Source organism: Gopherus evgoodei, chromosome 3 (assembly GCF_007399415.2).
Source record: "Gopherus evgoodei ecotype Sinaloan lineage chromosome 3, rGopEvg1_v1.p, whole genome shotgun sequence".
Classification (NCBI taxonomy): Eukaryota; Metazoa; Chordata; order Testudines; family Testudinidae; genus Gopherus; species Gopherus evgoodei.
Window position 1 is genome coordinate 80,656,634 of NC_044324.1, and position 72,089 is coordinate 80,728,722.

A 72,089-nucleotide genomic window follows, 5' to 3' on the forward strand; every position below is an offset into this window, starting at 1 on the left:
ATGTCAGCTTGATCTCCATCTGTCCATTTGCTGGGCACCACTTCCTCTATCATTTTTGGTATCTCTTCCTCTGTTCAAATTCAGTGAAATAAGATGGTTGTATAGGGCAAAATATCTAGCCATATTCTGCCTCTCATTCACAGTGGTTTTGGTCAGTGAGGAGAAATACTGGATCTGGTATCCGCTTGTGCTGTAGACTAAACCCACTTGAGTGTTCCTGGAGAATGTTCTGGTGACAGGGAACAATTTAATTCTAAAATAAATAAGTCAGCACACATCATTTTAAATATACCCTGAACATCAACATTGTATGCCAATGTTGTTCAGTCAATTTAATATTTTGGTCTGGGGCAGCTGTCCAGCTAATCGGATTGGCAATAGGCTATGGAAGGTGAGATTCTGTTTTGAGCCTCTAAGAGGTACAACACAAAACTTGCAAATAGGGATTTCAGGGAGAGGTGGGGAGGCTAAGGTAGCTTTAAGACACCTTTGCTCTCTCCTGATTCTGAGATGCTTAGGCCCCAAGACAGTCTTGGGACTTGTTTTAAATTACACAGCTTCCCTGCGTTGTCCTGTGAGCCATGGTGTTGCCCAGAATCTCCTCAGTTGTGCTGTTAGCTCGCCCCTGATATGCCCCTTCTACCTCTGGTATGGCTTTCACCGAGGTTTGCAAGGGGATTCTGAAAGGAAAACCAAGGGATATAATTCTTCTGCTGGCCAGATCCAGGGCTTCTAGAGTCCCTTTACATTAGCCCTTTTACTCAGTGTAAAAGGGCTGGATGGGGATGGGAGAGGGCGAGATTCACCCAGTGAGTGAAAGTTGTTACCATCCAACAACCCAGTGGGCTGAGCCAAAAACCAATCAGATGAATGAAAAAACTATTGACTTGCAAGGGATTTGGATCAGGCCACACATAAATACCTACTAGCAACCTTGAAACCAACTTTTGAGAGTCTCATCTGAGAGGCCAAGGCTGAAGACCCTTCCAGTGACTTCATTATGCATGGCAAAGCATTTAAACATATAAGACCATGGAAAATATCCTCTCACTTCTACAGTTGCTTCTCTCAGGTCAGGGACAAGACAGGGTGGGTAAGCTATCTTGCTATGGTACATTCCCTATCTGTTCTGTGTCCAGAAGTAAAAGTATCTGGTTCATTTTATTAAGAAAGGAAGAAAGAATCTGTGACTGTCTAGGTCATGACACCTCCTAGCCTCTTGGAAAATACCTAATCTACCTGCAGATAGGATGACATACCTATTTGTAAAGGTATCTGAAATGTTGCAACGTTTCTGTAAGGCCAATTTTTATATGAGGACTGGCACAAATTTCAATTTCTGACTAGTTGTGTATCTAATGTTTTCCCTACCAAAATTGATTTCTATGTTTAATAGCACAGTAAAAAAAAATCCATATTTCTGCACCGTGCAATTTGATTTTAAGTTAACAGATACATGTAAAATATCTAGTTCATGAATCTTTTAATGAGTCTGTAACATCTGTGGTCAGAGGTGAGACATGTGGGGGGCAAACTGGGTCACAGGCTCCTCAGATTTCTTCCAGGTTTTATATGCCTTGCTCTGAACCCCGCTGCATATCACCAGAATCTTTATATCAGAAGTTTTTGAACTGTGGGGTGAACCCCACTATAGAGGTGCAGAGGAACGTTCGGGTTGGGGGGTGAACAGTGGCACCAAGTGGTTCGGGGTTCAGCGCAGTGGGTCTTGGGAAGGGAGTGCCACCTCCACCCTCAACTCACCTCTTTTTAATCTGGTAGGGGGAACAACCAAAAATTATAACTCAAAGGAGGTGCTCAAATCAAAAAGTTTGAAAAACCCACAGCTTTAAATGGTGCCCCCCCACACTATCAACCATTACACGTTGTCTCTGTTGTGATCCTAAAAAGATAAAGGTTTTAGAACATGAAGAAACTGCTAATTTTGAAGATAAAATCAAATTAATAGGTTTATTTAACTTTGTAAATTAATTGTTTTATTTTCTTAATTGACACTAATGGGGTGAAATGCCTGAATACAATGGGATTTTGGAGGAGTTCAAAGAATGCAGAATCAGGTCTGATGACGTTAGATAACATGCGTTCCACTAGAAGCCTGATCCAAAGCCCATTGTTGCAATGGGAGTCTTTCCATTGATTTCAGTGAACTTGGGATCAGATGCATCTCTGAACCCTGGGTCCTCACTGACCAAAGGCAACCACAGTGAATGAGGTATGGTGAGGGAGCAGAGAGGGGTCCAGAAAAGGAACATCTCCCACATGGGGAAGAAAGCACCTTGCTTGCGTGGGCTGGCCGCCCCGCCAGCCGCGGTTCCTCTCCACTGACTGCCTCACCAGCTGCTCATTCTGCTCCCTGCCTCACCAGCTGCTTATTCATCAGCCAACTGTCAGTCACCTTCTGCTGCCACCTGCTGTGACCTCTGCAGGTCGGTCTCTTAGTGATTTTCAGCTCTTTGCAGGCTGGGCAGAAATGTTGTCCTACCACAAATGATTTCAGCTCTCATTTGAGCACTTTAAAATAACGAAAGGCTTCTGATAAAGCTTATCTAGCTTTGTCTTTGAACTGTGGGGAGGAACAGGTTAAAACAGACTAGGGACAAACCACATTTCCTGGCTGGGACCCAGCCCCCACTAGCCCTCTCCCTACTTCCACAGAAGTTTGGCATTCAAGCCCCTGCCTTCGAGAGTTTCTTTCAACTGATGGTGACCCCTCAATCATAACAGGCTCAACAAAGTTTTATTTCCCTTTACTCATACAATAGAGATAACAACATAAATAACACCATTTCACTACCCGTGCCTTCAATACTACAGTGTTTTGTAACCCAACATCAGCCAAAGTTGATCACTTTTGAGCAACACAGCTCCTGTTTGCTGGATACCTATGCAGAGTAGGTGTGCTTCTGAAGTCTATTCCCCTCCCAGCTAGCTGTCAGGGGAGAACTCATTCAGACCCTGCTTACACAAGTGTTTAAGTGCTTTCCTGAACTGAGACCTCTGAACTGGGCCTACAGTGACTGTCAGCTAACTTGTGCTCGACCAGGTGTCATTGCTTTCTCAACCAAAAAGTCTTCTGGGCTGGTCAGCATCATGTTGCTAATGAAGGCACTCCCAATCCACAGACCGAAGCTATATTAGTCACCACAGAGGCTCAGTGAATGAGCATCCAATCTCCTTGTGTGGCCCTTTTCACCTAGGCCAAAGAGCAAGTGCAAGGCCCACATTTCTGGCTGCTCTGAGCCACATTATTATCTTTTCAAATACTCAGTGCATCAGGAAAGCTACAGGGATCTGATCATTTTCCCTGAGAATAATTAAGGGATTAGTGGAATTTAGACAGAGATTGAATCTGTGTGGAAAATTGTCCATGCTGAGTTCTATTAGAAGGTGCTGCTGTGCAAGATTTGTTGCTAATCATAAGGCAAAATTACAACAAGCTGCAGAAAGAAGAAACTAGTAAACAAAATAATAAAAGTCATTTTAATTATTAAACTACAGTATTATAAATTATATGCCATTCATCATTGCCATAATGAAGTATAAAAAATAGCAGAAAAATCTCTATGCTCTATGCACTCTAATTTAATTTTGCATAATAAATTACTATATTGCAGAATTTTAAGAAATATGAATAATCACCAAATTACTACCCATTTTCTCCAGCCAGTTTCTAAATTTTAATATAGACAGTTATTACAGATAACCATTGATTCCTATTGACTGAAATACAATAAAAACTCAAAAGGATCTCATAGACACAATCCCAGTTATCAGCCACTAATGATGCTAAATGATGAATTGCTACATTTTTAATAGAACAATCAGAATGTGGTATTTTCATTATCATTCTCAGAACACTTTGTATGCCTGCTATTGTTCTGCTGATTAGCCAATACTAGTGTGGTACTATTTGAAAAGACATAGGAAATGGTGAGCTAGATGTGACAGGTAATTATATCTGTGCTATTTGGGGGAGGGGGGAAGACTGTTTTTCCTGATACAAGCTATAGTTGTTATTCCATCTTTTTTCAAAGCCATTGAAGTAACAATGTACTTGTGGTACAATTGCACCAAAGAAATCTTTTTATTTAATCTCAATGCAATCTGTGTAAATAATATATATATAAATAAATGAATAAACGCAAAAGAGAAAAACTTCACTATTTGCTTCTAAAGCTTAATATATATCAATCACTATTAATAATCTATTTAGGTTAATAGTCATTGTGTTTGTTCTTCTAAAGTAAGAAAACTCATTTCATTAAACATTTTTGACAACTGTTGTCAAATGACTCACCCTTCATTAAAAAAAAAAATAGAAAATACTAATCCAGAAGAAAGTAGACTATTTTGTGATTAACTTTAATCTCCCCTCCCCTCAAATACAGAGTTGAGTCAGCAGAGAAAGACCATTCACAACTTTAAAACAGAAAACATAAACACTTAACATTATAAAAATGAGAGAGAATATTTAATAATTCAGAGACAGGTTGTGATACCCTTACTCATGTTGAATACTCCAAGAGCTTCTCCACTGAAACCAAACTATTTGAATAGTTTGATAGTACTCAGTGTAGCTGACAGAATCTAGTCCTCAGAGATGCTCACTGCAAGGGAGACTTGGTTCTCCTCCAAGTATTGCTCCCTAAGTATACCTAGATGTCACTTCTGATAGGTGACTAGTATCATTCTAAAAAAAGGATTGGGGTCCTCATATTTGAAGTTTAGGTCCCATCCTGGACAGTGAGTAGACAGATCATCATATATAACTTCAAAATCCCGTGGAAGTCTGTCATAAACAGATAGTTAAGGGTTAATGTCTCTTTTACCTGTAAAGGGTTAAGAAGCTCAGTAAACCTGGCTGACACCTGACCAGAGGACCAATAGGGGGACAAGATACCTTAGTGAGAGGATTCCTTCTTTATAAACTCCACCTAGCCCCAATTTATTCTTAGGTTCAATATCCAACTCAGATTCTTATTTTAACTGCTGCTAACTGACCAATCTCTACTTCAGAGAGACAAGGTGGGTGAGGGAATATCTTTTATTGGACAAACTTCTGTTGGTGAGAGAGGAAAGCTCTTGAGCCACACAGAGCTTTTCTTCAGGCATCAAGAGTGCTGTGTGGCTCAAAAGAGGATCTCTCTCACCAACAGAAGTTGGTACAATAAAAGTTATTACCTTGCCCAACTTGTCTCACTAATATACTGGGGCTGACATGGCTACAGCTATACTGCATACTAGCTGTAGCATTATCAAAAAACATTTTTTTTCATTTATTGAAATCCTCAGATTTTAGTAAACAAAAAGTGTCAATAACATCTAAATGAAATTATTGATTAAAATATTTCAGACAAACAATTAACTCTCCCTCTCCCCAAAAAACTGGTCCATTTCAAACTTCAGAATAGAAACAACCTGGAAATTTTGATTATGTTTGTGTGATTTGTTTTTTTTTTTTCAAGTAATGTTCTTAACAGCTCTAATTTTTACCATAGGTATAGGTTTCCATAAGTTTGTGTTTTCAAGGCTACCTTTGCAATGAAAAGGGCTAGAAACAGTTACGGGAAGGGGAAAAAAAAGAAAGGTGAGGCTCTTTTTTCAATTTGTATTTCTAAATCAGTGGAACATACAGATGTGGACTTTGAGATCCAAAATCCAGTTTTCTCTTAATTGAAGAAAAAGTCACTCCCAGTTTGGAGAAAACTAGGACTTTCAAACAATTAAAAAATTAATCACGATTAATCTCACTGTCAAACAATAATAGAATATCATTTATTGAAATATTTTTGGAAGTTTTCTACATTTTCAAATAAATTGATTCCAATTACAACACAGAACACAGTGTACAGTGCTCACTTTATTTTTATTACAAATATTTGTGCTATAAAAACAAAAGAAATAGTATTTTTCAATTCACCTCATACAAGCACTGTAATACAATCTCTTTATCATGAAAGTTGAACTTACAAACGCAGAATTATTTGCAAAAATAACTGTATTTAAAAATAAAATAATGTATAACTGTAGAGCCCACAAGTTCACTCAGTTTTATTTCTAATTAAGCCAATCACGCCTACAAACAAATTTGTTTTCATTTACAGGCAATAATGCTGCCTGCTTCTTGTTCACAATGTCACCTGAAAGTGAGAACAGGTGTTCACATGGCACTATTATACCTGGTGTCACAAGGTATTTATGTGCCAGAGGCACTAAACATTCATATGCCCCTTCATGCTTCAACCACCATTCCAAAGGACATGCATTCATACTAATGAGAGGTTCTGCTTGATAACAGATATCTAAAGCAGTGTGGACCAACCCATGTTCCCTGTCATCATCTCTGTCAGATGTCACCAGCAGAAGTTTGATTTTCTTTTTGGGTGGTTCGGGTTCTATAGTGTCCACATCAGAGTGTTGCTCTTTTAAGACTTCTGAAAGCATGCTCAACACCTTGTCCTTCTCAGATTTTTGATGACCTTCAGATTCTTAAACCTTGAGTCAAGTGCTGTCGCTATCTTTAGAAATCTCACATTGGTACCTTCTTTGCGTTTTGTCAAATCTGCAGTGAAAATTTGTCTGAGCAATTGGCTGAACAAGAAGTAGGACTGAGTGGACTTGTAGGCGCTAAAGTTATGCATTGTTTTCATTTTAAGTGCAGTTATGTAACAAAAAAATAGCTACATTTGCAAGTTGCATTTTCACAATAAAGAGATTGCATTACGGTACTTGTATGAAGTGAACTGAAAAATACTATTTCTTTTGTTTATCATTTTACAGTGCAAATATTTGTAATAAAAATAATATAAAGTGAGCATTGTCCACTTTGTATTCTGTGTTGTAATTGAAATAAATATTTCTGAAAATGTAGAAAAACATCCAAAATAGTTAATAAAATTCAGTTGGTCTTCTATTGTTTAACAGTGCAATTAAAACAGCAATTAATCGTGATTAATTTTTTTGAGTTAATCGTGTGGCTTAATTGCAATTAATCGATAGCTCTAGAGAAAACATTTGCAGGCTCAACAATATTCAGTAAAACTCTGCTGCTTTGAATATTATGTGTGAAAACAAAACTTACTTAATTGGCCTGTCAGAGTTGGTAAGACAACTCCTACCTTTTCATGCTCTCTGTATGTGTATATGTATCTCCTCAATATATGTTCCTTTCTATGCATCCGAAGAAGTGGGCTGTAGCCCACAAAAACTTATGCTCAAATAAATTTATTAGTCTCTAAGTTGCCACAAGTACTCCAGTTCTTAAAACTAGGTGAGTTTTGAATGGCTTTGAGTTTGATGCAAACATTTCCCACAGCTTTAGAGGAAATTTTAGAAAGCTGTCATACTTGGGAAAAAGTAGAACACTACATAATCTTCCCTTTACCTCAGTTAATGGCTCCAACTACCAAGCTCTACATCAGTGTGAAGAATATTTCTGAGGGGAGAATTAAAAAAAGAAAAAAGAAAAAGAAAAAGAAAAATTTGTCAGTACAATTGGCTATTTAAAGAGCAGGGAAAATAAAGTTTTTGGATTTCTTTTGGTTTTCAGTAGTGTCTTTGAAATCTTTGTTCTTTCAAACTTCAGCTAGCTGGTCTCTCTTTAGCACTTAAGTTTAGCAGCAGTCTGTGCTTTCCTCTTCTTTTCATTAGCCTCAATTTATGCAGTCAGCTTTTCTTCTACTATTTTGCTGAAATGGGTGTTTTCTTAAATTGATTTGTCAAGTACTCTGTATGTGCTCTTCTTTCTCAGCTGCTTGCTTTAAGATCTCAGCTTTGCAAGACAGTTGTGCTGCAGTTTCCAATTCTTTTAAAAAAAAAAATCAGAAAGTGAAAGATCCTTCTTCTGAAGAAGGTAGTGATGAAAGTCTGACATGCTTTCTTTCCAGTTAGGACCATCAATTCAAATACCTACCCAAAGACACTTTTTTTTTGTTGTATCAGGAGTCTGAAACGTACTTTAGGAAGTAAAATAGCTATAAAAACCCTGCCCAATTCAACATTTATAGGGCAAACTCTCTTTTGTAAACCCCCTAAAAATGAATATTGTTAGAAAAGATATGTTATCTTCATTCTGAAAAATGGAAAAGTGTGTTCTACTGAGACTTGTGGAGAAGAATCATGTCTCAAAAGGTCATCATGTTCACTTAACAACTGTCAGAGTATAGTGGCCAAAGGGGTTGATCATAAGAACAATTTTCCAATCTTCTGTCTGTGCTGATCATTCAATAACATAAAGCCAGAAAACGTACTTTTTTTTTGTACATTTTGCACATCAGAGTGGGTGTACTGTAGGATTAGCTACAAAATACGAACAGTTCCTAATTCTTAGTTCCCATTTAGTTACCAGTAGATAACTAATTACATTATTTGGTTATGGAAGCATAAATTCACCTTAGTAAAAATACTTCACTGTTTATTGGATTTAAACACATAGAGCTGAATGGGACATTTAATTAAACTCCAAACAATAAACAATACTGAGAAAGCTACTATAGAGAAATAGGTTGCCAAAATATTTCCAAGATTATGAAAGTAAATTTCATTGCAACTTTACATTATGATTTAATATTACAGGACTCCAAAGAGTATTTTATTCTTCTGAAGACCAGTACAAGTGGAGATTTCTTCTTTCCCATATGAGAAAATCTTCTGCAGCCGATTGATTTATATTCATTTTAGCTATTTTCCTCCTGAATAATTCAACTGGTAGTGCAGGAAGAATATACCTCTTTAAATCAAAGTGCTCCTGCCTTTAAGTGTTGATGTTGGTTTACAAGTGCAAACCTTTCAAAGACAAAGTTGTATATGTATTTAATTCTATTTAAACATGCTGAGCCAGATACTTAGTTGTGGTAAATCAGTGTAGCTCCACTAACTTCAATGGAACTACACGAGCTTATAGAAGCTAAGGATCTGGACCACTATTTGCCAATGATAAAAGAAAAAAAATTGTCCTAAACATTAAATTTTCACTTTTTCCAAGATGAATGATCTTAGATTTAAACTCAGTTGCTTTCCATCTTATGGCTATTTGATATTTGTTCTTTGTTTGTTTCTTTAATCTAAAATAAAAGCAATCTTGAATGAAAATACATTTGGCTCTTCATATATGGAAAACATAACACTAATTGCATTGTATTATCTCTTGATTAACAAACCATTCACAAATGCCACCACGATCTGAATCTGGAATGCATTTTATAAATACAACAAATACATGGGAAAATGTATTTCTCTGAGAGGTAATTGGGAACATCCATGACAAAACAAATTAGCAAACAAAAACAAATTGAAGTGTAAATGTTTCCAGATGTTATACTTCCTCTACGGTGGGAATCATCTCAGAGTTTGTGGGATGACACAGAATGCCCTCTGTGGCATGGCTACAGATCAAGGGCAATCATTTCTACTACTTCCTTGTATATAGATAGCATGGTTGGATAATTGCAGGATGTTTCACTGTTTTTGTGGGAAACTTCTTGAAATGATTCTGTCTTCCCATGCAGGATAGTGAATCACAAATCTGTAGTGATTGCACTGATGTTTACTATCAATGGCATGATAGACTAAAATGCTTTGCTATGCAGAGCAGAAATAATTTCTTCCTTTCCAGTCTCCTGCTCTTTTTCAGTATAAGTTCAGTTCTGTTATAATTTATTAGAAGTTATAGGAGAGATGTTCTATTACTATTTAATATAGTGTAATCTTGAGCTGTAAGCATCTTATTCAGTGATTTCAAGATGAAAAACAATTTTAAATTAAAAAAAAAAGGGAAAGTTCCTTTCTTTAGCCAGGTTGATGAACCTGTCACAACTGGCTACATTCCCAGGTATTTGGCAATCCACTTTATTATGGTTTCCATCTAGCCATTCCAATTGGCTTTCAAAAAGCTCCATCATGGCTTTGGTAGTGATGTAGTTACGAGGCTTGAGGACCGACATGTATGACAAGACAGTCATGGCTACACAGAAAATCATCAAGGCCAGTTTATTCTGCCAGTAGAGGCTATGCGTTCTGATCGCAAAACAGGATGCACAAGTCCAGAGAATAGCCTTTTCTCCATCTTATGGAATGGAAGTTTCCATGCTGTTTAGAATCAAACATTAGTTGCTTGTCTTGATTCGAAGCCCGTTCAAGAAATTGTTTGACCATAATATCATTATATGTATGGCCATTGAAGGCTATTTTTTGTTGAAAAAATGTTTAATTGAAAAATTCACAGCCAATTCTAGAATTAGGAAGATTAATTAATTATAATCAATATCTGTCCAGATTTGTTTACATTTTCTATCAACTAGCTTACCTAGGAACAGAGGTGGTGTTCAGACTCCTGGTAGATAAAATAGAAAAGAAGGAAGTCTGTCTGCCTGGCATACAGAATTTCAAAAGGCTTACTATTAGTCAGATAAAAAACAACACTGTCTACTATTCAGGCGGTTTTCCAGGGGAAGACAAAACAACTCACAATTCATTCAACCACACTAGCTATGCACCAGAATATAGGAAAAATAATTGCCCTGGATCTGGATCTGCAGCCACACCACATTGTAAAGAATATTGGCTTCCAAGGCTTTTAAGATGTATTGAGGCATATTATTCCTTCCCAAGCAAAACACTCTATCTGATTGTATGCTTTTTATTTATGATAACTTATTGAGCAAAGCAAGGAATGTCTTCAGATAACAGAGAAAGAGTCATACAAGGAGCCAAACAATTGCATATCTTTCATTCACAGTACATGGGCTTTGCTTTGATTCTATGATAACGAGATGCACTTATTTAAAGCATAACTGCTGGGCCCAGTATCATGGCTGCTGCCACCACCACCACTAATAAGCAGAGACTCTGGTAGGAAAAAATAATTAATTAAAATAAATAAATAAATAAATGGAGGGATCTGGTCTAAGGTGTATAATTCATGCAAACACACATATATGAGAACATTTCAAACACTAACTAAAGTACTTGGGGATATTGGGCTTATTGCCATCTGCTGTTTTGTCCATTTTTCTGACAGAGACTAGCAGGCATCACACACCTGTGCCAAGTTTATGTCCAATTTAACCACTCAACAAAAGTTTGTGAGACTCTTATCTGGTATCAACAAAGGAAAGAAAGCACTTCCATTGCAGCTGCTCTTTTTAGATCCCAGATGGAATTCTGCCTAGTTCATTACTGAGCAATTCATATATCAGACAGCATCAATCATTGCAGGAAACTTGTTTAATCCACCACCTGGTCGTCTGCCCTCATGGTGCTCACTGTGGATAAGTTTACTGAGCGAGGACGGGATGCATGGCAAGCTTCATGGTCCAGAGAGAAAGTGACAAATAATTATCTTGTCTCAGACCCCACTCAGCATTAACCTGGGTTTGATTTACCATGAAGGCAATGAAGCCTTCTCAACCAGTTTCGTAACAGACATGAAATTTGTGCTGCAACAGAATTTCAGTGACATTTTAGAGACAGTCCACTATGTCAGCGTGGACAGCCACTAACCATGACATAAAATTGTTGAGGATTGCAAAATGAGTTAACTTCCTGGAGGTCTTCGTGCCTTGAACATTGTTCATAAGAATGTTGTGGCTTGTCTTCAAGGGATTGCATACACCAAAATAAACAAACAAATAAATAAATAAATATATATCACCTGGGAAGGCATTTGCACTCTACAGAAGCCCCAATCTAAGGCCCAGGAAGTGTAGCTCTGGCATTATCTCACACCTGTTCCTTATATGTATTCACAGTTATAAATATCTGTTTATTTTAGACACAAATGTGCTTATATTTTTTAATCCTTGCTTGCACTCTAGATCCAACAATTTTCTGAGAGAATGAGCAGAATTCAGTTCTGCCTCACAGAGCAACTGAATGGTTATGTTCCAACTTCAGAGCTACATTCTGACACACTGCCTTCAAAATAGTTTCACGGGTGTCACTGAGGGTATGATTTGAAGGTTCTAGATGGCAGAAGGTGGCCTGCAGGATCTTTATTACTTATGACGATGTGCAAGAAGGAATGAATGCACCTTGCCTATCATCTCCCGGGATGAATTTGGAATAATGGCAGTTAGAAATAAGAACGTAAAAATCTTCTTACTTGTGAGCTCAGTAAATTTTATGCAGAGTCACAGGGAGAAAATAATAATGGAATCCCACAAAGCTATTTTTACAGTCACTTGTCACAACAAACTTGGAAGCCATCATTTGGGTAAATCCTTTAAAATCTGTCCAACTTTGTTTAGAAGACTAAGAACTTGGGTAAATCTGTGAGCAAGACTTTGTAAATATATACATATATATTTAAATCTCATCAAGTTTGCAAGTTCAGCAAGAGCTTAATTAAAGTCAACAAAGAAAGCTCAAGAAAATAATGAAGTACTTAAAACATACACTATTGATATTCTGGGCTCTCAGAGACTCTCTTTCTCTCATCTTGATTGGTCTCACTGAATTAGACAACTAAATAAAATATATGGTTTCTAGCAGTCTTCTAGATTACTTGGCACCACAAAACAAGTAGCCAAGTGATAGATGGTTTAGAAGCTCTTGTTCATTAGAGTTTGACTAAGGCTGTGATATTGATGCTCTCGTTGCATTTTTCATTTGTCCTGCAGTGCCTCCATATTGTTGGCAGTCTGTAATAAAATGCTGCCATTATTTAGTTACATGTATGTTGGTCCCAAACAAAAAGTGTGTAAAATATAATCGCCTTAACCCTCCCTAAACCTTGACTAACTTTGTTTCCAGCAAATGCATGATCATTAATCAATGCTATTCTCTGGACTAGAGTCAAGAACTCATTTGCATACCATTAAGCAAGGATGTGGTAATGCCAGAAAAAGGCCAAAAACTGACCTTTTATTGTAGGGTGGGTGGTAAATGATGTGCCATAAAGTGCAAACACAGCCCAAAATACATTGCAAGGAAGAGGATGCGTCCACGTAGCAAAGGGATGTACTGAATCAGTTCATCTCCTCAGCACCTGCTACCAGTAGGACTGCTATGGAGTTCTATCTGTGACATGAAGTCCATCCTACCCCAAATCCTATTTGCATAAACCAAAAGGAGGGTGGTAACAGTCACACTACTGCTTCTGTCTTGTGGGAGATTCCACTTAGAGCACAAAGAGCCTCCCCATACCAACACTTCAAAATTTTTTGACCTGCTCATTTAAATTAGTGTCAGCTCTCTGAGACAGAAACACTGGGCTTGATCTTATATGGAAAAAACTCTCATTTAATTGAAAGAGAGATTTTTCTGCACAAAGAATGTGTTTATTTTATGTACTGTTTTATTTAGAGTTATAAAATAACTAAAAAGATGCCTATCCAATCCCATAGGAGCCTAACACACATTAACAAGACGATTTAGATCTCAGCAGCATTGAAATGATCATTGTTGCAGGTGCTCAGCCAGTCACCTATGAAACTTCTTTCCACCATTAAGTATCTAAGAAGCATGCCCTCAGCTGACTTCCAAATCTCTCTCAAAGGGATGTCTATTAGGAGAAAGTGAAGTAAATAGGGTAAAGACTAAACAATAATAATATTGCTTTTGGCTTTGCTTTTAATTTAAACAGGCTGAATAAGCAAGCAAGAGAATATAAGGCTACGTCTACACTACAGCATAAAATCGAAATAACTAAAACCAGTTTTATAAAACCGATATTATAAAATCAATTTTATGCGTCCACACTAGGGCACATTAATTCGGTGGTGTGCGTCCATGGTCGGAGGCTAGCGTCGATTTCTGGAGCAGTGCACTGTGGGTAGCTACTGTAAAATGATGAGGCCAATAACTTCGATTTCCGTCCACACTAATCCTAAATCAATATAGTAATATCGATTTTAGCGTTACTCCTCTCATTGGAGAGGAGTACAGAAATTGATTTTAAGAGCCCTTAAAATCGATTTAAAATGCGTTGTAGTGTGGACGGGTACAGCGTTAAATTGATTTAAGGCTGTTTAAATCGATTTAACTACATAGTGTGGACCAGGCCTAAGTGAAAGCACAAGGCTTCACTCCTCTCTTCCCCCCCGCCCCAGCTTGTAGCCTTGCCTTTAAGTAACAAGAGAAGATAAGGGACTAATCGAGCAGTGGGAAGGGGTAAGGAGGAGACACAAAGTCTGCAAGAAAGTGACCATGGCCCCAAGTAACCTTGCTCCTTTCCTCTCCCATCAGGTACAAATGAAGTGGTCTTATTGAGCCCAGATCCAAGGCCTCTCAGAATGGAACATGACCATATATTGGAAGGGGTAGTACCAGGTGAGGGGCACTACAAATATAATTAAGTTTGCCAAGAAGAGGGAGGGGAAAGAGGGAACTCTGTCAGCGTGTAGAGCTAGGAGTTAGGAGAAGAAGGGGGTTCTATCGGCGTATAGAACAGTAGTTGTGGGAGGGGAAGAGGAAAACTCTTTTGGTGTATAGACATAAGCCCAACTGGTGTGGAGGGCTTTGAAACATGATTAAACTCTATAGGCATATAGAGATAAGCCCAACTGGTGTGAAGGACTTTGGAATATGCTTGCTTGTTTAGCCCCAATAAATTCATCAAATTGCCTGCAGACTGGACTCTGGACTGTTATTTTTCCAGTGAATTGTGTCTGGGAACTAAGAGGGAGGAGGGACCTGGACACTCACCAACAATGTCCTTTGCACTATGCCTGGAAAGTCACCATGTTCAGATTATTTTAGACTAAGAGGGCGCAAATTCTTATCTTCCTTATTTTTGTGAGGTGCTATGGACATTTATTGTGTGACACTACAAACAAAGTATTCTAAAAGCCCAGTATTTGATCTACTGTGTATTCACCAGCATTGTAATTACAGATAGATTTTTTGTAGACCAGTAGATATGCTGCAGTTCTCTGTTCATTGTCCCCAATGAGGTCCTGATGTGTATGTTTTTTTATAGAAAAGCTGCCTCTGTGTATATATATATATATATATATTTGTTAAACTCAAATGAGTTCTTTTCTGTCTTTCAATAACATTAGCATATAATCCATGAAAAGTTTTCAGTTGAAGGCCAAAACCTTTTATCATGGGCCTCAGATAGATGTAGACCCTGATTTCACAGGACATATGCAATAGAAAACTATTTCAGGCAAAAGGGAAAATAAATGAATACATAAATAAATAAATAGAAAAAAGTTACAGAGAAATATATTCCAAGGAAGTAATTTTTAAAAAAGTTGGTTTAATGTGATACTTGTCAGATCCTATACATTTATTTCTTCTAATGAAAGTTGCTTTATCATAGCCCTTGTGTAAAGGCATGTTTAAGCATGAATACATTAGTAAAAATAAGCAATAATGATCAGGGCACAAAGCATTTCCCCACTATTGATGACTGGTTGGAATGAGTTCATGGCCTGAGGTTTTAAACCTCAGGCTGTGAACTCTTTCTAGCAGGTCATTAATCGCTTGGAAAGATCTTGTCTTGAGGTACTTACTACCACTGTAAGATGAAAATGATTAAACAACACAGGTATATAAATTTTTCTTCATATGTGATGCAGTATAATTAGTATGTACAGGGAACTTCTTTAAAAAATTGTGCCCTATACATTAGCCAGTCAAATTGATAGAATTATCTCTCAATATTCCATTCAGCTTATAATAATTAATATACACTTGTGACTATGGCTTGAATAGTAATAAATATGTCAAAAATCTGTTTCAGTTATGAGCCACATACTGCAGTTAAATAGACATGGTAAGTTTACCATAAAAATTGAAAATACATCTTGTTAACATCTCTTTCAGCTCATGAAAAGTGAAACGTGCCACCCATATTAATCATGCAGAATGGCAGAATGCGAGAGAGGGAGAGGACATGTTACGAGAGACGATTTCTTACCTCGTTCACCAGCCTATATATCTTATCTTGCACTTGCTTTAAATACTTACTTTGTTAGAGCTGCAGTGCAAATGATTGGATTTGAAGCCAGTGCCTATCAGCCTTGACAGTAGCGCCAACAGTGATGAATAAGGCAGACGATTTCTTATTCATTTTTTTCTGATGGATCCTTTTTGAGCCAAAGCTGCATAACTGGCAAGCTAGTGTACATAACGTTTCTCTTCCCTCCCCCTCCCCACAAAAAAAACCAACCAAAAAAACACACACACACACAAATGGGGCCTGATTGTCCCATCATGTGCTTCTGTCACAATGGGTCAAAATTACACCAAAGACCCTTGAAGTAAATGTGTTACTTCAAAAAGCCATGTACAGTTCTCACTCTGTGTGCTCTGCAGAACTGCCATACGTTGAGGGTAAAATGCCTTACCCATTATGGTCCCCCTGAAAACAAAAACAGATAAAGTAAATTTGCCTTGAGTGAACACTAGAACTGGTCAGAGAAACTTCACTGTAACCATATTCCACTGGAATTCAGTTCCACTGAAATCTAAATGTTTTGTGAAATTACATTAATTTTCTTCAGAATTTCTTTTTGGAAGAAAATTAGAAAAAAGTCCCAAGTATGTCAAAATGTCCTATTTTGACATTGAAAAAAAAATTTCACTTTTTTGTTTTGAGATTACTTTTATTTAGAATTTTAATGTTGTGTAATATTATAATACTGTATTATTATAATTGTGTTTTGTATTATAATATTATAAAAAATTTAAAAGTCAGAATAGAAATTAAATGTTTTGTTTACCCAAAACTAGTTATTTATTGCATTTTCCTTTATGAAGAATTTAATTTTTTTCAGGTTTTGTTCCTGTCACAGTTCAGGGCAACTGCATCTATATTCTGTCTTTATGGTCCAGAAAGGGCACTCACTCTCAGGCTTCCAGCTCCCCAGCCTTTACGTCTCTTAGGCAGACACAGGTATCTCCTTTTCTCCTGATGCAGGTGGAAGTGTATTTCCAGGATTCAGAGTTCCCTGCCTATATGCGAGTTCCCCACCTATATGCAATTTCCCCAGCAAGCCACACTGCCTAATCAGGTCTGAGTCTGCACTTTACTTATTCTTCAGTGGCTATGAACAGTGTAGTTGCAAACAGATCATTTTAAGCAAACACATTTATTCTCAAGGTAAAATCATTACAGACAAAACATATTGAAACAATAAAAGAACCGACATGCATGCTAATAAGCTTACTTGAGATTACCACCTAACTCCAACAACGATCTCTGACAGGTGATCAGTCCTTCAAATACCAAGAGTTTTTCTTTAGTTACAAGTTCATAACAGCGGTTAGCTCACAACAGATACCCCAGGAATCTGAGAGCCACTTTTTTATCCAATATAGGCCTCTGATTTTGTCCTCATGAAACAGGTAATCAGCAGACAATGGATTTTTCTGCAGGGTGCATCTTTAAGAGGATGGATCAGGAAGTGGGCAATTTGCATTCCTCTCCTCCCAAGTATTTCCTAGGAAGCCCACTCAAGTAAACATTCAGTCTTGTCTGGATTATTGTTTTAAAAGAGTCTGAAATTCACAACACTTCCCAGGATTTACATTAGTTACAAACAATTCTACAAAAATACATAAATACATTTTTAATGCAATGAACTCCTACAATACTTAAACTTAATTCAATAAGGTTTAATTTTATTCAGTAAGATTTGTTGCCAGGATATGTCAGTCTCCCACAGTATCTGTCTCATTTACTATTTGAAAATAAGCCAAATTTTGAAGTCTTAAAATCCTTTGTGAAATGGAACTTCAAACTGCCACACAGCTGTAATGGACACCTTTTGCCACTGCCATTCCTGACGCTGGCATAAGTTTACTTTTCCTTTGGGTGTCTGAGTACATGCAAGTTGGGCTCATGAAAAAAATGTCATATTAGTATTTGTGATAGAGATGTCATATGGATGCCGGGTGAAAGTAACTTACAGGACTTACTGGTAAGGCCAGAGTCCTGAGGGGGTGTGTGGCCTCAACCAGAAGAGGTGGAGCCTCTCAAGATTTAAAGGCCCTGGGGCATGGGCAGTGGCTGGGAGTCCCAGGGCCATTAAATCATCCCAGAGCTCCCAGCTGCAGAAGTGGCTGGGAGCCCCCAGGGTTCCAGTGTGACTTAAAGGGTCCGGGGCTCCGGCCACTGCGGATCCTCGAGTCCTTTAAATACCCCCCGCAGCTCCAGCAGCCGAGCTGGGGTGGGGATTCAAAGGGCCCGGAGCTCCTGCAGCTGCATCGGGGATTTAAAGGGCTTGGGGCTCCCTGCAACCATGGGAGATCCGGGCCTTTTGAATCCCTGCCCGAGCCCAGCTGCCAGAGCTGTGGGGAGGAGGGGGAGGGGTGTGTGTGTGTGTGTGTTAAAGGGCCCGGGGCTGTCTGCAGCGGCTGGAGCACCAGGCCCTTTAAATCTCCACCGCAGAAGCCGGTGCAGTCTGGCACAGCGTACTGGCTCTTGCCGGTACGCTGGACGGGACAGGACTGGACCAGCTTACTTTCACCGCTGTATGGATGTCCCTGATAATAGGCCTGAAATTTTACTCTTTTCTCAGGCAAAACTCCTGCTGATTTCAATGGAAGTTTGGCCCAAGTAGTAGGAGCAGATGATTATAATGGACTAATATGCATTGAGATATGTGTTGCATATTGTTCAAGTGTATGCAAGTGTGGGGCATTGCATATGGCAGATTAGTCTTTGAATGGGTCATATTTCTTTCATGGATATGATCCCTGGTCATCTTGCTGATTTTTTGTCACTAGCTGTTACCATCTATCAATACAAATACTACTTCAGAGCTGATGGGCATGCAGGGATACAATATAATTCAATCTGTGTGCCTGATTTTCAGAAATAAGCATGCAAATTTGAGTGAAAACAAATTGTAGGAAATTGCACATCTAATTTAGATGTACAAAAACTGGTTAATGGCTAGGTTGACACCTAATTATCAATTTACATATACAAATACCAATTAATACATGCAATCATGGTAACTGCACACATAAACTACCTAGGCAATGACACACATATTTTGCATGTACAATGATGCCTACATGTTTTTGAAAATAAGGATGTGGACATGGCACATTGCAGCACTGTCTGTACTCATTTGCATCAGATTCAGGAAATCATTTCTTTTCCAGTATTTCTAACATACCTCTATTATTATGGACTATTTCATTTCTGGGATTATGGACTCCTTTCCTACTGTTTATTCATCTTCCATATTCCTGTTGATGTACGCAGCACCTTGGGTAACTAAAAAAATCACATCAGTATTTTCAGACTTTTAAGTATTCCCTATAATAAATATGCAAAACTGTGGGGAATACTGCAAAAACTGAGGTAATCTGATCCATTTATTTATGGCAAAGTTAACAAGTTTTGTGCATGGCCACTGTATATTTACATTATTTTCTTCTACTATCATCTAATGTTAGAGGTCTGATGTGCTACTCTGTCTTACATTAATAAATACCTTTATTCTGCAAGTAGTCTCACTGGACTCAATGACTATAGGCCAAAACCTGAAGTTCTTACTCAGTTTACTCTGTCCTTCTTCAAGCAAAGTTCTAGATGAAGTCAATGAGAGTTTAGAAGTTAAGTATTTTTCCCTAAACTACTTTAGAAGAGGACTATTTATAGAGTAATATATTATTCACTATAAGTAAGGGTGGTAGAATACAGCCTTAAATTAGCAAATAATCATATTAAAATTAACATTTTCACCTGCATCATCCATTTGTGGGCTAGATTCTCAGATAGTTCAGATCAACATAGTTCTACTGAAGTCAATGGATCTATGCCAATTTACACCATCTGAAAATCTGGCCCACAATCTTGTTATAATTAAAATGGCTTAGGGCCAAATCCTTAAGTCCCTAACTTGACTTAATTGAGAAGTTTGCCTACATTTTTAATTCTGTTACAGAGAAAATGTGGTGGGAAGCAGCGGTCAGCGCATCCCTCAGCCTGCGCTGCTTCCCACAGCTCCCATGTGCCTGGAGTGGCTAACTGCAGCCAGTGGGAGCCATGATTGGCCGAACCTGCCGACGCAGCAGGTAAACAAACCGGCCTGACCTGCCAGGATGCTTACCCTGGCGGGCCGTGTGACAAAGGTTGCCAATCCCTGGGCTATTTTAAAGATATTGTGGAGCCTTTATATGAACAAACAAACCTTATGCACAATAGTAGAGGGAGGATCTGAGTTCCACTCAACACTCCACATTGATTTAGTTCTCATTCCATATTTTCTGAGAGGACTAGACATAACAGCTTTGCTGTTGCTTCTGTTGTGTCACATCAGGGGTCCGGCGCCCATGGGGGCATCTTAATGCGCCAGTATCCTGGCCCCCGGGAGAGCACCTGTCGAAATGCCATGGCAGCATTTTGGCAGGGATACCTCTCAATGATGTCGCTTGTTGATGGCAAGCAACGTCATCAAGAGGCGTCGCCGCCGAAATGCCGCAGAAATTCGGCAGCATTTTGGCGGGTGCTCCACCACCGCAGTGCTCCTTCGGCTGGGGCCTGCCAGCTGAAAAGGTTGGGGACCACTATGTTACATCTATTCTATGTTACTTTGCTGGCATTTCTAGTTACAATGTTGGAATGTCATGTATTGTCATCTTGATACATGTGGCTACAGTGTATTGGTACATTTGTCCCTAACATACTAACAGAGATACTTTATACAGAACTGCAACTGTTCCTCTTTTGAACAGGTAAAAGGCACTTATCTAGCAAGTTGCTGTGACCTAGTAACAGCATTTAAGTATTCTATCAGTGTCAACTTCATGGCTAGTTTTTTTCAGCTTTCAAGATATTCTTGTGCTCTTTTTAGTCAAGTCTGTTATTCAATGGTTCGAGAAATCATCAGGTTCTCAACCTATTTGCTTTAGATATCTGGTTATAATTTCATTTTTTAATTAATCAAATAATCATTATTTCAACCAAATTAACTTATTGTCTCCCAAGGAAAAGCAATTATTTAATTAAAGTTTCTATAATGATTATGCAAACTAACTAGACAGCATGTGTGCATATAGGACACATTGTAAAGGACTTGTTCTCGCATTTGGGAACAAAAATTATTCTCATTGGGCTGGGTTTGCTTTTAAATCATCACCCCAGGAGCAGCTCCGGAAGGCAATGTGACTTACAGAGACATGTCTACATCATTATTTCTCCTCTGTTTCCTTTTATTTTCTTGGGATAATAATTTTCTGCTAGCCTATACCATGGTGCTAGACAGTGAATAGGAGGTAGAAGCCTATGCTTTGCCCATTTCCTATCCCTCCTTGCCCTTCTGCAGTGATGGGTAGGCCCTGATTATACTTATGCACCTAGACCCAAGGTCTGGGTAGCTGCCTAAGGCACAAAGAAAAGTGTTTAATTCCTCCAATTTGCCTGCACAGGCATATAGTGCTAGTCACAGTGATAGTCACTGATATTACTGGGAGTTACATAATGCACATTAGTTAAGGGGTAAATAGATAGTAGACCTCCAAATCTTTATTATGGCAAGATGTAAATGAAATATTTTTTCAAACATAAACAAACAAGAGTACATTCCAAGGCAGTAACACATTGTTCAAGGCTATTATGATGCTGGACATTTTGATTCAATTAGCTCCAATAGTAAAAAAGATATATATGCCTTAATAGAGGAAGACCAAGGAGGCTATAATTATATAAACACATAAAAGCTCTGGCATTTCCATTCATAATTTTTAAGTTTCTGGTTTTTCCATTAGAAAACCAGCTTATGCTATAATTTCCTCTACTGTGAATTACAGTAGTTGAAATAAATGTTTAATTAAAAACAAACTGTAAAAAGTTTGTATTTAATTTGAATAAATACAAGATAATAAGCAACAATGTTCCACTCGGTGTTTTGGAAGACATATTTGTTAGACATTTCTTTGTAACCAGCATTGTAATCAAATACAGTCATAAAGAAACAAGTTATTCTTTGTTGTGGCCTTGAACTTTCACTCAAGCCCCTTGGTCATCTGGTGAACATATGGGTATTGTTCATCTCATAGCTAAGTGTAGTCCAAATCCACCTATACATTTTTGTGATGTTTTTAGAACTGAAAGCCAGACAAGCCCATTACTTGAGTCCCCTCCCTGGACTTAGTCAGGTGGTGGGAAATACATTACCACTGAGGTTGTCAGCTGGATTTATTCAATGGATTTTGAGAGTCTCAAGAGGAGGTGTTGCATAAACATAGACAGATAGAAATATGGTACAAAAGACTTTGACCTTAAACCTTGCAAACTCCAGGACCTAGCTTACACTGGGAATCTCAACCAAAACAAACAAACAAACAAAACTCTTGCCGCTGCCAATCTGTTTTCCTTTCTCTTTACTCCATGTTATAGTGAGCCATCTCAGAGAAAGCAGAAATTTGCTGTATTATAATAGCACAGGAATTCTGAATTGACATTTATATATATTAATTGGTATATTGTAGTCAGTGGGTCAAAATTCAGATCTGATGTAACTCAGTTGAAGATGGCTTTGCTCTTATTATTTTCATTCATTTTCAATTACTATGTAAAGAATATCATTCTCCATTTGTTATTCTACATATCTTACTTTGAATAGACTGTAGGGGACAGTAGCAATCTTCTGTTGGCAAAGAGATGGATTAAATAAGCTAGTGAGCCTTCTCCAGCACTCATTCAAATGATTCATAGACTACAAATAGGGAGAAAGCACCAACTGAATTCTCACATCATCACACACAAACATGTGTGGACAAACTCAGAAGTGAGATAGATGATGGTATTGGGTACAAGTCAGGCTAAGTCTGTGGGGCTAGAGCAGGAAAAGCAACCTATAGGTTTGTGTGTGCTCAAGAGAAGATGTTATATTTTACACCTTTCTTTTGATTGCCTTTGCTGCCACAATCTTATCCTTGCAGCCCCTGAATGTGTAAGCTACACTCAATCAACTTGGTAGACAACTACTTATATTGTCCCTCAATCTGCTTTTATTTGTATTATGGAGCACCTGGAGTCCCCAACCAAGACTGGAGCCATACTGTGGTAGAAACTGTACAAACTTATAATATCAGATAGTTCCAGACTCAAAGAGCTCACATTCCAAGTGTGCAAGACACAGTATTATTTTACAATGGGAAAATGAAACACAGAGAGACTAGGGGCCAGATTTCAGAGGTATTTAGGTTCCTAAAGGTGCAGCAGGTGCCTACTGGAATTTTCAAAAGTACCTAGATGCCTGTTTGCATCTTTATGCACCTAAATAGCTTTAAAAATCTGGCCCTAAGTGTAGGCCTAGACTGCAAACCAACCAACCAACCAACCTGTGGCAGCATGACTCAGAGCTTTGGTCTACAGACTTGGAACTCATAAGGCTGACAGTATGGCACTAAAAATAGCAGTGTAGACATTCTTGGGCTGGAACTCAATCGCTGAAACCCAGCAAGGGGGATGAGTCTCAGAGCCTGAACTCCAGCCTGAGCATGCTACACTGCTATATTTAGTGCCATGGCCTGAGCTCCGTGAACCCACATCAGTAGACCCAGGCTCTGAGATGTGCTGTGGTGGGTTTGTCACAGGATTCACCCACTGCTAGTGGCACCTCCTGCTGGCCCTCGTATGGATTTAGCTCCAGCCAGGCATTTCCTCTCCTGCTGTCTTCTTGCCCTGAGGACCCCTCTCACTCCAGGAACCATTCCTTTTCATGGCTCAGCCATGTTACCATACATGTTTCCCCATTTTGGGATATCTAAGTCCTTCTTGAAAAATGGACTCAGTCAATCTTCCTGCTCACTGCCCCACCAGTGCCACTTCATCAGCAGCTGGTACGGGAACTCAGGCTCACCCTCTACACTGGGTCCTTGCTCAGTGGTGCTCTCATTAGTAGTCAAAGTTTCGCCTACCTCATACCTCATTGCTTTCCCCTGAGCCTTACCTACTTCCGGAGGTGGTGGGTATAATAGGCTAGAGGAGGCTAAGCCTCCCCATATTCAGCCGCCACCACCCTACCACTGGACGCTAGGCCATGGTGACTCTGCCTGCACTCCTTCACTTCCTGCCCCTGCTCTTCCCCTTCCCTGAGGCCTGCATTGCTCACCGCTACCTGGCTGAGTCCCTCCTCTCCTCCACATCCCTCCCTGCGAGGCCCCCACCACCCGCTGCTCACCACATCCCTGTGCGTGGTAGATGCCTTGCAGGGAAAGAGAGGAGGAGAGGAGGGACATAGCGGGCTGTGAGGACCTTAAGAGGGAGAGGGTGGTGGAGAGGAGGGATGCAGGGATCAGCAGACTGCTTGTGGGGGAGAGGGGAGGAGAGCAGGAAGGCAGTGAGCCATGGCTGGGGGAGGCTGAGAGGGGAGGGGACCAAGAGAGGGCAGGGCCTAGGACAAAATGGGGTAGGGCCTGGGGCAGAGGAGGCATAACAGGGAGCTAGACTCCCCCAGTGGAACCTTCACCCACCGTCCATGCCTATCTCTCTGGATCTCCCCCTTCTCTGGGCTTCCCAAGTCACACTCCCTCCTCCCAGAGAGTAACCATAAGTTATTTTCCTCTAGCCCCCCCGCACACCTCCTTTCTCCTAGGGAGTGAATGAAGACTTCTTCCTTTCAGTCCCCTTCTGTTGCCAGCTTTCTGGCTTATATTGGACCCACCTGTTTCTGCCCAGATAAGTCTGTTCTACTCAAATCCCTGCTCCCTGTCTCCTTCTCCAGGTGCAGTCTGGGTAGTTAATTGGCCCTTTTAACCATTCCAGGCCTTGTGTGGGGTGGACACCCCATCACCAGGCTTTTTTTTTGTCTTTGTTTACCATGTAGATGTAGCCTAAGTAACTCACCTGAGATCCCATAGGAAGTCTGAGGCAGAGTCAAGAAACCAGAGCTCCTGAATCTCAGGCAGGCCAGTGCTTTAACCGCAAAATCACCTTTCCTCTCTAATCCCATAATAATCCTGTTTGCTTCCTGAAGGCACTCCACATCCCCATCAGTCACAGCAGCTTTGGAGTCTCTGCCATGTTTTTGCTAGTCAGCAAAATTAGAAAAAATGCAGAAAACTAAGAAGTTTGAGGTTTTAATAGAACACAATATGTACCCCATGATCAATAAAGGAAGGTTGCTAAAAGCAATGTTTGTCGATATCATTTAATTATGGTTGGTGTAGTCAGTCGGATTTCTAGAGAGAATAATTATGTGTTTTATTACTCTCCTATCGCTATATCAGCAGTAAACACACATCATTTGTATTTGTAAGCATCCCTTCATTCATCAAGACAAATGTTCATGGTGTAGTGAGTTGAAGTGAAACAAGAGGGGGAACTGAATGTGTTGACCCGACTCTTCCTTTATTATGTTCACGTGTAGACAATTTGTTCAAATTCTTATTTTTAGAATAAAGAACAGAGTGACTAATTTGTCTGTCTATTTCTTTGCAAATTTTGCATTCTATGTACAGTACAGTTGTGCACTACTCATTTACAGACAATTGCAGGAGGTTAATACTCTGATTACAAATCATGAAACTCATTTATAATGCAGTAAAATCCAAATACAAGTTTATTATTGTTGATTTGTGCTTTATAGGTGTCATATAGGGCTTTTGGGGAGATGGTCTGGTATTTTTAAAAGTAAGGACATGCACAATCTTTTGTGTGGCACTGTTGTACATGGTTTACCAGGGATCGGCAACCTTTGGCATGTGGCCCACCAGGGTAAGCTATGCCACTTCCCGCAGCCATCATTGGCCTGGAGCTGCGAACCGTGGCCAGTGGGAGCCACAATTGGCTGAACCTGCGGATGTGACAAGTAAATATACCAGCTGGGCCTGCCAGGGTGCTTACCCTGGCGGGCCACATGTGAAAGGTTGCCGATCTCTGTACTATACACTGGTAATTGGGGCCACATTGTGTTTGACATAAGTATATGAATAGGCATCTGTTGCAGTACTATGCTATACACATAGTCTGTCTCCACTCCCTTTCCATCAGGAAATGATGAGTAGTTTCAGTTTGGGGAGAGGTTTGTGAATTTTTAGTGCAGAACTGTCATGAATGGATCAGAATGCAGGTGTTGTATTCAGTATGTCTAATATATTGACATCCTGCTAACTAGATCAAAATGGAGTTTTGCCAGGAGATCACAGTCCAGTTTTTCTTTGTGTTCTTTGGTCATTAAACTTAATGGTGTTTAGTTACTTCACTCTGCTGAAAGACAAAGATCACAGATGGATTTTATATATACCAGAACCAGGAAGCAAGGTATTCACTCATTACATAATTCCCTGGCTGCTCAGTGACTGTGCTAATAATCAGATTAATGGATTTTCACTTCTGGTGTCCATCCATAGAGAGAAAATGGCTGAAATACCATGAGAAAGACTGTTCTGGTGAGATTTCCAGTTTAGTTTTGTAGACTCAAGATGTTCAGGTAAGCTTTTGGCAAATAACCAAATAGCTGGGTGTGTCAAAGAACCTGAACTCTGAATCACCTGGTGGTCAGCCATCACTAGCTGAAATGACCAGTTTTCTTGCAGCAGAGCTGAAAAGAATAAAAATTCTCTCTGATAAGGAATTAGGACAAGTAGAAGACTGGATGGATTTTGAGCTAATGACTTCAGTGGGAATTGTAGTTCTTACCATGTTTTAGGTCATTTTTATTTAGCTGCCTAAATATAACTGTAGTGCACTCACTCATAACTATGGATTCAGACACTTTCAAAACTTTGGCCTCAGTGATCAAGAAAAATAATTAACAGAAATTATCCCTCCAGAACTTCATTCACTTTCAAAAACGAAGTTCCCTGGAATGAATATGTTCAGTCCAGTGGTATTACTTCCCTCTGTCATTTAATTAAATGAACCACTTTCACCACAAAAATCTTCATTTTTGTTCCCCTTTTGACACTGTTAATAACAGGGATATTCCACAGGCTCTCTCCATAGCAAGGAAAAAAAGCACAAAAATCAATGAAAAACAACAAAGTGCAATGAAAGCAATTCTGCAGACTCAAAATTTGGGTAAGCAGCAGGGCTTTTGAATGTTTATTCAAACCAAGCCTTCTAACATTTCTGAAATCTGTCCATCACTCCTGCATAAACCAAAAATGATGGTGTTATCCATAATGAATAAAATACTCAGTAGCATCATAGAGAGAATGTTGTAGTAGATGCACATTCTATTATAATTTAGAAATTAATATTCTGATGTATAAAGATTGCAATAGAAAGCTGTGGGTCAAAATTTCAGTTGGTATAATTAAATATAACTTAGTTGACTTCCATGGAGCTACACTGATTTTCACTGTCTGAGGATCTGGTCCAGTGTTTGCACAGAAGTCTGTGCCCTTATTGTAAATGTGTATGAAAATTAACTGCTCTCTCAGTTACAGTAACTCTGAAAGCAAATAATTAGTTAGATGTCTTACCGGTCATTTGAACACAAACTTGTTGTGATTGTGTATACAAATCATGTACTAGCATTTTTGTGCTTAAACAATTTGTTCTTCAGCATGGAAGCAAATTGATTAATCATACCCATTGTTTAGAAGAGTTTCTCACTATTACCAGAAAGGGCACTATTAAAACATCATTATTATTTGTAGGAATAGTATGGGTGTACCTGGAGGTTCCAAATGAGAGTGTGGGTCCAATTGTACTAGGTGCTAGTAACAGACAATCCCAGACCCTTCAAGCTTATGTGCTAAATAGATGAGCCATACAAAAGAAGTATTATTATTGCTATTTTACAGATTGGAAATAGAGGAACAGAGTTTAAATAACTCAAGCAGTGAGGCTGTGTGAGAGTTGAGAATTGTATCCAGAGATCTTGAGTCCTAAACTCAAAGAGTTCTTTAACCTTATATATAGCTAATCATTTTGTGTCAAGTAACATTTTTTTAAGGCTCTCAGTGTCACTTCCAGTTTGATCTAACATACTTAATGTGTTTAAGCAATTTAGAGGAATATTAACATTGCATACTTGGAATAGGTAACTGGTTCATAACAAGCAACAGGTCTTACTATATAGCAGAAGGGCATCCTTACTCAGCAAGTCATTATTCAATACTGCAAATCTGACCCCAAAGCTGCATGACAATGATCTTGTAACATACTATGCAAAAAAAAAATTGACTATCCATATTATAGTGTCTCAAACACTAACAGCAGCACTGTGTACATATTTGTTTTTGCATATACTTTATATCTAGTCCAGCTATGGTTTAAAGGGTGGCTGGCTATGCATCCCCACACTCTTTGCAAATATGGAAAGAAGGACTGATTTTGCACAAATTCAATCACGTCCATTTTCACGTAGTGGGTTCAAAATTCAGCCTACAATCTGCACATTATTAGAGGCCTGGAGAGGGTCAGGAGAATATACAGTCTTCATGCCTTTCATCCCCTGAGCAAATTCAGCTGCAGACTGCTAATAGCTGTCAGCTCTTTCCCCCAGCCATTTCCTTCGCACCTACAGAAGGATACTGATATTACTTGTCCCCATTTGCAACATGGTCCCAGATCCTACTCCTGTTAGATAGATGTGCTAGATGAAGGGAATAAGTTACTAGCAGGAAGGGGAGATGGCAAGGATAGAAATGACTTGGTTCAATTACTCCTGATTCTGAAACAATCCTGTCTCATATTTGGACTGCTCCCTGCCATCCTCTTGTCATCTAATCCTGTCAAAACATGATGTGAACTGCATTTTTATTGGCCTGTGTTTGACCTCATATGACTATCATTGGCTGGTCTGAGGGAAGCAGAAGACTCAACTGTCAGTCAAATATCCCACTCATCAATCTTGGAAAGATCTGAAACTGCTGAGTTTTGCCCGGTATTGAGGTCAGAATGATCAGCCTCACCCTGTAAGTCATGAGGAAGAAAGGGGTTGGATTGAAACCTGACCCAGATTTACTTGAATGCTTAATCAACCTCAGATTTAAACCTCAATCCATTGTGGGTTTCATAAAGGAAGTTTCACATAATTGTACTCCACACCTGCTTCATGCAAAAGCTATTTTAATTGATCAAGAAATTGTTATACGTTGCCCTTGGAGGGGAGGACTGGTAAGTTTCTTTTCACTTCGGATTTAAACTCCTACAGTAATTTTGAAGCAACTCAGGAACTGAAGTGCATCACATAGATTCTTCTTTGTATCATCCAAACTCTCCCCATCTAGGCGAGTTATCTATTCTCACAATAGCCTTAAGCCCACTTGTTAAAGTGAAAATATCTAGGTCCTTCACATTTAAAAAAAAAGAACATGTAATAACAGAACAGTGTCACGATATTCATCCATGATGACCCAACATTTTGACACTTGGGACAAGTGTATGTCCAATCAATTGATGTCTCCCTACCTGATCTGTGAGTGTAATTACAAACTATCATTAAGGGTGAGAGCCAGAGAGGGATTTAGACACTTAACTGCCACTTTACACATGTGTAACGAGGCCTTCTTGTTTGGCCCTTGAAGTACAGGACCTCTGTGCCCACAAATCAGCCAGAAACCTCTTCTGGGTGCAATCATCAGTGCCTTATATTTACATTGTCAGCTCCCACCACCTTCTATTTACAGACCGCTCCAAACTTAGCAACCTGGGGGACAGATAACTTCACCAGCCAGCAGGGATGCACAGGCCTTGGCTCCTCCCTTTCCTTTCCTTCCTCCCTGCCTGCCAGCCTTATATAGCTCCCAGCTAATGAGGACCACAGGTGCTTCTCTTCTATCAATTAGGCATGGCCTACTCAGCCAGCCCCAATTAATGCATCTTAATTGGAGCTGGGCTAACAGACGGCTGGCTCAGGACCTCCTGGCCAGGACCCGTTACAACACCTAATTCCAGAATGTAGATCTTCAAAACACCTGCTCAGCTGTCACCTATCTCTTTAGATGCCTTAGGATATATCTACGATGCAGCTGGGAGCATGCCTCCCAGCTCAAGTAGACAGACTCACGCTAACTTCATTTTTAGCTAGCACACTACAACAAGAAGCATGGATGTCATAGCTCAGGTGGCAGCTCTAGCTAGCCACCTGAATCAAAGTCTGCCTGACCGCCTGGGTCCAACAACATTATGTTACAAGCATTAAAAAGCACAGAACTTTGTGATTGTGAACAATGACTCCTGTTTTCCCAGTATTGTTTTTCTGAATAAATACTGAACTATGAGCCAAAAGAAACTCTGAAGATTCTAGAACAAGTAAGTTTACTTTATGCTGTGTAATCAACTTTATCCTCAGCCAATGGAGACCACTTTCAGATGGTGGATAAGATGGATGGTGTATTAGTACAATGTCAGTTCAAAGAGATATTCTATACAATACAAAACCAAACCAAACCAACCAACCAATGTATAATTAAAAACTCAAAAGTCAGGAAATGCCAAAACTAAAGCTGCACATGCAACTATTACTCTGTTGCTTGTGCACAGCATTATGATTCCATCTTCAGTTACATGACCACATACATTTCACAAATGAGGAAGAATGATCTTATGGTTAAAGCACTGGTCTATGACTAAGTAAATCTAAATTCAATTTCTGTACCTGGTACAGAAATCCACTGTGACCTAAATTTCTGAAATCTTTCTGTGCCTCAGTTCCCCATCTGAAAAAAAACAGGGAAAATAATATTTCCCATCCTCACACAGGTATTATGAGGATAAATGTATTGTTAATGGCACTGAAGGACTACAGTGATTGAGGAGGAGAGGATACAAGAAAATAGTTAGAAATAATACAATGTAATACAATGTAGAACATTATACTACATTAGAAACACACAGGCTACAGTGGTGATTATTTTCATTCTTGGCTACTTGCATTAATCTCTTGTACAAATGGCCCAGTTAATCTTCAATTATGGCCCATATTTTCAAAAGTACCATCTCTTTTTTGTATTCCTTTTTTGGACATCCAACATTAGAGGCCATTTTGCATTCTAAAGTATTTCTTATATGTATTTGTATGGCTTTCTAAAATAAATAAATAAACAATAATAAAAAACCCCAGCACCTGTCTAATACCTCATTATGAATTTGTTGGATGCTGCTCCCACTTACATAAGGACTGAATTTGGCCCAGGGTATCCTGATGGTTCAGTCATTTATAGAGCTCTGTAAAATAGTCTAATCAAACCTCAAACTCACTCATATGGAGCCTTTAGTTCAAGGTTCAGTGAGTTCACAAAACTCAGTTAATGCTCAAGAAACTTAATCAGAAGTGAGTTTAGGCTATTTGCACAGCTGGGAAGATAATGAGCCAGAACTCCCCTGAAAACAACAACAGTAAAAAGGGTGAATCCTGTGGCATTTGGAAGGGGCTGGGGAATTAGATATTCAGGATTCCTCTTGGAGGTCTGAATTAACTTCAATCCCCAGGTCTAGGGAGGAGCAGGGCTAGAAGGCAGAATCCTACTGCCAGGAGAAACTTCTCTGAGTAAGCAGCTGCTAGGGAAGAGAAAGCCAAGAAAGCTAGTTAGTCCTGGCCACCAAATCTCCAATGACGCTGGTGACAAAATCAGCTTCTGTCTGAACCCCCTGTACCCTGTAAACTACATGCAACAAGAAGGGCCTAGGAGGACATACATTCTGACAAAGAAATCCCAGGAACATTTCCATCAAAAAAGAAGGGATATTTATTGCCTGGTTACTATACATCCAGGTTTTCCCAGTCATGACCTCTCTTTGGATCCTCTTCCCTCTGTCCTGGTGGACTTTCAAATATGAGGAAATGTCAAGGATTTTTGTGGAGCAGATACTGCATCTCAGAAAGAGCTGTCTCTACACCCTGATTAGTCCCTCCTCTGCATCCACAGCTGCAGCTGGATCTGCTGGATCCTGCCTACCCAGGCCCTGCCTTCCAGCCCCAGGGAGGGGGAGAGGCCCAAAGGAAGGTCCTGACTGATGGGTTGGCACTCTGACACACCCCCACACCTCAAGAGTGAGGCTGCAGGTGCCCTTCAGCACCTTCCAAATACCCACTCCCAGTACACACACTCCTCCAGCAATCCCCTCAGATATTCCTTCCCAGTACACACTTACCCCTCCAGCACCCCGAAAATTAACCAACCCCTCCTGATCCTCTTTTTAGGAACCTGATATGTAACTGTACATGGAATGGCACTTTCAACCCTAGGGAGCAGATAGGGCATCTCCCCATTTGTGTGGGCAGGAAATTACTAGGGGCATCCCAGCCACTTTGCAATTGGCCAATCCTGTGGCAAGGAGCTCCCACATGATCCCCACCCTTTGGGCCACATGAAGGGAAGGCTCATGAAATGAACCAGACTCAAACTTGCTGCCACCACCCTCTCTCAAACATGAACACAAAAAAGCCCACTTCCAGTTTAAAGGTTGGCTTTGTAGGGGAAGTGGTATCACTACCATAGTACCCACAATGGGAAGGATCAATTTCCCAAGTAAGAAGTGTGGATCACCCAACCAGTACTCATCCAGGTCAGATACTGTTACCGCTAGTAAGTTACTGTGCTATTTCCAGCGTAGAAGGACTAGGAGGAAGAGAGAACAGGAAGGATCATAAACAGAAAATGATTGCAGTTTCACACAACATGTGAAATTGTAGCACATCTTATGAGTAAATCAAACAATATTTTTTACATCATTTCTTAATCCTATAGGAGCCATGAAACACATATTTAAAAGTATGGAAAAGGACCTTATTCATTAAGCAACAGAAAAAAACTTAGTTGAAACTTTATTAAAAGTTGACTAATAGACATTCTAGATAATTGAACTGACAGCTTGTTTTGACAGCTGCAAGCAAAAATGTACTATGGTGTGTGTAAATCTTTTACATTTCCAGAAAGAGAAACGATGGCCAGGTTTAACTTTAATCAGTTTATGAAGTTTTCCTCTTTCTTTTTTTAATTCCAACTGTTCACCTGACTAGCTGTAGTTACAGTAATTGGAGGTACTGCCAATCACTTGAACAGTAAGGCTTGAAATAAAAGAATTGCAAAGTTCTCAGTTAATAGGAGAGGTGGGAGGTGGATACTTTTTAAAGTTTTGGATAAAAGGAAAACCATGTTAAGAAAGGAAAACTTTACAGGGCCTGAAATGCTGTGTAATCTACAATTCAGCTGAAGTCAATAGGAACTATGAGTGCCCATCATCTTTGAAATTCAGGTACCAAATAACTAACAAATGGGACAAACAACAAGTACTCAATAGAACAGCATAAAATAACCCACATCTATATTGGCAAGGTAGAAGAGAGTGAAATCAAAATGAAATCAGCTTAACCAATATTCTGACTGTAAAAATTCAAAGTAACACAAATACAAAAAGTATAAAGAGGGAGCCGGGACAGACACGAGGAAAGATGAAATGAAAGTAAGATTTTATGAAAAGAAGATTTCATATTCAAAGGGATAAATTGAACAGACAGATTGGTGTCAAAGAGAAGGAAGGAAATTCTTAAAAGGACAAGCAAAATGTTGAAAAGGAAAGAAAAATGAGAACTTGAAAGGGCTAATAGAAGGTTAAATGCTTTAAAAAGATCATACCGGTATTCAGAAGCTCCATAATTAGAAAAGACACAGACAGTACAAGACTTGAAGATGACATATGCTACACTGAGGACAGGAACATATTGCTTTACATAAGACCTTTAAATTTCCTTTTAATAGGCACTCTGACAGCACTATATATAAAGTATACATTATATTATTAGGAGTTGTTTCAGATTCATTCACAGCACAACGCTCACAAAATGCAGAATGAACGGGGGAAATTCACTGTAGCTGTTCACTTCAACTATAGGTATATAATAACGACACAGTAATCACCAAGGGGGAGGAGGGAATAATACATGTAAACTAAATGAGTAGATGAAAAATCTAGCAAAAAGATTTCCAAGAATAATCAATATGACATTTAATTATAATGTCTTTAATGTAACAGAAGGTTGCTATTTAATTGTATGACATTTTTTTCACATTTAAAATAATAGGAACAAACAAACAGTAGAGTTTACTTACCCAGATCATGTCATATTAAACTTATGTAAAGTTTGATTAGACAGTACTGGAGAAATCTACATGGCTATTTGATGGATTTATTTTATTTGATTGAAGAATTGTTTTAGTGGTGCCATTTGAAGCACAGTGGTACTGGAAATGCCTGTTTCACAGTTATCAATTTTAAACCTCCCTTTGTTCCAACAGGGAAGAACAATTGAACCACTGACTAGCAAAATTAGTCTACAAAGAAGAGTTGATTGGATATTTTTATATTTCTCAGGACTATACATTTTCAGAGGTTTGGATGAAATACGTTTGTTTAAAATATAACAGAGCTCAGAATTGCCAGAAACAATTTGAACCCCATAAATGTTTCCTCTAAATTGAATCAGAGGAGGCTAAAAAGCCTTTAAATATTGTATGACGAATCAGTGTTTAAATTGTAAATGAAACAATTTTAAAACTTGGAGCTTTGTCATTGCTGATAACATTGTCAGATTCATAGCTCTAGTATATCAAGGTGATTTCTCCCCCCACATCCTTACCTCATCTTTTCTGGAGGTTTTTACTGTTAAATACAGTATTTAAGAAAAAAAAACAACTCTTTTTTCTTTTTTAAAAACATTTGAGCAAACTGCATTTTATGTTTACTGGGAAATCTATTGCCTATACCCATTTAAAAGATCACTTTTGACCTAAAGGGAGAAAAAGTCCCTTTAGTTATTTTGTCAAATTTCATTGTTTCCAAATATATTAATTTCTTGGTTTTCAGATGAAGATTTATACTTCATATATTGGACAAACTAAGTGTAAATAAGAGCTATAAATTACTAAGTAGTTAATATGGCTTGTGAATGGGCCTATTGTTCTCAAAACATCCTGATTTTCAGAGGATTGAGCCAACTTAACACGCAGGAGGTGCCATAAAGAAAAAAATGCTGTAAAATCTCATAACAGTGAATGTGCATTGGTATTAAATTATGTTAGTGGGGTGCAACTGCACCCATTTAAAATGTATTAATAGCTTTTACAGTTAAAAGTGGTTTCAGTTAAAAATGGTGTAGGCACATGTGCGTATGGATCATCAGATGTGTTTTCACCAAATGTTCTTTGTTTTAGATGTCTGTGTATTAGTTCTTGAAAATGTATTTTGTCTGGAAGAGTCTCATCTGAAAAGAGTATGGTTTTAGCAAATATCCAGTGGAACCTGCAATGAGAATCTCATGAGTGGAGGATTAGAAGAATATTGACATTGTTGCTTGACATGGTAGTTTTTGCCATGATGCTCAAATTTAGATAAAATGGATAAAATTATGACTAGAGATAGATCTGAACCAAACTCTAGAAATGAACACCTCAAATACTAAGTAAACTTACATCCAAAAGGTCCAGAACTTACCTTTGCATCTAGCCCATCTCTCTAATAGCTTAAAACCTAGATCTGAACACCCTGAGACTTTGCTGAAATTCAGATTTAAATACAAATTTTGTGGTAGAGCTCATCTCTAGTTATGGCTATACATTTTGTCCAGGATGTGGAGAGGAGCCTAAGAGAGTTAGACCCCCAGCTCCCAATGAATTGCAATAGGATTTGGGTGCCAGTCTCCTTAAGCTTCTTTGAAAATTAAAGTTTCAGACGGGAAAGGAGTAGAGACACATAACACCATCACATTTTACACAAAAATCCCTATTGGTTTCAATGAGGAGCTTTGTTAAAAAATCCAGTGGCATGGAATGGCCCAATATATCTTAACAACTGTACATGTCTGTATATATGCCATAATAATAAATAGCTAACTTGTAGATAGTACTTTTAGACCTAGAGGTTTGCTTTAAAAAGGCAGTTTAGTATCATTACCCTAATTTTACTAATGGGGAAACAGAAACACAGGGAGGTGAAGTAACTTGCTCAATGGGCTAAATTCATCCCTCATGTTTTTTGAATGATTTTTGAATTGAGACTTTTTGGATGGTTGAAATAATGCCTGTGGACTGACCCATGCCTTCAATAACTACTGGCCTGCTGACTTACTGACTGAGTATATTTCTGGATTTGTGCACTTTCCAAGCCTTAAGTTACTGAAATGGAGAGATTCTTCACTTACATACAGGTGACCTAATTGGAACCCATTGGCTGATGCCAGTGACATTAGAAGGAGAGTGCCCCTTCTGAGTCACCAAGTGACTGCTGAAGAAGAGGTCCAAGGGGGAGGAACAAGCCAGGTTCTCATTTTCAAAAATTGGAAATGAAGGCCCCTCACTGTCAAGATTGAAAAGAAGTTGAGCACCATTCAGATGAAGCATTTTTGGATGACTGAAAAAAATCAAATTGTATGAATTCAAGTTGACTAAAGAGATCTTTTTTTCTAACTAAACAAGTCCTGCTCTCTCAAATGGTCACCCGTGCTTTCAAAGGTAGTATGGTCATCTGCTCCAAATACCTAGCAATATCCGTCAGAGAAATATCTTTGACTTTGACACAATGATAGCAGGATAGAAAAGATCTCCAAAATACCTAAAACACAATGGATAGATGGCAACAATAGCCAATTGTCCCTCACAGGCATCCCACCACATAATACACCATGCCTGGTTCAAGACAGAGCATTGTAGAGGCGCATAATGCATGTGAGTCTCTATGCTGTCCAAACAACAGCATGAGAGCTAACCAATGTATCTTAAATTAATTAACAGTCAATAATGCTACAGACAAATTCAGCTCTCTGTTCCCTGTGTTATGAGAGGTTATTCCTAATATACTTTGATCTGATTTTTCTAGAAATATATTAGTGAGGGAATAATGTGTTGATAGTGTTTTATTACTCCGTTTTTTAAAAACCATATACAATCAGCTCATTGTCACTTAATATTGAGCCAAAGAAGTTAGTACAAGTCAGTAAAGGATTTGCTATTTATATGTATAATAAGAATATCCACAATTACATAGATAGAAAAAAATATAAAGGGACATCACCCTTTGTGATATATACCAATCACTTTCTATGGCATTATACATCTTTTGAAGCCTTTGTGGCTGGCCACTCTCAGAAACAAGAAAATGCATTAATGACCCACTGTTCATATCTGATATGGGAGATTTCTCTGGGCATGAATAGCTGATATTTGAGTAGACCTCTGACAGTAAGTTAGATCTTCCCTGAAACTGCTAACTTTCATCAGAGGCCAAAGTGGTGTCTGACCAGGCCTAGAATAGGACAGTGGCAAAGATGGCATAAATTCCACGCCCACTGCTTAAATCAGAGTCTATATTTTTACAATTAAGATTTTGGTAGTGGTTGGTATAGCTGACCCCTTCATGCCCCTGGGAGATAATTAAACTTGAAAACACCTCAAAGTGCAGCAAGCACTCAAGTGACAATACAGCTTACCATTTTCTCTGGAACCATACAAGCAAACACTAATTTAAAAAACAACAAGCTGTAATTGTTCTTGGTTTCACTGTCTTCCGTGGTTGCAAAATGCCAGCCTCAGTTAATATGTATTAGTTTAAAAAAAATGCATCAGTTAATGTACAGTGGTTCTGAATGACAATTTGTTAGTTACTATAAATATATATCGAGTTCAGATAAGTGTGTCTCATTTGAAAGATAAGAACTGAAACAAGAAATATATCATATGAATTAAAATGAAATGGATTTGAAAAAAATATTTTAGTAGGTTTCAGTGCAAGTTAATAGATTAAAAAATATGTTGCAACAAAAACCTATTCCCTACTCTCTCACACTGTCTTTTCTTTACACTCAGTCAGCGTTCAAGTTAAGGTAATCTTCAGTCTTTCATTTCTTAGCTTCTGTAGCATAGCTCTACCTGAACATCTTTGGATGTAACAATGTTATGATTCAACATCAGTTAAAAACCATTTCAAGAGTAAGTTCAAAAAGTTTGTTAAGAGAACTTTTTTCTATATGGTTGTTACAAGTTCCCATTTTTATAATGAGATCAGGATTATGTCTTAAGGAATTCATATTCCTTACACTGAGAGAAAAGGATTCCAGTGGAAGAAAAGTTACAGTTGAAAATAATACAGTAATACATAGAGAAATACGATATAATTCACGTTACTGATAATTAAGTCCTCATGAAGGGTAGATATTTTCTAGAGCAGCAATGAAGTTGTTTGACAAAGACTTGAGCTGCAGTGAACTAAACTCTTCAGAATCATCAAGGTTAGGTTGTACACTTTTCTGCCATTCTCATGTGGGGCATGTGATGAAGGACAAATTAAAATTTTGCCAGGTAGCCAAGAAGCTGCGAAAGATCTCAAACAAACCCATGCATGGGAACTAGCGGAGCGACTTAAAGCCATAAGGTGATATTCAGAATGTGACCATTCTATTATGGTTTTATTGGAGAAGAGTGTGTATAAGTGTATAGCTAAGGAATGGAAGCTAAAAAGGACAGTGCACTGTACAGTAATCTGTTGAAGGAGCACTTAATATTGATCTCTTTTTTGTGTGTGTGTGTCTTGAGACGGAGAAAAATGGGAGCAAGGACGGAACCCCATAAAGAGAATGCAGTGGGGTTAGAGGGAATAAAATAAATGAAACAATAACACGATGAACAAAAGGAGTCTGTCCTTTCACCCACTCTACCAGAAGAATCCCATTACCTTCCACATGGGCAGCAGGAGGCTCTTGAGGAGGGTAGCCAACTGTCTTTGAGCAGGGTTTGTACATTTTCTTGCACTATAAGCCTTCTTTGCCCTTGATGGCAGAACACATATAATCTTGAAACCATAATGACTGTGAACTGGTTTGAGCTTTAAAGCCAATGTTTCTCTGAGCTCTAGCGAGGAAATGAGGAGAGGGCTGGATAAACAATTTTAAAGGAAACATACTAACAGTTTTACTGCTTCAAATATTTGTCTGAAGATTGATAGAGAATGTAAGGACATAGCAACATAAGAGCTGCCATACTGGGTCAGACCATGGTCCATCTTGCCTGGCATCCTTCTCTGACAGTGGCCCATACTAGAACTTTAGGGGATACATACAGAAAAGAGTAATTATAGAGTGATCCACCCCTGTCTTCCATGGCTGTCTTCTGGTAGTCAGAGGTTTAGGGTTGCCTGGAGCATGTGGTTGTGTCCCTGACCATTTTGGCTATTAGCTATTGATTGACCTGTCCTCTATGAATTTATCCAGTTCTTTTTTGACCCAGTTATACTTTTGGCCATCATAACATCCTGTGGCAATGAGTTCTACAGATTAGTTGTGTGAAAAAGTATTTCCTTTAGTTCATATTAAACCCATGGCCTGTTAAGTTAAATTGGGTGACCCCTGGTTTTATATTGTGTGAAAGAGTAAATAACATGTATCTATTTTCCTTTTCCACACCATTCATGATTTTATAGAGCTCTACCATATTTCCACTTAGTCATCTCTTTTCTAAAGATGAACAGTCCTCATCTTTTTAGTCTTTCCTCATAGGGGAGCCATTTAAGAGGTTTTAAATTAGAGGTGTAAATACTTGTGTGGTTTCTTGTACATGAAATGATCTCCTCAAACTTGGGCTGGTCGGAATCTTTCCATCAAAACTGTTTTTGATGGAAAATTGGGTTTTCAATTAAACTCATTTTTTTCTGTGTGAAAACTATACTTCCTACAGAAAAAGTTAATGGTTTTTTGTTGTTGAAAAATGGAACATCTAGAAACTGGTAAGGTTTGTCTTAAAGCTTAAATATTTGGATTCAGCCATGCTGCCATGTTGCCTCATGGGATTGTAATTTCATTGCTTAGTGTTCTCATTTTCTTCCATAGGTTAGGCTCTTCCAGCCAAACTTCATCTTCCATAATGCAAGGTGGCCATAGGATTTCTATCATGCATTGCCTCCTCTCAACAAGAAAGTAAGACCATAGTGTACCATGGAAAAAGTCCAACCAAGGAGCCCAGCCCACAGAGGTGATTAGGAGCTTGAAGCTCCTGATCTACAGCATGAGGAACTAACCTGCACTCTCTTCTTCTCCTTCAACTCCTTACTCAGGAACAATTCCTTCAAAAACACCTATAAGAAGTCAGGCAGCTAATGATGGTTAGGTTGTAGGGATGCTCAGGATTAAACAAAGACTGTGAATGCTTGCCAACTACAAAACCAGTTTCTCCTCCCTTGGTTTTCACACCTCAACTGCTAGAACAGGGCCTCATCCTCCCTGATTGAATGAACCTCATTATCTCTAGCTTGCCTGCATATATATACCTGACCCTGGAAATTTCTACTACATGCATCTGATGAAGTGGGTATTCACCCACGAAAACTCATGCTCCAAAACATCTGTTAGTCTATAAGATGCCACAGGATTCTTTCCTGCTTTTACAGATCCAGACTAACATGGCTACCCCTCTGATAGTTGTAGGATGTCGCTTCTCTGCTCTGTGAGCTCAGATAATGTATTTATTTAAACAAACATCCAAGATAATGTTTAACAAAATAATTGGGGTAATGGATCAAGCTATAGCTACATTAAAAACAAATTTCTATTTAAGATTCAGTAAGAGAGTTTTTACTCCTCTGTGACAATGCATATCACAGACTCCAGGATGAAGCACAGAAGAGCTGGGGAAAACATCCTTCTCAGTTGAGGGGTTCTGGCTATTGAATGAACTTCCAGATGAGATTAGGCAAATACAGATTCTGACTGTGTTTAAGAAATGTTTCAAAATCCTTCCCTTTGAAAAAACCTTTCCATCACAGCAATAATGGCACTCGTGAATCACTACAATAACACCTCTTCTATCCCCAAATCCCAGCCCCATATATAAAAATACTCATTACAAACAAAGAAGTCAACCAACCAAACAAAACTACTTGAAGCAGAGGAAATGAGGAGAGGAAAAGGAAGGAGAACCAGGCACACCACTAAGGACTTCTTTATCATTGCTGATTTTTATGTGGAATAATCTCAGCTATTATGGTGATGGTTGACTGTATAAAACCCTAAGTAAGATAGATAAAAGATTAAAAACTTGCTATGGAAGGTTGGTAAAAAATGCTAGAGTCCTGATGATGATGTCACATATGGTGTTGTCCATAATCATACATACAGATGGTGACTGATAAAGCAGAATCTTGCCAAAATTTTGTTTCCTCAGGGAAGTCTGCAGCTGATGCAAGTTAGAGCAACTTGGGTTGCACTAACCTAATTAAGAGGCCCCAGGCCTGAATGAGTCAACATTGGGATCAGGCTGTGCAAAGTTGAGTTTAAGCTTCCATTTCAAATACACTTTGACTGGACTTTTTGTAGATTAGCAGAGACACTGACATGAAATTATCTCATAGGTCACACAGAGCATTTCATAGGGCCTGTGAAACCTCTGAGAACATTTTAGTAGCTCTGACTCAATGGGAATGCCAATTAGTGTGTCTTTACTGAAGTAACCTATGTTGAGAATAGTTTCTTTAAATAGATTATCTGAATCTCCAGTCAGAGCTTTGTAAATGCACACAAATTTTTTTGGATGGGGAGGGGAGGTGAATTAAATAATATGTACATCCTAAGGGTTTCTTTTGATTACTCCCATGACTGTACTGCCTTCCTCTTTTCCTTTCAAGAGCTCCTTGTTGTGATAGTGTGTGATAGTGATGACCACAGAGGTAGCTTTGGGAGGCTCATATTAACAAAGACCTTTGGCTCACACATCTGCTCCTCATTCTATTTGATCTGTGACTTGTAGTTAAACTGGAAAAGAGGCAAATTCTACAACCAACCACACTTTTGTGTGCAGAGGGCAGTTTAGCACTGCATTCTGACTCATCAACTCTTATCGCTGAGATTTTCTCATGCAGAACATCTTGCATAATGTAGATGAAGAATAATACATCTGGAGTCTACTGTATGCCTTGCTCTCAGAACAGCAAAGGAACAAACATCAGCTTCTGATAGCTCTTCCTAACCCTATTCTCCCTACTATCTGAGTATCTCCTATCTTCACAAATAAAGCAGACATGTGAGAAACAAAGATATCATGGACAATTTGGAAGTCCCATAGTTTTACATAATAATTGTGTTAATTGGCTATTCATTGTAGCCATCAGTCTGTGTGTATTGCATGAGTGCAAGGATGTACTAGTGAGTATTGAGCATGTTCAGTTGAGTCAATCTATAAATGTAAATCCATTTATTGGTAAAGCCTGAGCTTTATGAACAGAGCAAGACACTCTAGTGTATATCAAGAGTTTAATATTACTTTATATGAGCTTTTCCCCATCTTTTTTGGCTGGTATAAATATGAAAGTGATTCCTTTTTATTCTGATATATTCATGAATTTGTATGAGTCATTGTTTCAACAGGACTGCCCCCTCACCTCTCTTTCCATCCCCCGCCTCACCCCAAATCCAGAATACAGCAACACAGTTTAGCTAAATTAGATTTGCTCTTGTTGGGAAATTCTGTCCCCCAGATTGCCCTGCTTTCAGTACAACATCGTAAAATGTATTTTTGTGTAATTTAAAACATATGTTATAAAGTGTGATCTGCACTTTATATGAAAATGTGAACAACATCCACAGATCCATTAGCATTGCCATACATTTCTCATACCTTAATTGTAGATATTTTGAATTATTTTCTGCCTCACAATAATCTCATTCCTCTAAATTGTATTCTGGTGTCAGACTAAGTCATTGGTTCCAGGTGACAGCTAAATGAAGGATCTCCACTCTCCGATGTTGCAAACAACTGTGAGAAACAAAAGAAAAAAGCAACAAATTTGTCAGTTAGATGAATAAGGCCTCTTAATATCAGCAGTAATGGAGAAAGTGTTTGCCATCATGCAAATTTGTGCTTAGTGAGCAAAAAGCATTCTCAGAGGTTTTCCATCAATGTCAGTCTTGTACTACATGGTTTTAAAACAAACTATTCTAATGTAAAAGTGTGATACATTAATTTCCTAAAGTGATTTTGGATTAAGCAGCAAGTTTTAGTGACTGTACAGTTCACAGGTAAAATTACTTTTTATTTCATGATGTTGCCTTAATATAAATATCTAGTGTTTAATCAAAAGACCCACCAATTTAAATGCTTTGTAGTACTTCCCAATAAATCACAATCTGTGCTGTAATAAAATGGCAAGCCCATATTTCATCGTAAGAAACAGATATGTGTTAGCTGGCCATAGGCAAGTAAAATAGAAGATTTTGAGGTTAGGTCCTGAAATATGTTTGTACTACTTACAAGAAACTTTCCTCTAAAAACTGAGAGACAGCTGGCAATGGTAAAAGATGGGAAATTGGAAAAATCCAGGAGTCTTCTGCCAGAATCAGGCACAAATTAATTTCTTTGTATTACATCTACCTGCATATACATATATTACATATCTTCCCATCTTTCTTTAAATGAAATCTAAATGACTGCTACATTTAAAAGCTTTTCCTGATACATAGATATGAACTGCCCAAAATCTTTGTTAGTGCAGAGTTAAGGTTGCCCATTGGAGCTTTGTATCCTTTCAGAAGGTCTAGTTCAGCTACACTCAAATTTCTCAAACCATGAAATGAAGAGTTAAGTTACTCTCTAGCCCCCTAATCACATTGCCTTATAGTGATAGACAGGCAAAATCTACATGCTGATATTGCTGGGCCTCTCTGCAGCCTTTGACACAGCAAACAACAAGGTATTGCTGCTAACCCATCTACAAGACATGGCAGGAGTTTATGACCCATTGCTACAATTGCTCCAGTCATTCCCCTCCAGCTGAATTCAGAGTGGCAATAGGTAACTGCTCTTCCTCTCCAAAGACCCTCACCTGCAGGGTCCAGCAGGGATCCATAGTATCCTTGCTTCTCTTCAATACCAACATGAGACCACTGTGAGACATAGTGAGATGCCATGGGCTCCACTGCCAACACTGTGTCAATGGCACTCAGTTTTATATCTCATTTCCTGATGCAACCACTGCCACTACTAAAATGTCAGAATGTCTACAAGCTGTTGTCATCTACTTCAGATGTGTTAGGTGTCCTTTGTCCTTAGATTGTCAGTAGACTTTTTGTGTTTAAAAAGATGACTGAGGGGAGAACTCAAGACATATAAGTCCAAAAGAAAAACAAAAGAGCTGCTGACCAATAGACTGAAGCTGATATTGAGAAAGGTGAGCAGACATGTCCAGAGACAAGTACCAGCAGGGTTAATACAGCAAAAAAATAGAATAGAAACAAACCTATTAACTTTGCTGGTATTCATGACTGGGCAACAAAATGGCAAATGAAATTTAATGTGGATAAATGTAAAGTAAAGCACATTGGAAAAAAATCCCAACTATACATACAATATGATGGGGGCTAATTTAGCTACAAGAAGTCTGGAAAAATATCTTAGATTTATAGTGGATAGTTCTCTGAAGATATCCCTGCAGTGTGCAGAGGTTGTCAAAAAAGCAAACAGGATGTTAGGAATCATTAAAAAGAGAATAGAGAATAAGACTGAGAATATGTTATTGCCCTTATATAAATCCATGGTAAGCCCACATCTCGAATACTGCATACAGATGTGGTCTCCTCATCTCAAAAAAAGATATACTGGCACTAGGAAAGGTTCAGAAAAGGGCAACTAAAATGATTAGGGGTTTGGAGAGGGTCCCGTATGAGGAAAGATTAAAGAGGCTAGGACTCTTCAGCTTGGAAAAGAGGAGACTAAGGAGAGATATGATAGAGGTATATGCTGCAGATTAAGCCCATTACTTCTACCTTCAGTGGACACGGAGAGCAATTGATCATTGTCCTCTTTATAACAGCCCTTTACATATTGGAAGAGTTATCAGGTCTCCCACAGTCTTTTTTCAAGAATAAACATGCCCAGGTTGTTTTCTTTTAACTTTTCCTCATAGGTCAGATTACCTTTTACCATTTTTTTTGCTCTTCGCTGAACTCTCAGCTGTGTATTCACATCTTTTATAAAGTCTGGTGACCTGAACTGGACACAGTACTTCATCTGATGCCTCATCAGTGCTGCATAGATCACATGATTACTTCCCTTTTCTTACATCTGACACTCCTGTTAAGAGACCACAGAATGATATTAGCCTTTTTTAAAAAACTGCATTATATTATTGGCTCATATTCAGTTTGTGATCCGCTATAATCTCCAGATCGCTTTCCTCAGTACAACTGCCTAACCAGTTATCCCTCACTTTGCAGTTGTGCATTTGAATTTTCTTTCCTAATGAAATACTTTGCACTTGTCTTTAATGAATTTCATCTTGTTGATTTCAGACCAATTCTCCAATTTATCAAGGTCATTGTGAATTCTATTCCTATCTTCCTAAGTGCTTGGAATTTTATGAAAATTTTAGCTTGGTGTCATCTGCAAATTTTATGAAAATACTCTCCACTGTCTTATTCAGTTTTCTAATGAAAATATTTACTAGTAGTGGATCCAGGACAGACCCCTCTGAGACCTCTCATTCTCCTAGTTTGAAAGAGAACCACTGTTAACTATTCTTTGAGTATGGCCTTTCAACCAGTTATGCACACACCTTATAGTAATTTCATCTAGACCACATTTCCCTAGTTTATTTATGAATATGTCATACAGGACTGTGCAAAAGCCTCAGTAAATCAAGATATATCAAGTCTACAGCTTCTCCCTATGCACCGAGCCAATAACCCTGTTAAATAAGGAAATTAGGTTGGTTTGTTCTTGACATATCCATGTTGGGTACTACTTATTAATCTAGTATCCTCAAGGTGTTTAAAAACTGATTGTCTAAAAATTGTTGTAGTATCTTTCCAAATACTTAGTTAGGCTGACTTGTCCATAATTTTCTGGTCCTCTATATAGAACATAGGTTCCAAAGTGCCTAATTCACTTTTGAAAATGGGAGTCAGGCTCTTAAGACACCTAAATACTTTTGAAAATGTTGCCTATGATTTATAATTATGCTTCCCTTCTTCCTATTTTTATTTTATCTTCTTTTTGTCTCTACTCCGACATGACACTTTATTTAATCTTATGTCTCTTCCCCTCCATTTTCATTTTCCTCTCTTTATACATTATTTTCCCCCTCTTAATCTCACACTCTCCATCTTTTCTTGGCATTCTTTTTTGTTTCCCAGTAGTCGATGATACTCCAAGTACTGCCAGCCATGGAGCGAACTAATTCATCACCTTCTGACAGTGTTTGCTTTCAAAGTACCAATTCAGTGTGCTAAAAGTCAGGAACACTGAAACTAGTAACAGGAGACTTTAAAACACTGATTCTTTGGGTTCCTTCCACCTATTGTTATGCCAAATAAATATGAGGAAAATTCCATCAAAACTACTGGGACTTTCATGCATAAAGCTCATATGCATATCAATAGAATAATAGGCCCCTTTATGTTTCACTGTGGTTTAGGATAGGCTCTGTTGCTACGGTGCATTCATTGCTACCATATTTGTGAAGTTTCTTTCTTTCAGTTTACCCACTATGCCAATTTTTGCATTTATCCAACTGTGTAAGATGTTCCCAATACACCTCAGATAGATGGGGGTGGCATGCCCACTGTAGTTCCCCCCAATTCTAACAAAACAAATCATTAGACATAATTTGGGGACATTTAAAAATAGCCAGTTTAGTGGAAGATTTAATCAAACATGGCACAGTTTAACTGTCTGATGAAGATAGCTTTCATTATACCTACCATAGAATATCAGGGTTGGAAGGGATCTCAGGAGATCATCTAGTCCAACACCCTGCTCAAAGCAGGACCACTCCTCAACTTTTTTTTTCTTTTTGCCCCAGATCCCTAAATGGTCCCCTCAAAGATTGAACTCACAATGCTGGGTTTAGCAGGCCAATGCGCAAACCAGTGAGCTATCCCCCCTCAAATAAATTAGAGCAGGTTGAAATTTCTTGACCAAAAGATTTTCCTGATGAAATAAATGATTTTGTGGGATTTCCTAAACTTCCTTATGATGTGTAGGTATACAACATGTTTTGAAGTCCAATTCACTGAGAGTTAATGAGAGCTGGTCACCTAATTCCCATAGGTGTTTTTGAAAATCAGGGGAACCCCTTCAAAGATCTGATCCAAAGCCCACTGAATTCAGGAAGAGTACTTAAATTAATTTCAATGCACTTTTTCAACTTCCCAGAGCCCTGAGAATGAGCATGTTAAGGGTTAAGTAAGGAAACCAAAAGTCTGTCTCTTTTAGCAAGTTAGGTTATGCCCTATAAGAATACTGCACTAATGTTCTTGGAGGTGATTATTGCTGTTGTAAAATATTAAACAAAATATATATAATGCAATGTGACATGCGAGGGTGCAAATTTAAATGAAAGCAGAGCTCATATATTGTTTTTACATTGTATCTGCCAGTCAAGCTGAAACTTCATGAACAACCAAGAAGCAATTTTCAATCATGTACTGTATATCACGTAGGTCAGGTTCTTTTATGTAAATCTCTTTCACTCGAGTGTTTAAATTTCAATAAAAATGTAACTAAAAAAAGTGTGGCTTTTATTTCTCCTCCTCTGTCTAATTCATCCTGAGTTTTGGAGAACAAGTGTTTTATGAAGCTTGACACCTAAAAGGGACACTGTTTTAAAAAGGTGTTAAAAGAAAATCAACATATGTTTTGAATAACCGCAGCATTGCAGCCGATTTCCCTATACCCCCTTTCTTTCCTGCAAGTTGGGGCTCATGGAGCTGTTTTGATTAGGTTAGCTTGAGTTCATCTGAATTCTTAAAATCACTGGATGAGATTTTCCATACTTTATTGTTGGCAGTACCCTAAACTTTCAGCATTTTCTATTGTGTGTTCATTTTTTGTTGCTTTTTGTCTGTAGAAGACTCTTTTTGCCCATTCAATTTGTAATTCAGGACAGTACTTGAGCCTGTTCTTATAAGATATAAGAATTTCAGAGATCATCTTATTGTGAGAAATATTATTTTCCTCTTCTGATTTGTTTCTCCTAAGATTTTGTGTATTTTTCTTAAATGGACCAGCAGGAAATTTGTATCTGATGCTTAAGCTCTTATTTACTATGTTGAGGGATTAACCCTTTTTTTCCTTCCAGGTTGTTTAGTCAGTGTTGATTTGTGTGGAGACTTTTCCTCTGGTGCTGCTAGGGGATTTTTTGCCAGCTCTGGCTCCTAGGAAGGAAAAAAAAATCACCCAATTAGCAAGAGTGTCTGGAAGAATTTCTCTACCTTGAATTGGGTGGGAAAGATGTCAGTTAAGGGTTTGATTCCTGGGGTAAATCCCTCTCCCCATAGTTGTCTTTGCTAATGCACCAACTAAAGAAATTACACTCTTTCTTTGTAGTGCAATCTCTTTAAAATTCAAATACAAAATGAATCCCAAAATTGATGGGCTCCTTTAACAAATGCAAAATGTGAATGATCAGCAAACCAATTACACAGTAATTATCCTAAAACCCCAGAACAATTAAGAAAAAATGTGAGAATTTTCAAAATAATGTGCAATTCTCTGGTAAGAGATAATGTTATTTTGCATAAGTTGGAGTCTCTGAAAATAAGTCTTCCATATAAAATATTTATAGAGTTAAAACAAGACTCCAGGCTGTCCTAGATTACATAACCATGCCGGGGAGCAAGAGAGGGTAGACTCTGGGGCCCGGTCTACACGTGAAAGTTTTGCTGGTTTAGCTGTGTCGATTAGGAGCGTGGGGGGGGGGCGAGAGGGGGAAGCACTCTTCTAACCAAAATAGCTGATCTGGAAAAAGCCATAGTGTAAATGCAGTTATACCAGCAAGAATGTCTTTTTTTGCCAGCACAGCTTATTCCATTTGGGAAATTAGTATACATTGTATCAGCAAAATAACGCTTGTTTATCTAAATTGTGTCTACACTAGTATAGCTAACCTGGCAAACCCATTCTAGGCTAGGGCAGAAGTAATTAGGTGGTATTTTTTCACTCTTTCCCCAATCCCACGACCTGGGGAAATTGTCAGGGAGTGGGCAGATAAAGAACGGCCATACAGCACAGGTGAGCCAGGGGAGAGCAGGTGGTAATTGATTGCTGGTATAGGCTAGTTGAAAATTACTCTCTTTCTCCAACCCAAAGGGGAACTAGGAAAGGAATTGTGTCTCAGAGAGGGTGTGTCTGAATCACAATGCCTCCTGGGTCTAATAATAGGAGATGCAGCTTACACACCACCTCAGGGCTCTGTCCAAAGGCACAAACTATCCCTTTAAGTGTAGTAATAATGATAATAAAATAATTAATTATTATTGTCTAGCTCTCATATAGCACTTTTCATAAGCAGATCTCAAAACATTTTACAATCCAGGTCAGCATCATTTTCAATAGTTTACAGATGGAGATAATGAGGCACAGAGAGAGGAAGTGATTTACCCAAAAATCCTCAGCAAGCTAATGGCAGAATCCCGGTCTACTGAAGCCCAGTTCAATGCTTTATCCACTAGGTCATTGTTGGAGTATGTAAAATAAATAAATATTCTTAGGGTTAGAAGAGGTCAACAAGTTTTACACCCTGTTACATACTTTAATAAGAATGTGACAGGCTGAGCTTTCTTGATGTGACATCTTAAGACTTGCTGATGAGCATTCTGGGTAAACTACCTGTTTCTTTGACATCCTAAATTGAGAACAAGAGTTGATTTCCTTCATTGTATAATATGAAACATGTTTGTAAGATACTGTTCGATAAATTAGTGGCTTCTGTATGTCTGATTTGTTAAAAGCTATTAATAACGTGTTAAACACATTTTTTCAGTTTAAAAATAACTATTTTAGTTTTCTTAATAATAAAAAATGAACATTTGTATACAGGGTCAGATTTCCAAAACAGTTCAGCATGGCTGGGTGATGAGCACTTTGAAAAATCTAGCCCTTATTTAGGTTCTTAAATGGGAGTTGAGATCTCTTGAAAATGGACCTGATGGTATATTTCATCCCTAAGGATTTTGAGGCATTTAACAGATGACATAAGAATTAATTTAATAACTCTCCAACACACAGAAATACTAAGAGAAGCAGAGAATAATACTGTATCCAGTTGAAAGTTCCTGGGAATTTAGGTAATCAGAATTAATTGGAATTTGGCTGGCACAGCAGGGTTAGTACCTCTATTGTTGCAAAAATTATCTTGGGATTTTTAATGCTCACTGTTATGTGAAATGGTAGCCCAATACCTTCTCTCCATCACCTGCACCAGACTACAACAAAGGGCTTTTATTTTATTTTATATACACAAAGTTATTGGTAAGAAAATAGTTAACATTTCCCATGGAAATTATCCACTTGAACATGTGTGCCATGCAAACTATGTTGAAGTTCTAAGCCACAGAGCAATTTACAATAATTCATTAATTATCAGTAAGATTTAATGGAAATCAATACTACTTTGAAGTGATGAAAAAATCAGTACGTTCCAATTCTGCACTTGATTTCATTATCACTAAATTAAATCAATAAGCAAACTTTAAAAGTTCATTTGTCTTTAATATGCACAAAAGATTAAGAGGAAAAAAAACTACTAGAGCCAAAAAAATCCAATTAATTTCCATCATTTTTGTCATTTATCAATAGCAGCAGTGTGCCTGTCCTATCTCGGAGAAGTTGACATTGGTGTTCTCTCAGTGCCTCTTCTAAAGATACTAAAAGTCATTGATATGTACACAGCAGTGTACAAAGAACTCCCCATCACCAGAGCAGGGTTTTCCTCTTAATGCCTCTGCTTCTCTCTCATTAACAGTAATTGCAGTTACAAGGGGAAAATAAACCCCAATGCATTATCTAAATGCAGCCCAGAAAACACTAAAGAGATCTATTCAGTTACTTAATGTTTTTATTGTTACTGTACATTTGGATGCCGATATCTTTTGCTAAATAAAAAAAGAGATTTAATTCCTCTAATATTTCTACTGGATTTCACATTCAGTGCCAGTCACAGGTGAGCAACTTTGAAGCATGAGTGGCCGCAGTCTGCATTCAGAACACATATGTACAAATATCACTGAGAGCTAATTTTTCATATGCACAAACTAATAAAAGCCAAAGACTGTGCAGAATTATGGGACCTATGGTTAACAGTGGCAGCAGATTTCTGCAACACCTTGCTACTAAAACATATTTATTTCACAAATGTAAGACAAGTATGTAGAGGGATATAAGTAGTGTGTCACCTTTCCATGTTAATATTGGGTGAGATGATGTGTTAAATATATAGCATTTGTTAGTATTTTTGAGATTCCATATGTACAGTCTAATCTTTCAAGAATAATAGTTAAACTATTTCCATAAGCCAACACAATAAATTGACCATTCTTTTTTTAGCAGTTTATAGGGTGAATGTGGCCTGCTGGTGGCATTTTCACCTCTAGAACCTCTGGTTGAAGCCCTACATCAAACCTTGGGCTCAAACAGAGTGCTGATAATATAGCGCAACACTAATGGCAGATTTTGCATTGTTAGGCCCTGACCCTACAATGATTTTTGCATGTCCTTAACTTTATGCAAAGTACATAGTCTCATTGAAATCAATAGAGCTATTTGCATAAAGTTAAGCAGGTGAGTACATTTTTGGCAGGATTGGGGCCTTAGAGGTGATGTCCTCTGCATGACATGTTAAGTCAACATCCTTTGTTAGGCTATACCAAAAAAATGATAGGACACATCTGATGTAGTTTTAATCAGGCCACAACTTTATTACTAGATGTCTGGGAGTATCTGGCAGATAAAAGTGTACAGTGAAGGTAACCCCATGTTCATTTAGTATCCACCAGAGGGGCTTCTGCCAGCCCCTCTATTTTTCCATCCAGGTCTCCAAGCCAATCCATTGCTAGGACCTTATTCCCACCCTCGAACGATGGGCTATAAGAAATAAGGTTTGGCTTCTTGCCGTACACGTCAAAGGAACCCCAAATTCTGGTCCCATTCTGCTTGAACAGTCACCTCCTTTTTAAGTCCTTTACCAAGCCCTTTATTCAGTTACTGTGTTGTTTCCTTATGGAGCACTAGCACTGGACATTCGCCTCACCCTTACATAATGAGTTATGACATCATAACCTAACACCCTTGCCATCTCAGTCCTCACAGGTAGAAGAAACTCAATCTGTGGAACTCTTTGCCAGAGGATGTTGTGAAGGCCAAGACTATAACATGGTTCAGAACAGAACTAGATAAGTTCATGGAGGATAGGTCCATCAATGGCTATTAGTGAGGATGGGCAGGGATGTTCTCCCTAGACTGTTTGCCAGAAGCTGGGAATGGATCACTTGATGATTATCTATTCTATTCATTCCCTCTGGGGCACCTGACATTGGCCGCTGTCAGAAGGCAGGATACTGGGCTAGATGGACCTTTGGTCTGACTCAGTATGGCCATTCTTATATACTTAAGACGTATGGTTGCTCTAGACTGGGGTCCCCAAACTTTTTTGGTTGCACCCCTCCTTACCCAGACCACAACTCTCTTGGGAGCTGGGACCAGAGAATGGAGTGGGAGCTGCGGTGAGGCTGGGGGCTGCAGTCAGGAGAGGGGCTGGAGATGTGGCTAGGGCCATGTCCAGGAGCGGAGCCACGGTCAGGAGAAGACCTATGGTTGGGACTGGTGACAAGGCTGCAGTGGGGCCATAGAGAAGCTGAGGCCACAACAGGGCTGGGTGGTGCTCCCTGCTGTCCCAGGCCTCACTGCATCCCTCCAAGCCTTCCTCCATGCCTCCCATGCTGGTGCACCCCACAGTTTGAGGACCACTGCCCTAGGCTTTGATAAGAGACCCTCAGGGATTCCAGGCAGATATGGAGGGCCCTTTGCCCTGCACCTGGGTAGGGTGACTGAGAGCAGCTCCCAGCCTGTGTCCCTGCCCCCCAGGGTATCTGGAGGGTCCAGCATACCCCAGAGCAGCCCAGTCTCCCTAGGTAGCTCTTACCATGGACTGGCTTCTGGTCAGGCCATAGGGGGCATGACCTTGGGGGAAGGGGAGAAGCAGGGGGCATAGGGGAGAGAGAGAGAGAGAGTGTGAGGGGGGACTAAATGTTCTTTGTATCCAGGGACCCAATAAATATTAATCTGCCTCTGATTCTGATGTGTGATCACAGTGGACAAGAGTTAAGGTTTTTTTTTCCTCCCCTCTTCCAGGAAATGGGCAGGAATAAGTCATCTTATTTATTTATTTGGGCTGGTATAAGGCAAGAAAAATACAACTTAGGTTGGGGTCCTGCCAATACATTTTGTGAGATTCCAAATCTTGAAGAGGCTTAGCTCTCAACTCATGGTGAAAAGTGCCTTAGTCCATGAGGTTTTCTGCTGATTTCAGTGGTAAGGGTAGCGAATGAATATGCAGGAGAATTGGGTCTTATGAGCACATATGTACATGCATATAAATTCTATAACAAATTGAAGTCAGCTGGCTTGTATACCTAAACTTAAGGGCAGAAATTAGAAATTAAATGAAGTTTCCTGTTTTTTGGGAGAGTGATAAAATAGCCATCATTCAGCAGATGCACAGAAACTCATTGTTTAATAGCTTTTAAAAATTCCAAACATATATTTGCATTGACTAACATGGAAATAATGTTTCTACTTTATGTTATAATAATGCATCTATATTTGTTATGAACATTGATTTGATATAGTGCATTTGCTTTAATAATATGTTTTCAATAAACAGTACTTCAATGAAGATAATATTGAATGGACTGAAAAAATTAGCATATCTATTTGAAATAGTATGCTAGAGAGAGGAAAACCCAGGATAGTCTATTTTCAATAAAACAGTTCTAGTAAAATAAGAATTATAATACGATACCAAGTTTTTTGAAGATAAGTTAAACTCATTTAAAAATGTGAAATTGGAATGTAATCTAGGGGGAAAAACAGTGAACAGTCATTGGAATATTGGCCATTAAAATACACATTATCCAAAGTTTCTCGTAAATGATTTCCTCCTATATGCCTACAATTAAATGCATCATATGTAGGTGATTAAAAACTGCCATTGGCTTTACAGATTATTTGTTGACAATACACAAATCATATACACAGTTTTACTTTTTGATCTCTCCTTACATTCCTTGGTGAGATAATATTTTGTTTGTCTCAGCTTAATTGTCACCTAAGCCCAGCGTTTCTATTCTTTAATTGCCTTTGCTTATCAGATTCAGTGCTACCTTCTGTCAGAGGGTGTATCAGGCCCTTTGAGGTCCCCTACTGGAGGCCTCGTGGTCCTACCACATCCTATCCCAGGAAAGGAGCAGTGGAGGTGGGTCCTTGAAGCCTGCCTAGAAAGGTTGCAAGAATCAGAAAATAAGAATGGCCATACTGGGTCAGACCAAAGGTGCATGGAGCCCAGTATCCTGTCTTCTGACAGTGGCCAATGACAGGTGCCACAGAGGGAATGAACAGAACAGATAAACATCAATTCATTCCCTGTGGCCTAGTCTCAGCTTCTGGCAAACAGAGGCTAGGGATGCCATCCTTGCCCATCCTGGATAATAGCCATTGATAGACCTATCCTCCATGAACTTCTCTAGTTCTTTTTTGAACCATGTTATAGTCTTAGCCTTCACAACATCCTCTGGCAAGGATTTTCACAGATTGACTGTGTGTTATGTGAAAAAATACTTCCTTTTGTTTGTTTTAACCCTGATTTATTTCATTTAGTGAACCCTAGTTATTGTGTTATAAGGAGTAAATAACACTTCCTTATTTACTTTCTCCACACCAGTCATGGTTTTATAGACCTCTATCATATCCCCCATTAGATAAGCCTTAGTCTTATTAATCTCTCCTCATATGACAGGCGTTCCTTACCCCTAATCATTTTTGTTGCCTTTTCTGAAGCTTTTCCAATTGCAATACATCTTTTTTGAGATGAGGAGACCATCTCTGCACACAATATTCAAGATGTGGGCGTACTGTGGATTTATAGTGAGGCAATATATTTTCTCTCTTATTATCTGTCCCTTTCTTAATGATTCTCAACATTCTGTTAGCTTTTTTGACTGCCGCTGCACATTGAGTCAATGTTTTCAGAGAACTATCCACCATGACTCCAAGATCTTTCAGCTAATTTAGACCCCAACATTTTGTATGTATGTTTGGGATTATGTTTTCCAATGTGCATTACTTTGCCTTTATCAACACTGAATTTCATCTGCCATTTTGCCCAGTTACTCAGTTTTGAGAGATCCTTTTGTAGTTCTTTGCAGTCTGCCTTGGACTTAGCTATCTTGAGTAGTTTTGTACCATCTGCAAATTTTGTCACCTCATGGTTTGCCCCTTTTTAAAAGATCATTTATGAATATGTTGAACAGTACTGGTACCAATACAGACTCCTGGGGCACACCACTATTTACCTCTGTCCATTCTGAAAATGGACCATTTATTTCTACCCTTTGTTTCCTATCTTTTAAACAGTTACTGATCCATGAGAGGATCTTTCCTCTTATCTCATGATAGCTTACATTGCTTTAGAGCCTTTGGTGACGAACCTTGTCAAAGACTTCCTGAAAATCTAAGTACACTATATCCACTGGTTCATCTTTGTCCACATGCTTGTTGACCCTCTCAAAGAATTTTCATAGATTGGTGAGGCATGATTTCCATTTACAAAAATTATGTTGACTCTTCCCCTGCAAATCATGTTCATTTATGTGTCTGATAATTCTGCTACGTATTACAAGTTTCAACAAATTTGCCCTGGATTGAAGTTAGACTTATTGGCCTATAATTACTGGGATCACCTCTGGAGCCTTTTTTAAAAATTAGTGTCACCTTAGCTATCCTCCAGTCATCTCATACAGAAGCTGATTTAAATGATATTTTACATACCTCAATTAATAGTTTTACAATTTCACATTTGAGTTCCTTCAGAACTCTTGGGTGAATACCATCTGGTCCTGATGACTTATTACTGTTTAGTTTAACAATTTGTTCCAAAACCTCCTCTAATGACACCTCAATCTGAGACAGTTCCCCAGATTTGTCACCTAAAAAGTATGGCTCGGGTTTGAGAATCTCCCTCACATCCTCAGCCATGAAGACCAATGCAAAGAATTCATTTAGTTTCTCTGCAATGGCCTTATCATCCTTGAGTGTTCCTTTAGCATCTTGTTCATCCAGTGGCCCCACTGGCTGTTTACCAGACTTCCTGATTCTGATGTACTTAAAAAAAATTTGCTATTACTTTGAGTCTTTGGCTAACTGTTCTTAAAATTCTTTTTTGGCCTTCCTAATTATATTTACATTTCATTTGCCAGAGTTTATTCTCCTTTCTATTTTCCGCATTAGGATTTAACTTCCACTTTTTAAACAATGCCTCTTTATCTCTCATTCCTTCTTTTATTTCATTGTTTAGACATATTGGCACTTTTTTGGTTCTTACTATGTTTTTAAATTTGGGGCATACATTTAAGTTGAGCCTTTATTATGGTGTCTTTAAAATGTTTCCATGCAACTTGCAGGGATTTCACTTTTGGCATGGTGCCTTTTAATAGCTGTTTAACTAACTTCCTCATTTTTGGGTCCACCCCACCCCCCTTTCTGAAATTAAATGCTACAGTGTTGGGCTGCTGTGTTTTCCCTGCCACAGGGATGTTAAATTTAATGTTATTGTGGTCACTATTACCAGGCAGTCATCTATATTCACCTCTTGGACCAGATCCAGATGCCTCTACTCTTGTATGTTCCAGGGCTATCTGCTCCAAGAAGCAGTCATTTAAGGTGTTAAGAAACTTTATCTTTGCATCTCATACTGAGGTGACATATACTCAATCATGGGGAAGGGATAGCTCAGTGATTAAGCATTGGCCTGCTAAACCCAGGGTTGTGAGTTCAATCCTTCAGTGGTCTACTTTGGGATCTGGGACAAAATCAGTATTTGGTCCTGTTAGTAAAGCCAGGGGGCTGGGCTCAAGGACCCTTACCTTCCAGTTCTAGGAGATGGGTATATCTCCATTATTAAAAAAATGGAGAATAGTTGAAATCCCCCATGATTATTGAGGGTTTTTTTTGGTTGTTTATTTTTATAGCCTCTCCAATCTCCCTGAGCATTTCACAGTCACTATCACAATCCTGGGCAGGTGGTCGGTAATATATTTCTACTGCTATATTCTTATTATTAGAGCATGGAATTACTATCCGTAGAGATTCTGTGGTACAGTTTGGTTCATTTAAAATTTTTACTTCATTTGATTCAACACTTTCTTTCACATATAGTGTCACTTCCCTACCAGCACAACCTGTTTTGTCCTTCCGATAGACAGGGGCTGCTCTAGACATTTCGCCACCCCAAGCACGGCAGCATGCTGCAGGGGGTGCTCTGCCGGTCACCGGTCCCCTGGCTCCGGTGGACCTCCAGCAGGCGTGCCTGCGGAGGGTCTGCTGGTCCCGTGACTTCGGTGGATCTCCCGCAGGTGTGCCTGCAGATGGTCCACTGGTCCCGCGGCTCCACCGAAGACGCGGGACCAGCGGACCCTCCACAGGCACACCTGCGGGAGATCCACTGAAGCCGCCTGCCGCCCTCGCGGTGACCGGCAGAGCGCCCCCCGCAGCATGCCGCCCCGAGCACGCACTTGGAGCTGCCCCTGCCAATAGATTTTGTACCCTGATATACTGTGTCCCATTGACTATCCTCATTCTACCAAGTTTCTGTGATGCCTTTTATATCAATATCCTCATTTAATGTGAGGCACTCTAGTTCACCCATCTTATTATTTAGACTTCTAACATTGGTATATAAGCACTTTAAAAACTTGTCTCTTCTTAGCTGTCTGCTATTACATGATGTAATTGAATGGGACTTTTAGTTTAAAAACTGCTCTACAACCTTTTTAATTTGGGTGCCAGCAATCTGGTTACATTCTTTTACATGGAGCCCATCCTTCCTGTATAGGTTCCCTCTTTTACAAAGGTTTCACCAGTTGCTAATAAATCTAAACCTCTCCTCCCTACACCATCATCTCATCCAAGCATTAAGACCCTGCAGTTCTGCCTGTCTAACTGGCCCTGTGCATAGAACTAGAAGCATTTCAGAGAATGCTACCATGGAGGTCCTGGACTTCAATCTTGTACCTTGTAGCCTAAATTTGGCCTCCAGGACCTCTCTCCTATCCTTCCGTATGTCATTGGTACCTACATGTACCATGACCTGCAGCTCCTCCCAGCACTACACATAAAAGTCTATATAGATGTCTTGAGAAATCCACAACCTTCGCACCAGGCAAGCAAGTCACCATGCAGTTCTCCCAGTCACTGCAAATTCAGCTGTGTTTCTAATAATCAAATCCCCCATAGCAATTACCTGTTTCTTCCTAATAAATGTAGTTCTCTCCCCAGAGAGGTGTCATCAGTGCAAGAGGATAACACATTATCATCTGGAAGGAGGGTCTCAACTTGCACTTGATGATATTAGTGGGGCACATGTCACCTCTGAAAGGAATTTCCAGCCTCACCTCTCTAGGACAAGGCAGGCAATCCCACTAGTTCCTAGGAGGCTGGAGCAACAGGAGCTGGGAACACGTGCCTCTGGATAACCTCATTCACAAACACAATTGCAACTATCATCTCTATGTTGATGACTCACATATCTACCTCCCTACTCCAGACCTGTCTCCTTTTGTCTAAACTAAAATCTTGGCCTGTCTCTCTGACATTTCCTTGTGGATATCTAGTCATCAGCTCAAGCTCAATATGGCTAAAACAGCATTATTAATCTTCCCCCCAAACCCTCTGAATTACTTTCTTTAATCACTGTGGACAGTATCACTATCCTGGCCATTAGTCTGGCCCGTAATTTGGGTAATATCTTTTACTCTGACTCCTTAAATACAGACTGAATCTAAATTTTGTTTATTCCTTCTGTGTAATATCTCTATACAACAGCCTTTCCTCTTAAAACAGACAGGTAAAACTCTTTTCCAAGGTCTCATCATCTTGTATCTCAATTACTACAACATCCTTCTCTCTGGCCTTAACAAATGCAATCTTGCCCCAATCTGTATCCATTCAGAATGCTGCTGCAAAGATCCTATTCCTAGCTCATCACTTGGACCATGTCATGCCTCTTATTGCATCATTCCACCCCTGTGGTGCTACCTGCTGGTCATCCTCAGGAATTAGCTCACTTCCAGCCAGAAGCACCCTCTGCAGGCCAGTGATCTGCCTGTCCTCTTGGCCCCCATGCCCCTCCCTGGACCCCAGTGCCCTTTTAACTGGGTGCTGCCCCCTGACAGTACCCCACCAATCTGGGTCTCCCCTCCCTGAGGAACCCCCAACCCACTATCCCCACTTTGCTTCAGTTTTGGCTACTGCCCAGTCTCCATCTAGCCTCTGTTTACTAGGGCAGACTGCAGTATCAGCCACTCACCACAGGCAAAGGGGTTTGGACCTGCTGCCTCTGCCTACCCATGGACTGCCCCTTTGCAATCCCAGTACCCAGCTAGCCTTATGCTAGGCTGCAGCCTGAGGCTTTCCAGGCTGGAGCTCCCCAGTCATCAGCCTGGCCCCAGCCCTGCTCCACTCAGGTACTCTGTCTCTAATTCCCTGTAGCCAGACCCTTCTCCCTCTACAGGCAGAGCAAGCTTGTTTGCTCCTGGCTTCCCTGGCCTTTTATACAGGCCAGCTGTGGCCTGATGAGGGTGTGGCCCAGCTGTGGCCGCTTCCCCAATCAGCCCAGCTTTTAGAGCTACAGCTTTTAAGCCCTTTTTGCCTCAGCTATAGCCCTCTCCTGGGCTGTTTTAAGTCCCAAAGGGCAGGAGTAGGTAACCACTTGGCTACAGAGCCCATGAAGCCAGCCATCATCACCCACTTGTTACATTTTTAAAAAGCACCTTCATCTTTTATCTCAAGTAGTCCCTCATGCCTGGAAGAAACTGCCTGGGAACATCTACCATCTTAATTGTTCTCCATCCTTAACATTGCCTTTGCCATGATGTCTACAAAAACCTGACAATACTTAGGCAGTTGGTGTGCTGAGACCACTGCCTATTATGCTGACCAAAATTCTCTCTTTGCTTCTGTGTTCTGTCTATATCCATCTGATATCTCTGGGTTTTTTTAATTTAGACTGTAAGATCTTTTGGATGGGAGGGGGAAGGGGGCTGGGACCATCTTTTTGTTCTTTGTTTGAGTAGTTCCTAGCACAATGGGATCCTGGTCTACGACTAAGACTCCTAGGTGCTGGGATAATACAAATAATAAGTAATGATGATGGGCCAATCCCCCATTTTGTTAGGTACTGTTCAAACATACAACAAAGAGATTTCAGTCCAAGTAAGAGACAACATTTGGACACAATGGACCAAGAGGGGGAGCACAAGTTAAAAATGAGACTATATTGGTCAGCATAATAAGCAGAGGTCTCAGCACACCAGCTGCATAAATTACTTTATTGACAATCTTTAGTGAGACTCCCAATTTGCTTTACAATCATTAGCAATTTTGCTCAACACCTATCTGAGGCAAGAGAGTATTTATTATGCCTTTTGCATCAGTGAGGAGATTAAGATGCAGACAGATTTAGGTCCAGATCGTGCCCACTGAGACCTACACATTGTCACATTGAAGTCAGTGATACACCACATAGTAATATGCCTCTGCAGAATCAGGACATAAGTGACTTGCCTAATTTCACACATGAATTGTGATAGATCAGGGAATAGAACTCTGGTAAACTGACAACCAGTACAGTACTTTTACCACAGCTTATACTTCATTTCAAATATGCTTCACTCCAGAAGGTCTGGTTTTGACAGCTACTGCATTGTAAATAGTACCAACAAATGCGTACAATGACACAGTTTATGGTGGATGATTGATAATCAGATTTTTTTTCTTCACATTAAAGCAGGTTAGAGAATCTTTTCTTTCCCCACTGAAACTTTCAACAGAAATTAAATCCATTTTTTCCATGGACATTTTCAGTGGAAAATTTCAACTTTTTGTGAGGAAAAAATTAAATACAAAAGTTTTGGGGCAAAAACTGAAGGATTTTTTTTGGAGGTTTCAGATGTTCATTTTTTAATGAAAGACCAAAACATTTTGAAGAAAACATACTACTTGAAAAAACATTCTTTTAGTCAAAACCCAATTTCATAAGTTTCGATGGAAAATTTTCAACCAGCTCTAGGTCAAATACTCCAAGCATGGATTTGAAATCATATAATCAGTTCTGTTAGTCTTTGTGTGAATGAATCTATTATTTAGCCTCTATAAACATATACCCTATTACAGGTCTTTCTTTGAGAAAATGAAAGGAGTTTGCTTGGAAACTGTGGACTGTTATATTTGATAACTAAAAAGATTTAGTAAAAAAAAGAAAAGTGGTGCCAACTTTTGCAATTTTATCACAATTTTCATGCCATTGGTGTTTTTCCTAAAGCAATAGATTCTAGGTCTTTTTAATATATCAGAATATCAGTTTCTATTAAAATATAAATTTCTACCCCTCATAGTTCAGATAAGCTTGAAAATCTGCATCCTAAAAGTTCAAGAGCGGGGAGGCAAACAAGAAAAAATAACACATGGTTTTTGAATGCCTGGGGTTGGCAATACTGAATGTAGCATTTCTATGCAATTGCTTGGGTATTCATAGGCTGTGCTGAGGGAGATGGTATAAGAACACAGGTTGAAGAACATAATCAATTCACTACTAAGGGCTCAGCTGTGACTCTGCCTCTGAGCCCACAGGGGAACATGAGCATGTAAGGTCCTGTGGCCTGCATGGATCAAAAGTCAGATTTCAGGAGGAAGAATACTGCTAATACCCTTACTCAGTGAGCAAATGACCTGGAAGTGGGTGAACATGGGCAAGCAATACATGGAGTTTTGGTTTCATTCCCCCTCCCCCTTCCGGCAGCATGCTGGTCATCAGAGGTGAGCTGATGCAATGGAAGAGAGAAAAAGAATCACATCCTCCTAAATTACTATCCCTGTCCCCTCAGGAACAAAAACGGTAGCAGAATCTAAGGGCTCTTCATGGGGTGGCACAACTACACGTGCTCTCTGTTTTATTATTTTGAGCTGAGCTGATTGTTATCTAGAAGTCTTAACAGTTATTTCAATAGCTTCTAAAAATCACCATATAAAACTGATAACATCTGATGTGTGTGCATACCTGCTGAAGAAAATAGAAAAAAGCATAAAGTCTGGCAAGTCAAGTACAATTACGCAGATCAAAAAAAGAATTTGAAGAGCAACTAGCCAAAGACACAAAAACTAACAGCATTTTTTTTAAGTACATCAGAAGCAAGAGACCTGTCAAACAATCTGTGGGGACACTGGTGCTAAAAGAGCACTCAAAGAAGACAAGGCCATTGTGGAGAAGCTAAAAGAATTCTCTGCATTGGTCTTCACTGCAGAGGATGTAAGGGAGATTTCCACACTTGAGCCATTCTGTTTAGGTGACAAATCTGAGGAACTGTCCCAGAATAAGGGCGTAAGTAGAGGAGGTTTTGGAATAAACTGATAAATTAAACAATAATAAGTCACTAGGACCAAATGGTACTCACCCAACATCCTGCTGTTTTCACTGCCGCCAGGGCCGGCCCACAACATTTTGGCACCTGAGGCAGGGAGCTCAAATGACGCCCCCTCGCTTGGACCAAAACTTTGAAAGGTCTCAATTCTGGGTCCTAGTGGCACCCCACTATCCCCCCCCAGTCTGGCATCTGAGGTGGCCGCCTCAGTTTGCCTCATGGTAAGGCCAGCCCTGACTGCAGCTGCATATTGTGTGGATGTTTTCAGAGAACTATCCACAGTGACTCCAAGATCTCTTTCTTGAGTGGTAATAGCTAATTTAGACCCCGTCATTTTATATGGATAGTTGGGATTATGTTTTCCAATGTGTATTACTCTGCATTTATCAACATTGAATTTCATCTGCCATTTTGTTGCCCAGTCACTGGTTTTGTGAGATCCCTTTGTAGCTCTTCGCAGTCTGCTTTGAACTTTAGTATCTTGAGTAGTTTTGTATCATCTCCAAATTTTGCCACCTCACTGTTTACCTCTTTTTCCAGATCATTTTATGCTATATGGGGTGTATTTATGGTGCCTTTTAAAATGAGGAAAATATTATTAATTTTCTAGCTATTGAGCCTAATTGTTTAGGCTGGAAAATTATTAAGTTGCCAAGCACTGGATGGACTGTCTTCACACTGTGCCAAAAGTCACATTGTTCCTAAATCTATGGGGCTGCTATTCAGAGATACAACTGTGAATACTGTGACAAAAACTGTAACATACACCTTAGATAAGAACAAATATGCATCACTAGAAAAGGCAGAGGTATTACTCACTGCAGATCCTAGAGAACATATTAATGAAGCAAGATTTAATGCTTACTCAAAAGATTCTGGGATATGAATCAAATGACTTATTTTTTTTAATTAAAAAGGCATTTTAAATGAATTATTTATGAAAGAGTACAGCTGTAACCTTGATAATATTAAACTGTTCTGGGCTGCTGAAAGGTATTGCATAGCATTCCCTATTCATAGTTAAACCTGCAAACTCTATTAATATTGTCTACTGAAAATATAAAGCAGTCTCTAAAGAACTGGAAATAAATGGGTACATCCATTTATATTGGATCATCAGTATATCTTGAAACCAATGGTTCATTCAGAAATCTTATGCAATATTTTTTTGGATACACAGAATGCTTTCATAGTTATTTACTTCAGTTTTCATAATTAGATCATTTCACTTATTGCAGTTAACAATAGGGGTAATGCATATGCAGAGCTGGGGTGAATGCTTAACTCATGGGCACAGCTCTCTGAAGAGATTTATGTGTTTGTGTGCTCATTTAAAAGGTGAAGTAACTGAAAATGAGTTATCCAGTAAGAAATTAGGGGTAATCTCTGGTTAGTGGATATAAGTCATTTATACGCCACCACTGCAGACAGCAAGCATACAGTGTGAAATCCTGACACCACTGAGTCGGCAAAACTCCTACTGACTTCAGTGGGACCAAGAATTCGCTCTCCATCTTAGATTATAGTTAAAGATAGGCAAATTCATTTTTTTTTCATTTTAACCTATTGCAGGTTTGAAAATTCAGTTTGAACTCAAGCTAGATTGGCTCTGGATTCTATGTCAGGAAAGACTGGGAAAGCAAAAGAACTAGAGGGAGCAGACAAAAAAAATCCAGTGACAGAATCATGAATGGAGTAGGGAAAGGGCAGAATGAAAAACAAATGTAGGGGCTACTATAAAAAAAGGAGCATGGAGAGGTATCAAGAGAAAATTTTCAGTTAAAAAAGAGTATGTATGTATATACAATACATACAGCCCACCCACCTGAGCCAGCCTGGATTTACGGAAGTTTCTGCTGTCACTGGCACACAGCAGTGGTTATTACCAATATTTGGGTTTGTTTCGGAATTGAACCCTTAACGATTTTGAAAGAAAAGGGAGGTAAAACTATTATTAGTTCTGTAAATCAACAATAGTTTGTAGTTAGGGTTTCTGGTTTTAATATTGTCTTTCTTTACTTTACAGACCTTGTAATGCAGCTGGCATTTATGGGTCAATGGCCCTACATTATTTCATTAACAACATATTTTGTGATATTGCCTGACTTTCCCATGTGACTCAACACATTGTGCTAGAAATAAGCCAGCACAATTTAATATATCAAATAGGTAACAGTACTGGAGAAAACAAACGCATCTCTCCCTAATGAAATACAGATTTAGTCTAGCCATTTTGCTAATTACTCAAGTACACCAGATATAATTATGAAATCTATCTTTAATATGCTTGCGTCACCCTGCACACTATGGGTGTACCATTATAATGATACTACAAGTAAGTAAATGGAAGTAATGGTCTCTGGTGTTCTATTGAGCCTTAGAATCTTTAACTCAGCAGACATTCAGCATAGAATTTTAGCTTGTTTTTCAGATGAGTTCATATAGTTTTGCTAAATTAATCCTCATCTGCCATGGTTGGTATGCCTGCTTGCAGTATACTATAAGGACTCCAAGGTAGTCTATGTGTTATGTAGTTCCTTGCAATGAAGATGTCATCAATGTAGCGGAAGTAAAGTAGGGACATTAGGGGACGAGAGCTAAGGAAGCGTTGTTCTAAGTCAGCCATAAAAATGTTGGCATACTGTGAGGCCATGCGGGTACCCATATAAATTTGTTAGTCTCTAAGGTGCCACAAGTACACCAGTTCTTTTTGTGTTATATAGTGCACATTTTAAACATTTTCTTAATACATTTTTTACATAGTGGATTAAAAAGTCTAACTTTGCAATGCTCATACTTTCATGAGTCAGAAAAAGCCATCCCAACACTAAATTAATAAATAAGCAAATTAAAAATTTAAAAAACACCAAAGTTTGGCATGATGGGCTATATAAACCCGGGCCCCTTTCTGCCCCACCCCTCTGCACCTGTAAATCATGCCAGGTCTGGAGGAAGAGTTAAAATGAGGGAACTACCTACATATGGGGAACAACCCTCAGAAGGGAACAGGCTGGCTGTTGATCCCCCTTCCCCTGCCCACTGCTCTTCCAGAAAGGAGAACATGGATCCTCTGAGCTAACAAAGGGAAAGAACAAAGACTGATTTTCCCTGTGATCCAGTGGACAATCTGGAGTGAATTATGACACCTCCAATGCCCTCTGAAGCAAAAGAGGCCAAAATCCTGACTGAAGCTGCCTGCAGGTTTGCCTTCTTTTCCTTTATAATTTTATTTAACCTTGTTTGTTAACTATGGACTGTTTTATTTCTTTGACCTGGGACCCTAAGAGATAATGCATATGTTTACACTATGGGATTATTCCGATTTTACATAAACCAGTTTTGTAAAACAGATTGTATAAAGTCGAGTGCATGCGGCCACACTAAGCACATCAATTCTGTGGTGTGCGTCCATCTATCGAGGCTAGCATCGATTTCTGGAGCGTTGCACTGTAGGTAGCTATCCCGTAGCTATCCCATAGTTCCCACAGTCCCCCCCACCCATTGGAATTCTGGGTTGAGATCCCAATGCATGATGGTGCAAAAACAGTGTTGCGGGTGATTCTGGGTAAATGTCATCACTCAATCCTTCCTCCGTGAAAGGTAGGGCAGACAATCATTTTGTGCCCTTTTCCCCCTGGATTGCTCTGGCAGACGCCATAGCATGGCAACCATGAAGACTGTTTTGCCTTTTGTCACTGTCATCGTATGTGTACTGGATGCCGCTGACAGAGGCTGTACTGCAGTGCTACACAGCAGCATGCATTTGCCTTTGCAAGGTAGCAGAGATAGTTACCATCCATATTGCACTGTCTGCCATTGGAAATTGGTGATGAAGGTTATCAATCATTTTGTACTGTCTGCTGCTGTCATGGGTGCTCCTGGCTGGCCTTGCTGAGGTCGGCCGTGGATGCATGGACAAAAATGGAAATGACTCCATGGGTCATTCCTTTCTTTATGTTTTGTCTAAAAATAGAGTCAGTCCTGCCTAGAATATGGGGCAAGTCTACTAGAGAGCCAGAGAGCACAGGTGCTCCTGGTCAGAGCCCCAGAGATCCTGCAGAAATGATGAGCTGCATGCCATTCTAGGGAGTGCCCCTGCAACAACCCCACCCATTGCTTCCCTCCTCCCACACCCTTCCTGGGCTACCGTGGAGTGTCCCCCCATTTGTGTGATGAAGTAATGAATGCCTGAATAAAAAACACTGACTTTTTAGTGAGATAAAATGAGGGGAAGGCAGCCTCCCACTGCTATGATAGTCCAGGAAGTATAGAATCTTTTCTTTAGACACGAACGGGGGTAGGGTGCTGATGGAGCTCAGGCTCCAGCTGCTATGATGAGGACGGTTACCCAGCATTTTGTACCGTCTGCCAGGAATGAAAGGGAGTCATTCCCATTTTTACCTAGACACCCCCGGCCGACCTCACCGAGGCCAGTTAGGAGTACTCATGGACTGATGATGGTTTTCCACCATTTTGTACTGTCTGCCACCCAGGGAGGGGAGGGGAGAGGATGCTGCTGTTCAGCACCGCAGCACCGCGTCTATCAGCAGCATACAGTAGACATACGGTGACATTGAAAAATGGCAAGAAACGATTTTTTTCCCTTTTTTTTCATGGGAGGGATGGGGCGTAAATTGACGAGATATACCCTGAACCACCTCGGACAATGTTTTTGACCCTTCAGGCATTGGGAGCTCAGCCAAGAATGCAAATGCTTTTCAAAGACTGCGGGGACTGTGGGATAGCTGGAGTCTGCAGTCCCCCTTCCCTCCCTCCATGAGCGTCCATTTGATTTTTGACTTTCCATTACGCTTGTCACGCAGCACTGTGCTGAGTCCCTGCTGTGGCCTCTGTCTATCATAGCTTGGAGATTTTTTAAAATGCTTTCTCACTTCATCTTCTGTAACGGAGCTCTGATAGAACAGATTTGTCTCCCCATACAGTGATCAGATCCAGTATCTCTCGTATGGTCCATGCTGGAGCTCTTTTTGGATTTGGGACTGCATCGCCCCCCATGCTGATCAGAGCTCCACACTGGGCAAACAGGAAATGAAATTCAAAAATTCGCGGGGTTTTTCCTGTCTACCTGGCCAGTGCATCCGAGTTCAGATTGCTATCCAGAGCGGTCACAATGGTGCACTGTGGGATACCGCCCGGAGGCCAATACCGTCGATTTGCAGCCACACTAACCCTAATCCGACATGGCAATACCGATTTCAGCGCTACTCCTCTTGTCGGAGAGGAGTACAGAAACTGGTATAAAGAGCCCTTTATATCGATATAAAGGGCCTCGTTGTGTGGATGAGTGCAGGGTTAAATCAGTTTAATGCTGCTAAATTTGGTTTAAACGTGTAGTGTAGACCAGGCCAATGAGTCCGTCAGAGGGCCTCAGATGGAGGGCAAAATGCAGGCCCTGCTAGATTGATGGACCCCACAGTGCCTGCTGGGGTGGAGGTAATTGGATCTGCATACTTGTGCTCTCCATGTAGCTCTTGAAAGGGATGCTCTGCCACGAACAGACTTGTGAAACTTGGGCTAGCCCGTGGCTCAATTCTGTGCAATGGCTTTAGGTGGAATAAGATCCATACATGGAGTAAGATCCTATAGCAATGGTGGGAAACCTGCAGCACGTGGCCCATCAGGGTAAACTGCTGGGTAATCCACTGATGGGCCACAAGACTGTTTATTTACATTGACCATCTGCAGACACAGCTGCCCACGGCTCCCAGTGGCTGCAGTTCACCGTTCCAGGCCATTGGCAGCTGTGGGAAACAATGTGGGCCACAGGTTGCCCACCACTGCTCTAAAGGGTGGCAGGAAGAAGGCAGGGCCTTGTCTTATCCTGACACTTTACATTAGCCACTAGAGCTGGCCAGGCACTTGGCAGGATGCTTTATCCACACACTGAGGTAGTGTGGTTGGTGCACTGTGAAGCCATAACATTATTGATCCAAAAGTTAAGTACTTAGGGATCCTTTTGAATGAAAGGCATGATATTATAATAGTTAGGGTTGTCAATTGTCTAATCACAAATGCCCAAACATCTTGGCCCCATCCCTTACCCAAGGCCCCACCCCACTCACTCCATCCCCCATCACTCTGTCACTGGCTCTCCCTCACCTTCACTCACTTTCGTCCGACTGGGGCAGGGGGTGAGCGTGTGGGAGGGGGTGTGGGCTCAGCTGGGGCTGAGGGGTTCAGAGTGTTGGAGGGGGCTCTGGGCTGAGCCTAGGGCAAGGGGTTTAGGGTGCAGGTGGGCGTGCGACGTGCAAGCTTTGGGAGGGAATTTGGGTGTTGGAGGGGCTCAGGGCTGAGGGACAGGGTTGGGTGCAGGCTCTGGGAGGGGGCTCAGGGCTGGGTCAGGGGATGGGGTGCAGGTGAGGGTGAGGGATGTGGGCTCTGGGACGGAGTTTGGGTGCGTGACGGGCTCCGGGCTGGGGAAGGGGTTGGGGTGTAGGAGAGGGGAGTGGTGTGGGCTCAGGCCAGACAGCACTTATGTCAGGTGGCTTCTGGTTGGTGGTGCAGCGGGGCCAAGGCAGGCTCCCTACCTGCCCTGGCTCTGCACCACTCCTGGAGCCTGCCTTAGCCCTGCTGCACCACTGCTAGGGAGCTGCCTGCGGTAAGCAGAGGCAGGGGACTCCGCATGCTGCTTCCTCTGCGTGTCACTCCTGGAAGCTGCCAGCAAAGCCCTGGGGTGGGGTAGGGGCTCCATGTGCTGCCCCTGTTTGCAGGCACTGCCCCTGCAGTTCCCATAGGCTGCAGTTACCTGCCAATGGGAGCTAAGAAGTTGGTGTTTGGGGCAAGGGTAGCATGCGGAGACCCTCCACCCCCCGTGCCCTCACCCCCGGGGAGGCAGGGATGTGCTGGGCGCTTCCAGGAGTGGCACAAAGCCAGGGCAACCAGGGATCCTGCATTAGCCCCAGTGCATCACTGGACGTTTAGCGCCTAAAATCTCCCAGTTTGGCTTCAGTAGCCACTGGGAGATAAAGCCTGATTCTGGGAGACTCCCAGTGAAACCAGGTGGGTTGGCAACCCTAAATAGTACTAGTGTATTATCTTAACAACTTGAATATGGAGGCAACAGCAAAATCCAAATCTAGGTTAAATACAGTAGCAGCACTTAGTACTTATCTTCACCTGTATCATAGAGTGAAACAAATTTTTCTATTAGTAAACGAAGCAAAAATTGTATATAAAGCTGCCTTTAAATAGTCAGTCTTCCTTGTCCTTCTGTACTTCATGATTAAAGATAAAAGTTGTTGGGTTTAATATTTGGGTTGTGGGTAATGCTAGTGGCCTGTGATACAGGAAGTCAGACTAGATTAATTTGTTTTCCCTTTCGGTCTAAAACTCTAACACTTGGAGTCCCTGTGCCATAATTTAAATAACAAAAAAAAATGTTTCCAAAATATTATGATCGATTATTAGAAGTACAATAAAGAAATAATAAAGTATATTAAATGCAAAAGAGACAAATCAAAAACAAATTCACGCTCAGTACTCGGGGATATGCTCAGCTCTGTAAACCCTGGTGGTCATTTAGCAGTTTTACTATATAATTGTCTTTGCTTAATAAGGGAGCAATGTGGTGGCTAGAGAATGGCATTTTTTTCATACATTTATAACAGCTATTAGACCCAAATAATAATAAGCCATCTGCCAGCCCCCATAGGATCTACTTGTTATTTTAAGGAAGAAACTGAACTTAGTTTTCTGCATTGGTCTCTGAACAATTAATCGTGTTTTCAATGCAAGTGAATGCATTTTCACATTTAAGTGGTCCACTTTCATTTATGATTTTGGTTTACAAAGGAGAACAATGCTGAGAGAAGGAGTGGAATTAGCAAAAAATAAAGGGTGATGTAAGCATATGCACTCTAGATATTGAAAAGAACTTTTAATTAGAAGATGTGCAATGTATACCTAGACTTTAGTAAGGTATTTGATACGGTCTCGCATGATATCCTTATCGATAAACTAGGCAAATACAATTTAGATGGGGCTACTATAAGGTGGGTGCATAACTGGCTGGATAACCATACTCAGAGTAGTTATTAATGGCTCCCAATCCTGCTGGAAAGGTATAACAAGTGGGGTTCCGCAGGGGTCTGTTTTGGGACCGGCTCTGTTCAATATCTTCATCAACGACTTAGATGTTGGCATAGAAAGTACGCTTATTAAGTTTGCAGACGTTACCAAACTGGGAGGGATTGCAACTGCTTTGGAGGAGGTCAAAATTCAAAATGATCTGGACAAATTGGAGAAATGGTCTGAGGTAAACCGGATGAAGTTCAATAAAGACAAATGCAAAGTGCTCCACTTAGGAAGGAACAATCAGTCTCACACATACAGAATGGGAAGACACTGTCTAGGAAGGAGTATGGCAGAAAGAGATCTAGCGGTCATAGTGGACCACAAGCTAAATATGAGTCAACAGTGTGATACTGTTGCAAAAAAAGCAAATGTGATTCTGGGATGCATTAACAGGTGTATTGTAAACAAGACACTGGAAGTCATTCTTCCGCTCTACTCTGCGCTGGTTAGGCCTCAATTGGAGTATTGTGTCCAGTTATGGGCACCGCATTTGAAGAAAGATGTGGAGAAATTGGAGAGGGTCCAGAGAAGAGCAACAAGAATGATTAAAGGTGTTGAGAACATGACCTATGAAGGAAGGCTGAAAGAACTGGGTTTATTTAGTTTGGAAAAGAGAAGACTGAGAGGGGACATGATAGCAGTTTTCAGGTATCTAAAAAGGTGTCATCAGGAGGAGGGAGAAAACTTGTTCACCTTAGCCTCTAAGATAAATGTCTATCAGGGATGGTCTAGACAGTATTTGGTCCTGCCATGAGGGCAGGGGACTGGACTCGATGACCTCTCGAGGTCCCTTCCAGTCCTAGAGTCTATGAATCTATGAATCTATAAAATTATTGCAGCTCCAAGTTAGCAGGAATGTAAAGTCCCCTCTAGTAGATTTTCAAAAATGTCTGAAGGAATCAGGAGCCCAAATCCAATTGAAATAAAAGGGAATAAGATTCCTAACTCCATTAGATTCCTTAAAACCTCTAATTATAGTGGAGAAAATTCTTCTGATATAAATATGTAGTTCAGGCACATCTAACATTGCAAAAATTGTCCTTTGAGATCAAATTTATCAAGTTATCAGTCAATGTAAATATGTCTACATAAAATCTTTCTAGTACAACACATTTATTTATTTATACATGTACTTGCACGCACACACAATGTGATGCACTATAAAGATTTTACTAGTGAGAGTTTAGGGCTGTAACCAGACTCATAGTTGGGAAGCCTGGGTTATACAGAACATCTTAAACAAGCATTGATAAAATCTTCATATCATACCAAACCACATCATACATTTTATATATACCACATATCTGTTACAGAAAAATCTACTTTAGAGAGTCTTAAAATTAGGGCACATTGAAGAATTATTGGCAGAACAGTTTTTGTTGAAAAATGCAGCTTTGTTGAAATTGAAATTTTTGCACAAACATGTCAGTTTCAATGTTTGAATGGCAAAAAGTTGAAACATTTCACTTTTGACACTGTTAAATATATTGTTTTGATAGTTTTGAAACCTATTTTTTTACTTTTATAGATATTTAAAAAATATGTCAATGACATGAATAGAAATGATAAAGTCCAATAGAAGTTTATCCATTATCAAAACAAAATATTTAAACACTATCAAAATGAACGTTTGGTATTTTTGCCTCATAGAACACTTTAAGTTGTCAGCTTTTT